General features: G+C 44.3%; 1 protein-coding gene and 1 long non-coding RNA gene across 2 annotated transcripts; both read right to left on the bottom strand.

Moving 5' to 3' along the window:
• Positions 1–3,747: 3,747 nt before the first annotated feature.
• LOC120643116 (loricrin-like) lies at positions 3,748–56,859 on the bottom strand. Its single transcript, XM_039919641.1, has 4 exons — positions 56,781–56,859; positions 5,018–5,309; positions 4,270–4,393; positions 3,748–3,771 (listed from the first exon to the last, which is right to left on the bottom strand). The coding sequence occupies exons 1-4, from the start codon at positions 56,857–56,859 to the stop codon at positions 3,748–3,750; spliced, it is 519 nt and encodes a 172-aa protein (XP_039775575.1).
• Positions 56,860–57,847: 988 nt separating this feature from the next.
• LOC120639588 lies at positions 57,848–58,649 on the bottom strand. The gene is made up of 3 exons (XR_005661503.1): positions 58,508–58,649; positions 58,189–58,420; positions 57,848–58,046 (listed from the first exon to the last, which is right to left on the bottom strand). It is a non-coding gene; the product is annotated as an uncharacterized LOC120639588 (long non-coding RNA).
• Between the last annotated feature and the right edge of the window lie 5,833 nt (positions 58,650–64,482).

Here is a 64,482-nt window from a genome sequence, read left to right as displayed (position 1 = left end):
ACCTATGGAGAGGCTTAGGTACCGGTTGATAATACCAACCGATGCCTAAGGCCCATTCAAAGATTCCATCCTACCATAGGTACCGGTTCATCTCTATACTGGTACTTTTAGGATGAACCTAATGCTTGTTTCTAGTAGTGAATGGAACTTGCTATATGACACAACCAAAGTGCAAGTGTGTATGTATGTACTCATTTAATTAAGGAAGCAGAAAAATGAAAAGGTTACATTACAAGAGTGTTGGCACTTACATATTCATGAAACTAGGCAACGTAGGAGCGAGATCCTATTGCTTGAGGCCACATGACTACTACGATTTGCATGTTCTGGTAAGGGACTCCCTGCATGAGATGTATGCGTTAGCTAGTCTCCATCATAAGTACATATTTCAAAGAACAGCAAGAGAAATTACCCTATTGTGTGGATTTGACCACTTCTCAACAAGTCAAGACCACTTTGCATTAGTCATGGAGGGGACTGGAGAGGTTGTAGGGTTAATTCCATCCTCTAAATATGGTCGTAGGCATGGAGGTCATGTCTTCATCAGTGAGGGACTGCTAAGCATCACGGCTGCCCGCGCGGACGCTTGGTGGAGGACGCAGGTGTGGCGGTTGGCCGGGCACTAGTGCAAAGCGGGTGCGCACGAGCCAAGTGGGACTGACCTCGCGGGGACATGGGGCGCGGCTGGGCCGGTGCTTGGCATGGTGCACGGGGCTGAACTCCACCTGCCAGGTGGGCTCCAAGAGCATCGTGGCCGCGTAGGAAGGATAGTGTGGCCTACCGCCCTAATGGAGCACACAATAGGGAGTTTGAACTTCTCAGGGCCAAAGAAGGGACTGCCATATCTTTTAGGTCCATACAAGAAATTTACCCTAGTGATCCAATACATGCTAACCAAGCATCTTGCATAAGCTTTTGTTTTACTAGTAGAGATGTACATGCCATATGCACGTATTTATTTATTTTCCATCCATCAAGCAATGATGTCATTTAGTTTTCCTTCTAAAAGTAATATACATCTTTCTCTTTTCCTTCCGTAAAATAATGATATCAATTATTATCCTTCTTAATCCATCGAATGCACCGACAGCACCAGCGGTCGAGTTGGAGGGCCGTCGGTGCCCGCAGGCGCAACGACATTGACAAGATGGCCATGAGAACCATCACAACAGCTGCATGGAACAGCCGGCCGAGCAGCTCCTGGCAATAGCTGCCACCCGCCACCGCAGCTCCGCCCTCGTCTTCCTCATCGCTATCGGATTGGCCCAAGTTGTAGTTGTTGTCTCCATTCTCGGCCTCCCCATTTGTGCTCGTCATCGCCGGTGCCGACACCAGCCCTTTCTTGGTCCTTGTTCTGGTGCTCCTTGGCTGTCACGACTCAAGACCGTACTCGCCTCGCCATTGGCCGCCGCCTACGGTTTGTTCTGCTTCTTGTCCTAGATGATCGTGCCTTTCAGCATCGCCACCAACCCCGATGCGCTCCGGCTCGCTGCTGGCCATAGCCTGCCGCTTATTCCGGCAGCAGGTCCCTTGTCTTTGGGCATCCCGTGGTCAAGCCTCTTCTTGACCGCTGCCACCTCGCTGTGTTAGGGATTGGAGAGGAGATTCCACATGTTGGCACTTGCCTTGATGCCGCTGCCTCTTGCCATCTCGCTGCTAGCTGTCGATCCATGCATCACGAGGTCGTGGAAGAAGTGATGCTTACAACGTCGAGTGTATCTTGCATGATTGCAGCCTGATCGAGCCTGATTTGGTTTACATACATAAGGCACATATTTAGTTTTGCTTGCATCAAGCAACGCTGTCATTTATTTTTGTTCCAGAAGTAATACACGTCTTTTCGTATCATAAAACAATGTGTCAATTATTATCCTTCGAAAATAAGTAATGATGTGAATTATGGATGAATGCATGTGCAAAGAAAAGTAAAGTGTGTACCAAAGGAGTGTAATAGATGGGTACAAGAGGTAGGTATATGAAGTTTCTGATGTAAAAAGTATTAGCAGTGTGTTCCCCTTTTCGTCAACCTTTTGGCCTGAAAAGTGAGATCTCTGTGAGAGGTACGATGGGCCTAATCTTGGTAAAAAAGAGTTTCAATTATTTCAACTCTTATAGTATAGATTAAATTTACACGCCGGTAACAGGAAGCGGTGATATCACTTGGGCAACTTATTTCCACTTGTAACAGTGGTCATCTCCCGTGGAAAATAACAATTGTGCTTTCCCGACCTCCATGTGCGATTTTTCCAGGGCTTGGACACATGGAAACTTTGTATCAAATCTCCTCTCTCGCCTGCCCTCTTTGAGCGGTCTAGGATGCATGAAAGCTACAAAGCTTGCCAATAGTGCAAATGTGAAACAACACGATATCGTTGGCGTACTGCTCTGCCATCCACCAAATTATTAATGGCACTACTACAGCCACCCCTATCACCGCCGGTTCTAAAAGTGCATCACCAACAGTTTTGGGTACCGTTGGATTTAAGTCGATGGTGATAGCGGGGCCATCACCGCCGTGATGGAGGGGTTCATCACCGCCGATTCATAAACCGGCGGTGATGCATGCGCCAACCGTTGGTGATGTGCACCCATCACCGCCGGTTTGTGTTTGGAACCGGCGGTGAAGACCTTTTTCCTATCAAAAAAAATATTTTCATATAATAATATTGCATCATTTGTACAACATATATAATATATAATTACAGTAGCAGAATTCAACTATATCAGATCATACATCGAGATTAAATGAAAGAGTCCATACATCAAGATTAAAACAAAGAGTTCATATACATCGAAATTAAAACAAAGAGTCCATGCACTAAAATATATTACAATGTTTGATAAGAACTGATATGATCTATGCATTACAAATATGATGTACTCAACATTACCAGGGGTCCCTCTATCATTCCCCGCATTGTTCTCAGCTTGTTTCCCACGACAAGACTTGAATCGTGAAAATCACTCAATTATTCCTGCATCTAAGTAAAGAAGCTTGGTTTTCTCAAAAGGATAAGTAAAAATAATTTTCAGGTATCTAGTTGCTGGCATAATAACATAAAAAGGAACAGCTTATGGCCTATGGCTGCCATGGCACATAATGCTTTGATGTGTGCAATAGTGCAGACATGTAATTAGTCATGAAAATTAGTCATTTGGGTATCTATTTCAGATGACATCATAGATGACACAAAGGTAGCATTTCGTAGATATAATTTGAACACTATACTTGTGAATTCATAACCTTAAATCAGCAAAGAGAAATGACATGAACTACTAAAATAAAGTTTAACAAAAAGCTTCCTCTTTGAAAATTTTATCTTTCAACAGTTGAGCAATTACAAAGCAAAATTGCAAGAGAGCAGCAGCAACAGCTAAATCCATTTTATTCACTACTTCGATATGGTTTATCACTGTGAAGGTCTGAAACCACTACAACTGTATTTATCCTTGTTCATTATTAAGTGATTTGCAAGTAGCATCCTTGGTAGGCTTACAACTATCCTATTGGTGATGTCAGTACCTATATGAATATGCAAGAAAGAAGGATGGTTTAAGTAGGACTGCCAAGCTCACCATGCAACCAGATTTATCTTTATCCCATTTACCTATAGAAAGAATGAAATATTCGATCTTCCGGACTGCCAAGCTCACCATGCATTAATAATGATCCTAAGCGTTATGCTCTCTACCTGCAGCTTTGAAAGCTTGAGCTAGGCAAAAAGGGAAAATTGAATATAAGTTCAGTTACCTTGGTATTTCAAGAATTAACTGAAGTCATAGAACCAAAGAAGTTAGGTAACCAACCATTCCTGAAATATATTCAGGAAACAATATGAGCCACTTAAAGTTCAGACTATCAGTAAAATGGTATTATATTGCTATGATAACTCATGCCCTATAATGGTGAGGAATACTAATGTGATAAATTAGATTTTGTAGCTAGAAGAATATGACTAAGAGAAGTGTTTTCATGTACTATAAGATATTATACATTGACATTTCAAGGTCACATTTTATTTAGCTTATTAAGAGCCAGTGACCTGGTCACCTGGCAATAACTCTAAATCAGGATTGGGTCTACTACATATGTACAAAGTGGACGTCAACTGATTGAATGAATTATGCAACACTAGCCATGACTGTGAAACAATGATGCTTAGCTACCAAAATTACATATTTCCATAATCTGAATCTATACGGCATGCTTTACTATAATGTATATACTGACTTAGTAAGCAACAGTCCTAATTATCAGTTACCACTTACTTTGGCTGTTAGGTTTGTCACCGCTAATTGGAACTTCTCTCTGGTTCTTGAGCCAGCAATATGACCAGCCTTGGCGACCTTGCTAAAAGCACCATTCAGCCAGCTTGTTCCAGCAGACACATACCTGCAAGTTGGACGGAAATACAGAACAATAGAAGGAATCAGCAATGAAAAACTTGATAGGCTCAGGTGATCTGCTAGCGCTTGATGATTTCTGCATGCAGATTTCTGCTAGCACAATGTGATGGCATTTCACGTGTATGCACTCGCAAAGCTCAAATTTCTGCTAGCACAATGTTCCAATGGAGATTAACCGGCTAAGATGCAGAGTCAACTACCATCCTCGCAGGGGCGGCGCCGGGACTGGGGACGGCGCCGGGGCTCACAGATGGCGGCTCCACTCGGGGACGGCGGCGCCGGGGCTCGGGGGAGGCGGCGCCGGCGCTCGGGGACGGCGGCGCCGGGGCTCCACTGCTCTCAGCGCAAATGCAATGCTGACCTATAACTCAAGTATGGGTGGGCAGATTACCCGAAACCCAAAGTCCGAACCAGAAAAACTTGAACCCGTACCCAAAAAACCCGAACTCGAATAACCCGAACCGTAATTCGGGTTCCAACCCCCGGTACCCGAAATTATTATGGGTAATTCGGGTTTCAAACCACCAAACAACCTTATCTTCCCATCCTACTAACCCTAGCACCCACGCAGGTTGCTGGCCGCCGCCTCCTCGCGAGTTCGCGACCTCACCCACCAGCGCCCGAGTCCCGACGCGCCTGCCTCCTTGCGACCTGGTCCCCCGGCACCCGAGTCCTGACTCCTCCGCCACCGCGGGTGCAGCCTGTGCCGCTGCCCCCGCCATCGCCAGTCTCTGCGTCCCCAACCCCGACGGCCGAACGCCCCCCGCCCCTGCCGGTCTCCGAGCCTCCAACACCCTCGCCGGTCTCTGCGCCGCCAACGCCCCCGTCCCTGCCGGTCACCGCGTCGCTGGCCGAGCTGCCGCCGCGGGGCGCCCTGGCAGAGCCGCCACTGATCTCATGTCCTGGTGGATCAGTTCATTGAAATCAGGGTAGTTCGGGGTTACCCGAACCCGAACCCAAATTTTTGGGTACCCGAAATGTCGTGTTTTCATTTTTTCGGACAAATTTCGGGTAATAATTTTCAAAATCTGAAAAACCCGACCCGAAATTTTTGGGTTACCCGAATGCCCACCCATAAACTCAAGACTGCTGGATTTTGATGTTGGATGATTTATATGCACCAACCATCACCAAAAATTACACGTGCATTGATACCTTTTGCACCAACCTCAACATATGTGAAAGGTCAAGATGTCTGAATCAGACGAAAGACAGAATGTTTAAATTGAATAAGAAACAGATTAAATCACTGACACCCCCAAATGCTTTGCTAGGTTTATGTGTGTCATACTCTGAAATTGTTGGATTCCAGGATCTGACTAAAACTAAAACTAAAAAAACAATGATTTTATATTAATTTTAAAAAAGTTCCAACATTTGTTTTCTTCACGGGGAATTTAGTATAAAAAATAATTTGTTGTCTTCTAAATTTAAAAAATCTTTCTATTTGTCTTGTGTCATGGTGCATTGCATTGTTTATTTGTTTGAGTTGCAATTTGAATTTGAATTTCTTGAATTTAAATTTGAATTGAATTTACTTGATCTTTATTTCAAAACCTAATTCCTTTTTCCACTCTCCCCTTTCTCTCTTTTTATCCCGGCCCAAATTTCCCTCTCCCTTTCCTTTTTCTTCCCTGCCATACTAGACCTTCTGGCCCACTTCTCCCGGCCCAGACTGACGCCTCACTCCTCTCCCTCTATGCCATGCGGGCCCCACCGGTTGGGCCCTTCTCCCTCCATGTGTTTGGCTCAGACTCGAACCAGAGTCCGGCCGTGCCCCGTCGCCCCACGCCTTCACCCGCACGGCGATGCCGGCCCCTCTCCCCTATATATATAATGCGTCGTCCTATTCCCAAACCCTGCCGAAACTGCGGCCGCCGCCCCCACAAACCCTAGCGGGCTGCCATTGGAGCTCTACTTGAGCTAGGGCTGTCGTTGACCCGCTCCTTCGCCGCCTCCCCTCGACATCCGCCCGTCCCCAGTGATCTGCCGCGGGGTGAGAAACGCTGCTCCACCTTCTTTTCCCTCTCTTTCACTCTCCCTTGTGCGGAAGTGCTCACTGTCGAAGCCCCCTGCTCGGCCTCTAGCTCACCTTCCGGATTCTGTAGATGCGTTCCCCATTGCGCCCTCTCTCTTCCAGGCCAACCCGCACCCAAAACCGTGGCCGAGATCGTGTTTATGCGATTCTCCGGCGAGCCGCCGTGTGCCGCCGCCGGTCGCACACAACGCCGCCTCCCAAACCCCCGATCCGCTCTGAGCCGTCCGATCGTTTTCTAAGGGCCAACATCCAATCTAACCTTAGTCAGCAGCCCTATAACGGTCAACCCTACTATGTTTTGCAATGTAGCCCCCAGTTTCCTGGAAATCAACCTACAGTCCATGCTAGTTCGAAAGTAATTACAGAAAAGTCATTTTTCTTTTGTTTCAGTCCCTATTATTTTGTAAAATAGAACCCGCCATCCCTAGCCCTGGTCTTTTTTAGATCTAGGAAAATCTGAACTCAATCAGGGGCAGCATACATGGAGTTCCACATACGAATATCTTACAGTTGAAATTACAGTAAGTAAAAGAATCAATTCTACTTTATGTTATCCATTCTCCATTATGCACTTCAACAATCCGGTTGGAAATACGAAATAGAGCATCAAGAACAGTAGATCAAAATAAACTAGCATTTAAGAAACTGGTGGTGAGACGATATAATCATGGAAAATTATTCTTGCAAAAATCCAAGAAGGTCCAAATGCATCCTTTAGGAGTAGTAACCTCTGATTCCAATGGCCAAACTTGTCGAGGTCCACGAGCAATTGGATAGAGGAGATGCCACAAAAGATCATGGGGCGCACCTCCCCAGCCCCCAGCTGATGAACATCAATGACTCGACCATGGCTCAAACAATGGTCTCCATGATCTTCACGGAGACACCATTATTGGAGCTCAAGGTGTAAGCTGTTACAAACCAGCTTGCCCATCAGCTCCTTGTGTCCTCACACTGCACACAAGTGAGACGTAAACTGAGAGCAGAGAAATTAAATCATCCTAAATCATGTATTAAATTCAGACAACAAAGCAGGAGAAAGTACTAATTAGTGAAGCCACTGCAAGTAATCAGAACAAACCCATGCTTGCTTATCTAGTATATGAATAGTTATTTAGTAACTACACTGATCATTGTACACCTTTCTACATTCCACATACATATTTTCCATCACGTAAGGCAGTCAAACACAAGGGGGAAAATGCAAATGCAAAAAAGAAAAGGTATTCTAAACTATGAGGGTTGAACAAGGTAGAAATCTGAATTCAAGTTACAAATTTTTTTCGTAGTTAAGACTTTGAGTAACACTACAATTTTAGCTCAATCAGCCTGCCCTTATTCAGTTTCTTTTGCTGTCTTCAACTCTTAGCATTTTTAGATCTATTTTTACAAATCTTAAACAAGTAATTTCCATCAATCCGAGAACAAGAAAATATTTGAACTCAGAACCACTGTAAGTACTCACAACCCCTAGAAGTAATTTTCATTTTATTGTTAAGTACTAGAGATTTTTTTGTGTGGGTAAGTGCTGGAATTATTCTGAAAGCATACTTTGAAATTTAATGAAGTAAGTGAAATTTAGTGCATTTATCTTTATCATGGTTTGGCATTATCATTGTTCAAAGATGCAATTTTCCAACAGAAAATGTAATATCCACAATGTCAGCAAGGAAGTAATTTTAAATTTTTACAGTATTATTTGTATAATGACTTGACAGTCTTCACATAGGATGAATATCCACACACTGATTTCATTGGTGAACGGTGAATGCCCCTGGAAAATACCTGCTGCTTCTTTTTTTTCCCTTTTCTGCAAGCACAATCAGAGAGATTTAGCAGCACATTCACAAGAACCAATAAATATGATCATTATACTCCACAGCTCTATGCCTAATTTGGTTAGCCAATTAGTAACACACCTATGTAAAAGAGCGTACTGCATATGATAGGCATATGTGTATTTAAATAATAAACACCTATTCCACTTCTCATATATTTCTCCAATAAATAACTACTATATTGAGCAAAAATAATCAACACTGTCAGCATGTGGTGATGGAACAGACCCAATTGGAATGAAAATTACTTCTCTAATTTTTTGACCGACACATAGGTGCTCCTGTTGCGGTTCAAGATATGTCCACAACATGCACCGAGTCTGATTGGTTTATCAATAACGGCACTGGCCGGGCTGAAGAGGTGAAACAGCCAGACGCATCCTGCAGCGCTGCAGCCGACGCATCAATGGGCTTCACGAATCACGACTTCACTTGTACTCCCCGGAAATGGTTCCTATGCTGAGGAAGGTAAGGTGTCATCCACAGGGACGATAGGTACATATGTTGGAATGGGCAGTGAATGATACATAATTTCGGTGAAATACAAGATAAAATTTTGTTCGCTACTAGTATATTTTTTTTCACTAGGCAAGGCCACAAAGGGGCCAGCCGGTGCCACCAGAGGCGGCCTGGGAACACGCCACAGAGGGGCCGCGCCCCAGCGTGCAGGCGCCCAGGCTCGAACCCGGGCGGGTGCGCTCCCCAGCTGGGAGTCGCACCAACCGAGCTACGCTCGGTCTGCTGTTGGCTACTAGTATATGACTGAATCCAATCAGGATAGCACGTTTGAGCTCTCCTCTTAATCTGTCATGTAAAAAGCTTAGAAAAAAATTAAATCAACACAGTAAAATGTAGGATTGATTTTACTATAATCCTCTTGAAACTGATTGGGAATTGGTATCAATTTCGATGTTCATCTATTAGCACTTGAGTGGTCACTGGATGAGAGTTTGGGCCCAGGTTCTGAGTAGAACTAGCAGGTTATCAGTGGATGGAATAGAATTCAGTACAATGTCACCTTCAGTAATCTGAACATAACTGAGGTGGTCCCATATTTCATGAAATCAACAGCTCGAATAAGAATTGCAAACCCAAAAATGAAAATCACGAACCTCCCAATCCACAACGTGAACACTGAAAACTGAATAGATGCTTACGTGTGAAATAAAAGAAGCAAACAAATTTGATTCACGTTCTCCTGTGCATTATGCTTCTTGATCTGTGGACGGGGTGCAGTGATTGCGGCGGAATGGATCTAGGCCGTGGGGATTCGATGACAGAGAGCAAAATCGGAGGAACTTAGCAATTTCAAGCACGGGGTCTTCGATTTGCACGGGATGCGGGCAGCTAGTTGGAGAATCATTGTCAACCATCGACCGGCAGTCCAGCTAGCTCGCACTTGATTCGTCTATAGATTTAAGAAATAGAAACAAACTGTTGACAATCAAAATTAGCAGTAGACTAGACTAACCGGTATGACCAAGCGGTCTGATCGGTCTGGGCGTTGTTGCTGCTATGGCACGACCGACCGGTCTGACCAGTCCAAACAGAGTCCGAGTACAACTAGAGATTTTTATAGATTTAGATCTGTAAACAAGATTTTTTGCGGGATAAGTCCACTCCACCCTATAAATATAAAGGGTCACGGCCGATTGACGCATCCAATCGATCAAAAACACATCAATACATTATTTTTCTTTATGTTTATTGCCTTTACTTTTATCTCCAAATCCTAGCTCCTTCCAACCCTTTTCTGATGTTCTTCTTTCATCTCCGCGACGTTTGAAGGCGTTCTAGGTGGCCTGCCGATCCTAGAACAACCCTGCGTGCGCCTGCCCTGATGGGGTCTCTCCCGGGCGAGCGTTCGTCGGACTTCGCCGTTCTACACTAGTGAACCGGTTTGATCGGTCACCCTGACCGGTCTGACCACTCTGAGCATCGGCGCTGATTTGTGCCATCGCTCACTGCGTGATATAGCGCGTTCGTGTGTTGGCCCTAAATTTGCGCCAACACATTTTGGCGACTCCGCTGGGGAAGAAAGATCTTGGTTATTTAAACCGATCTAGTCTACTCCATCTACTACCATGGTGAAGCTGTCGAATCCTAGTGAGATCGATCCCGATAACATCAGCAGACCATCTGTTGATGAGTTGCCACCCGAAGATCGTCAAGCTTATGAAGTTTTATAAAGGAGTGTGAAGAAGAGAACAAACGGCGCAAGGAAAAAGAAATTGAAGAAAAGCGTCGATGGTTCTTATCTCACTTTTCTAAGAATTGGAAGGGTGATGTCTTAAAGGACAAGGAGGTGGTCATCTTTTCAGATGAAGAGGAGCAAGCCAAATGAAGTGCTAGTGTAAGTGCTGCAATATATCCTATTACTTTGGAGCAAAATTCTCCATTGGTGGTTAGTGGTCAAGAATAAAATACTTGCTACTGTTAAAGGCATGATTGATAAATCATTAGGAAAACAACCTTTGACTGATGATGGTAGTGCTCCTGGTTTTAATGTTGATAATACTTTTCAGTATAATACCATGCCTCCTGAATCATCGGCAGCATATGTGCATTATTATGGCATGCCGATGAATTTTTATAATGGTCAGAAAGGCCCATAATACTACCGAGTGCATGGAGTCGGACCGGTCACGCCGACTGGTCAGACCGGTCATGAAGGACCGGTTCTAGGGCTTTAGTTGCATATCCATCTTCTCCTGAACCAATTACTAGTGTACCTCCTGTTTCAGCTGATTTTAGCAGAATGAATAATTCATACAGTGTAGTTCCAAATAATGGTCATATGCACCGAATACCATATACACATCCGAACCATGCACCGCATATGCCGAATAATTCTAGTGTTAATATGCAAAAGTCAAATGACTCTTATTTTAATCAAATACTTGAGAAGCATAAGAAAGATTTGGCTATTATGTTTAAAAAAAATTTCGGCATAAGGACAAAACTCTTGTTTGTCAAAAGCCTTATCCTGAGAGTTTTGATTCTATTCCTTATCCTCAGAATTTTAGGGTGCCAGAATTTATTAAATTTACTGGGGAGGATAGTAGAACTACATGGGAGCATATTAGTCAGTTTAATGCACAGATGCGAATCTATGGTAGTCTTGATCATTTAAAAATTAGATTGTTCCCTTTGTCATTATCTGGTACTGCTCTTTCATGGTTTTCGGTATTAGCTCCTAATTCTGTGCAAACATGATCTCAATTAGAGCGTAAATTTCATGATCATTTTTATAATGGTGAAAATGAGTTGAGGCTATATCATTTAACATCGATTAAGCAAAAGCATGATGAGTCTGTTGCTGAATATATTAGAAGATTTAGAGATATAAAAAATCGATGTTATAGCTTGGTTATTTCTGAAAAGGATCTTGCCGAATTAGCTCTTAATGGTTTGAAGTCTCATATTAAAGAAAAATTAGAAGGATATGAGTTCTTAACCATTAATCAAGTTTTGCAAAAAGCTTTGGCTCAAGAAAACTGAAGCAAAGAGTCCAAATTTAAATCTGATCGTCTTGGTATGCATATGTTACATGGTGATTCTTCATACGATGAGAATAGTGAGGTTTATGCTACTGAATTTGTATGGTCATTTAGCGATAAACCTAGAACTTGTGCTTCTTTAAAGCCGACTCCCAAAAATCGGCATGATGAAATTAAATACACTTTTAATGTGTCTAAGTGTGATAGAATCTCTGATGAATTAACGATGCTTGGAAAGATTAAGTTCTCTCACACTATTCCATCGGTAGATGAGTTGAAGCGGCGTGCTTATTGTAAGTTGCATAATACCTTTTCTCATGCTACCAATGATTGCAATATTCTTCGTAGACAAATCCAATCAGCCATAAATGAAGGACGGTTGGTTATTTCTGGAATGCAAATTGATCAAAATCCTTTTCCAATGCCTACGCATGTGCTTGAGTTGAAAAATCCCAAAGTTTTAATTCGGCTGAATCAAGCCGAATCAACAAAAGGAAAACATGTGATCATTGGAGAAGAGAGACCTGAGAAGAAGATGATGCAGAACAAAACTTTACGAGCTACTTCCAACGCTCGGGGGGTAAAACAAGAAGAAGGCCGACAGTGAGTCGACCGGTCTGACCGGATCCAACAGTGGTCTGACCAGTTTGACCGGTACCAAGGCCGGTCGGACCGGTGCATCCAGTGAGTTTGGGGGTTCCTCCAAAAGCAAGACAAGGCCGAGTTTTAAAGAACTCTTGGCCAAACATTAGAAGCAAGGAACTACTCAGAAGAAGGAGAAGCAATCAAGTGAAGCCAAGGATGTGAGTTCATCATCAAAACTTCAAGAGCAATCGGTTTGTTGTTCACATCAAAGTAATTATTATGGGCCGTTTATTCCCTGGTTTCACACTTATTTTTATATGCCTATGGACTATAGTAGGATGCATATGCAATCATATTACATTCAATATTCTCCTATGTATCCGAATCATGCTTCACCACAAAGACCGATTGTTGCTAGCACCGATCTGGCCAAAAAGGATTTTGATTGTAGCAAGGAGGGTAGAAAGGATACAAAGCAAGATTCAAAGTACTTAAGGCTGAGGTGGTGTCCCTCAGGCATGTCTCATACCCAAAAATGAAGACTGCAATGTTTGCGCAAGCAAGAGTCGATGGAACAACAAGTGGAGGTCGAGCCAATAAAACCAGTAGCCATGAAGAAAATTTGGAGACCGAAGCAAGTTGTTTCGTTATCAACTTGAAGAAAAGCAAGTTATGGCCGATAATATGTTATCGCCCTTAGCACAAAAAATGGCCGATGTATTAATAATTATCGCCCTTAGACAATTTTGGTTCAAAAGAGTGTTCTTTGGCACGCAAGCTTTACCAAAGAATAGGGGGGCATATGTTGACAACCAAAATAGGCAGCAGACTAGACCAACAGGTCTGACCAAGCGGTCTGACCGGTTTGGGCGTAGCTGGTATGGCATGACCGACTGCACGGTCAATACATTACTTTTCTTTATATTTATTGCCTTTACTTTTATCTCCAAACTCTAGTTCCTTCCAACCCTTTTCTGATGTTCTTCCTTCATCTCCGTGACATTTGAAGGCATTCAAGGTGGCCTGCCGATCCTAGAATAACCCTACGTGCGCCTACCCTAGCTGGGTCCCTTCCGGGCGAGCATTTGTCGGACTTCGCCATTCTACACCGGCGAACCGGTCTGACCGCTCTGAGCATCAGCGCCGATTTGTGCTGTCGGTCGCTGCGTGATCTAGCACGTTTGTGTGTTGGCCCTAAATTTGTGCCAACACAAACAAATCATGTGTGATAATATAGGGATACGGGCGTCTTGGTCGACGGCGGCGTCAGGTCGCAGAACTAGTAGGAGATTGCAATGGCAGCGGCAGGTGTGTTGCCATCTTGGTCCATGGTGACCGGAGGGGAGGATCAACGCATCGGGTCGCAGGACTCCGGCCGACGGTCGAAGGCTAGTAGGAAATGATTGTGGGCGATGACAACAGGAGCAGAGTGTGATCTTGCGAAGCTCGAAATGGACGACAGCGCGATGGCCGGAATGAATTGATATAATCTTTTTTTTGGGGGAGGGGGTTTGGGGATTATCGGGGAAATGGGGTCATGACTCAAAAACAAAAACCGCCGGCGCAGGGCAAAAGAAACGGAGCAGGGGAGCGGGTTGATTGGATGCTAGTTACCAAAAGCGAACGAAACCAGCAGGCGCGCGGGGTAGGGCCGTGGAGTGTCCGGGTGGGGGGTGATCGGAGGCTGGTTGGATGGCTCGGTATGGAATGCTTGTTCCATAACCAGGGTACTCAATTGACCTACTATAAATATATTTGTGGAGTTCATAGTCCGCTTGAATTCCAATAGGAAAGTGAAATTGAAATGAAAAAGAAATAAATCAAAAGAAAAATAGGAAAAGAAGAAAAAGGAGCTTTTGGTAGGTTGCTTGCCCCGCCGGGCTTGGCAGCCCCTTTGGTCCTGATTGGTGTTACCAATGGGACCAAAGGTGGTCAGTGGTCCTGATTCCCAAACCTGGGATCAAAAGACCCCAGGCGGTTCTAGTTGGGAAACTGGGACTATTCCAGGTTCCCAACCGGGACAAATCGACTGTAGCAGCAGATAGAGAGAAACAAGAAGTAGTTGCTCACCAGATTGGGGTCCTATGGCTTAGTCGAGGCTGAGGCCACGACATCCAACATGGTCAGGATGTTGAATTCGAGATGTGGGGCTCAAATCTCTTCTTGCTTGAACCGCAGTTGTCCCGAGCTCCGTCGTTCCGAGGAAGCAGCTCAGCCACTAGCTCACCAAGCCTGGAGAAGCTCTGCAGATCCTAGCCGACGAGGATCCTTGCGCAACTACGATCCTAGGCGCCATCAATCATGAGGGAGGGCATGTGGAGGAAGCTGCGACGACGCTACCAGCTCACCTAGCCTGGAGAATCTCCGCAGCGCCGCAATCTACATGCAGATCCGGAACAAAGATGTCTCGGTTGGAAGCAACCACTAGATTGAGAGATGAGTGCTCGTGAAGACTAACCGATGGAATGGATCGTCGGATCCACCCGCTGGCGGGGTCACCATGGTGTGGGATCTCCCACTGAATTTGATGTCGGGATCACCATGGCCAGCAATGCCACGCTGGCGGACTAGGTGGTTGGCTTGTTGTGGTGCGAGAGAGGATAAGCCGGCCTCCAGAAGCAGCAGTCGTGGTGGGGGATTGAGGAGAATCGTGCTGCATGTGAGAACTTGGCGAGCAGTTCCCAAACATGTTTTTTGTTGAAAATCATCTAACGTGTTTGGCCGGTGTTAAACACTATCAATTACGCACCGTAACACGGCCCGCCTTTTATTCTCGTTGGTCACGTGTTTTCTTATCCCGTCTCAAATTAAGGTGTCTTCTTTTTTAGTTTTTGACATAGTGGTGGTTACCATCTTGATCTCCTATCACTGCTCTAGCACCCCATCACCACCAGTTCAAAATAGCCATCACCGCCACTTTTGGGGACGCTGAATTTAACTTAACGGTGATGAATGAGGCCATACAGACCATCACCACCGGTTTCACAACCGGCAGTGTTACCCCCATCGCATTCCAAAAAAATTATAAAAAATATGAGCGCTATACGTCTGCTCCGGCCTGCCACACGCGCCGTCCAACCATCGCACGCAGCACGCCGCACCCCGCCGTGCTGCAGGTCGCCATGGCACGCTGCAGGCTGCACCCACCACAATGTTCGATGCAGGCTGCAGGCCGCTGCGCAGGCTGGTGCACCCCGCTGTGCTGCAGGCCGCTGCACCCCGTGCTGTCAACTCTCCTAGCCACCACTCGCGCTGCTGTGGAGGAGGAGGGGTGAGGGGCGGCGGGGAGGAAAGGGGCACTAGGTAGGCAAGGGGGTCTCGGGGTGAGGAGCCCCATGGGAGGGGCGATGGGAGCAGAGCACCAGAGCAAAGGGATTGAGAGATAATAGGATAAGTGACCGATGGTGGGAGAGAAAAGAGAGGTTTGGGAGGAGGGATGGTTAGATAGGGAATGAAAATATAAGGGTGCCCTTATCAACGCGAGTTCAAAAGGTAACCAGTGGTGATGTACTATCACTGCTGGTTGGTTTGAAACCGGCGGTGATGGGCGTTTGTGATGATGAATTCTATAAAGTAGTGTATGTTGCCTCGTCATCCACCATTGGGCGGGCTTCCCATTGCATCAAGATGGTTGTTACTTTACTTATTAGTTACTATGAGGCAAGATAGATTTTCCCTTTGATATAAGTACCTGACAGATTTTGCAAACTTAGACCAAGACATATAGCTATTATGTAAAACGAAATAGCTAGTGAAAAAGTGATGAAATCCAACAGTTTCTCCAAAATCTGAAAAGATATGGCTAGCGCTCAGCGCTAGGCAAAGATGCCTAGCGTCACCCCCTGGATAGAAAACGAGGATAGAAGATGAGGTAGATAGAGTTTCTGTTGGATGAGAATTTTTTGTCTTCCTTTTCTTTTTTTAGAAAACTCACCAAAGATATAAGAGCTCTTGGAAATGCTCTGAGGCTCAATTGTCTCCAACCTTAGGGTGCCATTTTTATCTTTAGCAAATATATAGAAATGTGGCTATAGTAGTTAGTAATGACTAGTGCTCGTGGCTGCTTTTTCCTTTTGGTGTAGGAGCTGCCCCCTGTGACGGTATCACAAAGGATCCAACATTCAAAAGGTACTGTTCAGTTTGCAACGTGCACTTTGTTCAAATTTCAGCCCCTCCACTGTTGAACAATTTGTAGCAGGTCGTGTCAAGGTTTCACGTTGTAGCACCACGCTTGGAGGAGACCAATAATCCTGGTTGAAAATAGGCTTTCGTCCATCCGGTATTACGAAGTGAGACTTTCGGTCTTCATCAACGGGTAATTTACACCATACCAAAGGAAGCATTAGTACCGGGTGGTGTTTCCACCCGCCACCAAGTACCAAAGCGTATGAGTCCAAAAAATTATTTCCAACCCGGCAAAAGGCCCGCACACATGTGAAATACGCACCTATGCGGCAGCCGAGATTTGAATTTGGGACCTCATGCCTCTCACCTACACAACACTTGTGATGGGTAGGGAGATACTTTCCTCTAAGGAAAGTAATTAATCCGTGAAGGACTCTTTAGTACTGGATAGTAACACCACTTGGTACGAAAAGCTAGACATTGATACCAGATTGTGTTACCATCTAGTACTAATATGGGTGGAACCTTTAGTACCGGGTAGTGTTACCACCATGTACTAAAGGTCCATTGACCTTTTCAACCACCTCAAGAGTACCGATACACCTATCGGTACTCTAGAGGTGGACCGATAGCATGTTCTCTAGTAATGACACTCTTCCATCAAACATAGAAATAGAAGAATTTTAGAATTATATCAGCGCTATTTTCCTCATGTGAACCCTGTCCGTGTACTCAAAATATGTCAAAATGCTATTCCACACCTCGAGGCATAAAATTATTTTTTGGTTAAAAGTTTCTTTGGATACTCTCTGGGCTCTATTTATCAGAAGTTCATTCTCTCTGAACTTTCGCAACCATTTTATTTCCTGCACTTTTGGAAATTTTTATGCTTGTGCTTCTAATCCCTTTGTGACTTTGTCTTAAATATATAATGCATGGACTAAATTTTTACACAGACAAGGACACTTAACTACATGGTGCCTCCTAATCCCTTTGTGACCTTGTCTTAAATATACCATTCTCTTGTAAACTCCATATGATGATTCATAATATGATATATTTATATGGATGCACATCACATAATAGAGTCGACTTAAGCAAAGGCTAGTTTTCATTGCATTGACCACAGATTTCATTGACAACAGCTTTATTTAGTTTCTAACTTTTACTCACTATTTTTTAGCCTTTGTGAGGAAATAGTAATCCCAGATAAGTTATAGGTAACATGAACTTTTACATATAAAATTTTTTATACATCTTCTTGATAGTATGTTGTCATAGAGCTATTTATGATAGTGAATTACAAGCCAAGATATTTATTCAAATAAGCATTAACTTTCATATTCCTTGCATAAATTATTTTGCATCAAATAGACTGCAGTTTCATTTGTGTACTGCGCTGTAGAGACACTCCTCCATCAACATAGAAAAAAAGAATTCTAGAATTGTATCAGCTTTATTTTCCTCATGTGAACCCTGTCCATGTACTCAAAATATGTCAAAATGCAGTTCCACACCTCAGGGCATAAATAAAAGATTTGGTTAAAAGTTTCTTTGGATACTCTCTGGGCTCCACTACTGGAAAACAGGCTATGGGAACCGGTTGGAAAAGGCCTTAGGCACCGGTTTTCCAACCGGTTCCCGCAAATCGAGACCAATGGCCTCGCCTTAAGACACTGGGTTTTCAACCGGTGCCTTAGGCTTCCATTGGTACCGGTTGGAAAGACCAACCGGTACCAAAGGGGCTGCCACACTAACGCAAGGTGGCAGCCCCTTTGGTACCGGTTGGTATTTCCAACCGGTATCAATGACCTTTTTCCTTTTTTCCAAATCCAGTTTTGTTTGTTATATTTATTACTGTTTATTCTTTTATAATTGCTAAACGCACTCAAGTTCTACAGTACTATACGTTCATTGGTCGTTCGTGTTCGTTTTCAGAGAATATTTGAAACTAACTAAAAGTGAAATGCAAGCATATAATTAAGCTAATTAGATGAACTAATATATTTACAAATTTACAAACATGAAGGCATAACATTTAAAAATATTTACAAATGTACAAGTCATGTTTGCAGTCCAACTATTGGTCCCCTCAGGAGGTCGATGGAAGTCCTCTATGGATGTGACCGTCGTGGTAGAACTCGCCTCTAGGATCCAAGATCTCGTTCAAAATGAATCCGGCGAGCTACTCGCACACGGCGTTGATCCGATCAGTAGAGTAACATTCATCCCCCATTTGAGACATCTATCATTTAGGAAAAAAGGATTAACATCATGTGCAGTTAGTACAATTATGAAAATGTACTAGTGAACGGTTTGGACGTACTCTCATGTCTTCATCAGTAGCCTTCCCGCATGGAGTCATGATGTGCAAGTAGTCGCATACGTAGTACCCGCACCAATCAGTTCCTTGTTGTTGTCTCGCACACTTAAGGAGAAACAAATAAATTACTCAATTTACAACAATTTGGGATTATATACTTAACTAGACAAATCTTTATGAATCAACATACCAGATAATCCATGTTAATGTTCAGTTCGGACCTCCATTGACCACGTCCTTTGCTATTTTTCACAAATTTTTTCCAAACCCTACGCTCAAAGTTAAGTTTGATATTCAGGAATTGTTATTAACAGAAAAAAGATTTGATTGTGCAAACTGAACTTACCTGTTCAAGGGGTCTAGGATATGTTGGATTGCGGACTTTGGATTTCTCATTGAGTCAAAGACTATAAGATTGCCGGTCTCTACGGAAAGTTTGAATAAAATCCAATGATAACTGCAGATATAGATAGGATATATACATACATGCATTAGATGACTTAGTATTTATTTAGTAATATAACTAAGGATTGAGTCAACCAAGGCTTACCCAAAGTTGTACGGTATGAATATATAGGATTTGTAATTTTGCCTAGTCAACGAATAGTACATGTTTTGGCACGTTTCCTTGTAATTTTCATTGAGCACTTTCTGGTTGACTAGCAAAGGAAACATGAAGCCGATCTGATGGTGCCATCCATGTTTTCGGCTTCTTTGGGTCTCCTGTCTAAACGATACAATAGAAATTTTATAATGCACACATATAATTATGTTCTTGTTAACAAAAAGTATTAATGTAGAGGTAAGTGATACTTACAAAACCCAAATGGTGATAATAGAGGCATCGAGGGCTTGTCGATGGTAAATGTGATATAAATTTTCGAAGTACACCCAGAAGTCGTCCTCCCTGCGGAAGAAATCATGGTCACGATACTTGACTCCAAACATTTTCCCTTCGTCATTCGACATTCGCAGGTACCATCTATGCAAATTGAACATCTGCGTGCCTAGACTTTTCTCCTTTTCCTTAGTGACAAAAGGTTTTCCATGCTAGAATGGAGTAAGAACGGGAGCGACAGGGATTTCCGCCTCCACTTGCCCTGTTGCCTCCTCTAGCATTAATCCAGTTTCAGAAAGAAATATTGTGGCCTGTAGGTCCGCCTGGAGTTGTACGTCCGTCGGGTGTAGGAGTCCTTTTTGTTGTGTGCCAAGCTAAGGAATGGTCTTGCCACATTTTTTCTTCAGATTTCTCACCTTGTGTGTTTTTGTCAGAGTACGATCATAGTCCGAGGGTAAGCTTTTCGGTTTTGGTGGGTTGTCTAGGTTTGTGAGAAGCTTTTTCCCTAGTTCTAGAGGTACCTTTTCCCTTGGCGGGAGAACTTTAGGCTTCAATTATTCTTTTATATATCGAGCAGTCTCCTCTTCCAACTCCTCAGCGGTTTTCTTGTAGGTTAATTTTCTTTCGACCGTTTTCTGCTTCTTCTTTGAGGGTCCAACCGCTGGGAGGGATGCTATCTTTTTCTTTCCTTTTTCTGGGTCAGGAGGAGTTGGAGTACTCGTGGCCTTTTGTGCCGGCAGAGACGGTGGTGAAGGAGGTGGTTGTGGGGACGGCGGTGAGGGAGACCGCGGAGACGGGCGATCGGTCTGCACGGGAGCCGTTGTGCTTGAGTAAGTTTGATGTCGGCCTTGCGCCATAGAACAACCCCGTGCAGTGCGTCTCCCAATGTCTTCTCTCCATCCCCTCCAATGAAGTCGAGCTCAAGATCCTCATTGTTTCCAAGTATCTGCTCGACTGTGACGGAAGTGTAGCCAGGGGGTATCGGCCTTCCATGAATTGTAGTAGAAGGATTCAGGGGCAGGGCTGACCCGTATGCAACATGAATGGATATATTTCTTGCTTGCACATGAAGCATGCATGGTGTCGGCATGGTGACATCGTCCACTGGATACCTCTGGTCATCTACCGCCGTTGGCTCAATCTGGGGTTGCTGTTCCGCTTGTACGTCGGGCGCCGCTATGGATGCACAGCTACTGCATCACTGAGAGATCGGGCTTATCACAACATCCAGGTGCGACCCAGCAGTGCCTCTTTAGCTCAGAGCTAGCTGCACTGCCTTATTGACCCTGGTGTCCATCTGAGATTCCAAGGATGCAACCTTCCTGGTCATCTCTTCTTGCATGGCACGAAGTTTCTCTTCATGTTCGGCTTTGCTCTTTCGGTGAGTCTTGTAAGAGGAATCTCAGGCCCAAGCAACTTTCTATGGGACCACGCCGATGCCTCGGGCTCGTCTAGGGTGTTCCGGATTCTTTAATGCCCTTGTCAGCTCATCATTCTCCCTTTGAGGCTGGAATGTTCCTTGTTGGGTCTCATCTATTGCAGCGACTAGATCGTGGGACACTTCTTGCATATGCTCGGGCACGACCAAACTTCCATCCAACTAGTTTAGTGTCACACCATTAGCAAATAACCACCACTTGGATCTATCCGGCTAATCCCAAGTTGTCAGCCTGATGCCTCTATCCATAAGGTCCTGCTCCATCTTCTGCCATTTTTTTACTGACTTCTTGTACCCGACAGCCCCAAGGTGGTGGCTGTACTTCTTATTTGCTGCATTCACCTTGGCCTGTTCGGATTTTTCTTGGGCTTCCTCTAATAGTTTGTATTGTTTGAACTCCTCCCAGTATGGTTTAACCTGAGGAAGATCAGTCCCAGTTTGGCTCCTTATCCTTCTTGATGTAATTGATGTACAACTTCTTCTTGAAAGTTGCAAAGGCAAGGGCCATCTTTTTCAAGGCACATTTCTCCACAAGTTCTTGGTCAACTTCTTCAGGAAGAGTGAACATATCCTTGAGTTCTGCCCATAGCATTTCCTTCTGATGTGCAGGCACGGCGTGTTGCTGTTCTTCGGGTTTGCTAGTTTTCCATAGTCTTGTGGTGATTGGAATTCTTGCCCGAACAATAACCCCATATTGGTTGACAAATTTTGTGCTAGCAGCCTCTGGAGCACTTGGACAGCCCTCTGCGTCCACTTCTGTGACTGACCTGTCTTCCCTCCATTTTCTTGGTTGGCCGGCGTCTCCCTTTTGACTGGCTCAACGAAGTCGATGCGGAGGTCGACTAAATTACAGAAAAGATATGTTATCGCAAAACTAATCTACTGAAGTCACCATGCATATAGTTTTAAGATTTGTACTGGAACATGCTGTTGTTGATTGGGCAGTGGCTTAAAGTCATCATCTTCTTCATCGACATCTCCAGACATATTCAGGAACGAATCAGCTGTCCGAGCATCTTCTTCAGCGATTGGCTGGGTGGTGTTGGCCCTCATATCTTCGTTTATTGAGTCCAACATGTATTGCTTGGCGACCTCGTCATCACCGAAGGGGTCCATCCTTAACTGAAACCGTAAAAATGTGTTAGAGTATGTGTCAATCCTTAAATGAAGCAGGAGAATTCAATTCTTTGAACGAATATGCGTGTTTGAAAGAGAGAGAGAGTGTGTGTGTGTGAGAGAGTGTATGTATATTAGAGGGAGAGAGAGAGTGTGTGTGTGTTTGTGTGTTAGTGGGACAGAGAAAGAGAGAGATAGTTAGTGAGTGTGTGTGTGAGTCAGTGTGTGTGTGTGTGTGTGTGTTTGTGTGTTAGTGGGACAGAGAAAGAGAGAGAGAGTTAGTGTGTGTGTGTGTGTGCGTGTGAGTGTGTGAGTGAGTGTGTGTGTGTGTGTGTGTGTGTGAGTGTGTGTGTGTGTGTGTGTGCGCATGTGTGTGTGCGTGTGTGTGAGCGAGAGACCGAGCATTGGTGAGGAGACAGCGAGAGCGTCGGTGGGGAGACAGCGAGAGACCGAGCATTGGTGAGGAGACAGCGAGAGCGTCGGTGGGGAGACAGCGAGAGAGCGTCGGGGACAAGGAGACAACGAGAGTTAGTGACAGACCAATCGCCGTTAAGAAGGAGACAGCGTCGTGTTTGATTTCATAATTAAGAATGAAGAATTCATAATACATAAATACATGCATGAGTTACAGAAATACACGAGTTACATGACAAATACATGACTTACATGATAAATACATGAGTTACAGAAATACATGATAAATACATAAATACAAGCATTATTCACTCTCTATTTAAATACATGATTAAATAAAATCTCTATAATAACTAAATTTTATAACTAAATTATACACTATATATAAAGAAAACATTGTACACTATACATAAGACTAATAATAGAAAGTCCATTAATGGGTTTAGAAAAAAATTATCTCACCTCGAAAGATCACACTCGAACGGCACATCGTCTACACGATCACACAAGAGGAAAAAAATACAAATAAGAAACAGTACAAAAACAGTAAAAACAGTACTGGAAAAGTTGAAAAAAGATGTAGAGCACGATGCAAGGATCGATTGAGCGCAAGAATCGCTAAAATCGGAGTCAAAATGTGAAAGATATGGCTAAAACAAGATTCTAGGGGCTTATTTGCAAGAAAAATCTAGAAAGGGCCTCTCTGGAATTTCTTTTGAACTAGGAAGGACTGCAGGTTAATTTTGAAGAAACTCAGGGTCTCTCTAGCAAAAGCGCCGAGGCGGCTTTGGTTCAGCTCGGATCTAACAGATCCGATCCGTTGGATCTCGATCTAATGGCTGAAAAAGGGTGGGGGCGGCTTGAGATGCGGCTGCTGGCTCAGCTGTGGCTCGACTCTACTCGGGCGATGGCTCAGGCGGACGGCGGCTTGGCTAGCGGTTCTAGCGACGGTGCGGCTTGGCACTAGGTGGAGCCGGCGGCTCGGGCGGACGGCGCTTTGGGTGGACCGCCGGAGTACACCGGAAACGGTGCTTCGGGTCTCGGTTCGTGGCGGGGTTAGGCCGGGTAGGGAGAGGGGGCGACGGGGAACACGGCTAGGGGGTCCAGGAGGTGCGGCGGTGGCCGGAGGTGGCCGCTCGGCGGTGAGGGAGCGGAGCCACGGCTTCGGCTTGGAATCGCTGGCGAGATAGAGCGACAGAGAGAGGGGAAAGGGGGTATGGGGCTTCCTAACCACCTCACCTAGCTCCGGTGACGAACGGGCGGCGAAGAGGCACGGCGGGGCGGCGGATCGATCGCGGCGGCGCACGGGAGCGGTGCTCGGTGGCGGCAGCGCAGAGCTGCGGAGCGAGGATTGTCGACGTGGGGCGGCGGCGCGGCGGCGGCGGAGGTCGGGGCGGCGGAGGGCGGCAGCGAGTGGAGGAAGATGGAGAGGGCCGGTGCTTATATGATGGAAGCCTTTGGCACCGGGTGATAAAGTCACCCGGTACCTAAGGCAGCCTTAGGTCCCGGTTGGGTATCCAACCGGTGCCTAAGGAATGCCTTAGGTATCGGGTGACCTCCCACCTAGTGCCTTAGGTGCCCAACGGGCGGGAACTGAAATTCCCCTTTGGCACCGGGTGGGGAACGAAAACTGGTGCCTAAGGCTTCCACGACATTTGCTTTTCCCGCTTGTTGGCGACGATCTAACTAAAATTACTCGATAGCGCAATGGTAACTCTAGGAATTTTGTTCGCCGCGGCCACGGTTCGAACCTTCTCAACCCCCTTTTTCGGGACTAGGCAGCCTTAGGTACTGGTTCATATTTCGAACCGGTACCTAAGGCTTTTCTATTTCTTTTCTTTTCCCTTTTCTGTTTCTCTAATAAATCTGTTAGTTACCTAATAAATCTGTTAATTGCCCAATAAATCAAATATTGCTTCATGATATTCGAAAAAATTATTGTACCTAATAAATCATATAATACCTAGTAAATAAGTTAATTGCCTAATAATTACATTAATAGCCTAATAAATCATTTAATCGTCTAATAAATTAGTTAATTAAATAATAAATCTGATAAATACCTAGTAAATCAGTTAATTGCCCAATAAATATGATAATGTTCAAAGCAAATAATTACATTAATAGCCTAATAAATCATTTAATAGCCTAATAAATCATTTAATCGTCTAATAAATTAGTTAATTCAATAATAAATCTTTTTAATGCACAATAATTTTAATTACTACATAATAAATCATTTAGGTGCATAACTAATTATTATAATTGCATAATAAATCATTTATATGCACAATAATTCTAATTGCTTCATGATAAATCATTTAGGTGCATAACTAAGCATTTTAATTGCATAATAAATCATAATAAATCAAATAATTGCATAATAAATTATTTAATTGCCCAATAAATCAATTCATTGCATAAGAAATGTGATAATGTTCACAGAAAATATTACAAGACATAAACATTCAACTAAGGGAGTATTAACGATGGTTCGCTTTACAATCGTCCCTTCATTCTGATCATGATGTGCGTACAGAGCCTCCTCTTCGGCTAAAAGAATCCTTGTGTCAACCTCCAATGCGAACGGAGTCATATCTTCAACCTTATTGTATTCTTCTTCATCTGTGACATCGTCGACTCCCATAATTTTTCTTTTTCCTGCTAGAACAATATGGCGCTTTGGCTCATCTCCGGCACCTACAAAACTTGATTTATTCCTGGCTTTGTCCTTTCTCGGTTTGCTAGACATGTCCTGCACACAGAAAACTTGAGTGACATCTTTAGCTAGGACGAATGGTTCGTCTCGATAGCCAAGCTCTTTGAGGTCTACTGTTGTCATTCCGTACTCGTCGATATCGACACCTTTTCCTATGAGTTTAAACCATTGACAACGAAATAGAGGTATCTTCAACGGCCCATAGTCGAGTTCCCAGATCTCTTCAATGTAACCAAAATATGAGTTCGTTTGGCCACTAGAGTCGGTGGCATCTATACGAACACCAATATTTTGATTGGTGCTCTTATTATCTTGGGCTCTTGTATAAAATGTGTAACCATTAATTTCATATCCTTGGTACATCAGGATTGAATTTGCCGGACCCCTGGCCAGCCAAGCTAGCTGCTCATGAATTTGATCGTTGGCCATGACTTCCTTCTGCAACCAGGTGGCGAATGTATCGTTATGATGTTTTGTAATCCATGTCTCAGACTTCAAAGAGTATATGCTTCACACAATTTGCATATGCTCCTCCATGTATGGAGCCACCAAGACTGATTGTTGCAGAACTGTGAGATGTGCTTTGCTCAACATGGCATGATCTGTGGCATTTACTGATTTTCTTCTAAGTGTGCCCTTTCCAACCAGCCGCCCCTCACGACGTGATACTGGAATCCCAATTGGGCAGAGTTCTTCCACATAGTCAACACAAAACTCAATGACCTCCTCTGTGACGTAACCCTTCGCAATGCTTCCTTCTGGATGAGCCCGATTACGAACGTATTTCTTTAGGACTGCAAAGTATCGTTCAAAAGGGAACATATTATGAAGGAAAACAGGACCGAGAATACCAATCTTTTTGACCAGGTGAACTAGAAGATGCATCATAATATTGATGAATGATGGAGGAAATATTATTTCAAGACTGACTAAACTTTGGACAACATCCTCTCGTAGCCTGCTTAAACTCGATGGATCGATTGCCTTCTGAGAAATTGTGTTGAGAAAGGCGCATAGCTTTATAACTGTTGCTCGAACATTAGCTGGTAGAATACCTCTAAGTGCAACTGGAATCAATTGCGTCATCACCACGTGATAGTCATGGGACTTTACATGTGTGAATTTCTTCTCTTTCAAGTTCAGTATCCTCTTTATATTCGAAGAGTAGCCTGATGGGACCTTGATACTGTTCAAACAGTCGAACATACTTTGCTTCTCTTCCTTACTAAGAGTGTAGCACGCAGGACCTTGATAATGACGTCCTTTATCCCTTTTTTCTAGATGTAGGGCGGCCCATTGTTTCATACGTTGAAGATCTTGCCGCGCTTCCAATGTATCCTTTGGCTTACCGTAGACACTAAGGAAGCCTTGAAGGTTCACACAAAGATTTTTTGTTAGGTGCATCACATCAATTGCGTGGCGGACGTCTAAGACTTCCCAATAAGGTAATTCCCAAAAAATACTCTTCTTCTTCCACATAGGTGCATGTGCATCATCACTCTGCACTGATCTGCTGCCGGGTCCTTTTCCGAATACTACTTTTATATCTTTGACCATTTCAAACACTATTTTCCCACAACGATGTCTAGGCTTGGTACGATGATCTGCCTTTCCATCGTAGTGAGCATGCCTCCTCCTTAATGGGTGCTTGATCGGAAGAAATCAACGATGACCCATATATATGATCTTCCTACAGTGCTTGAGGTACGTGCTGTCGGTTTCTTCTAAACAATGGGTGCATGCCCTATAACCCTTATTGGATTGTCCGGAGAGGTTACTTAGTGCTGGCCAATCGTTGGTGGTTACAAAAAGTAATGCACGAAGGTTAAAATGATCCTCTGCGTGCGCATTCCATATACGAACACCCTCCTCTTTCCACAACATTAGAAGATCCTCAATCAGTGGTTTCAGATACACATCTATATCGTTACTGGGTTGCTTCGGGCCGGGGATAAGCACCGGCATCATAATGAATTTCCACTTCATACACAACCAGGGAGGAAGGTTGTATATACAGAGTGTCACAGGCCAGGTACTATGGCCACTGCTCTGCTCACCGAAAGGATTCATGCCATCCGTACTTAAGTCGAACCTTATATTCCTCGCATCATTTCCAAATGTTGGGAATGTTCTGTCCACTTTTCTCCATTGCGACCCATCAGCGGGGTGTCTCAACATATTGTCTTGCTTACGTTCTTCTTTGTGCCATCGCATCAATTTAGCATTCATTTTGTTCATGAACAAACATTTCAGACGCGATATTAGAGGGAAATACCACATCACCTTGGCAGGCACCCTCTTCTTGACACGCATCCCCTCAACGTCGCCTGGATCATCTCGAGGGATCTTATGCCGGCATGCGTTGCGTACAGGGCATGAATCCAAATTTTCATACTCATCTTGATATAGGATGCAGTCATTAGGACAAGCATGTATCTTCTGTGCCTCTAATCCTAAAGGACAAACAACTTTTTTTGCCTCATATATTGTCGCCGGCAAGGTGTTACCCTCAGGGAGTAAGTTTTTTATAAGTTTCAGCAACTCCTCGAATTCCTTGTCAGACAAACCATTTGATGCCTTCCATTGCAACAATTCCAATGTCGTACCCAACTTCTTTTGGTCTTATTTGTATTCAGGGTACAACAATGTTATGTAGTCCTCCAACATACGCTTCAGATCTCTCGATTCCTTTTCTGTTTCGCAACCTTCCTCAGCTTCGCGCAACATCTGACCAAGATCATCTTCTACAACGTATCCTTCAGTATCTTCTTCAGGCTCACCCGTTGCAAGTGTCATTGAAAAAGGCATTATAATTGGCTGCAAAGTCAGGAATCCTATCCTTTTCTTCTACATTATTATCCAGCATAATTCCTCTTTCGCCATGCTTGGTCCAAATATAGTAGTTCGGCATGAAACCACTATTGAACAAGTGACTGTGGATGGTTCTTGATGATGAGTAATCCTTCTCATTCTTACAGAATTTGCAAGGACAACGAACAAAACCGCCATACTTGTGTTTCTCGGCCGCTTCTATGAATTCATGCATGCCATCAATGAACTCCTTTGAACGCCGGTCGGCCATGTACATCAATTGCTGACTCATCTGGCTCCACAATACATTTATATACATCATTGTAGTGTACAAATAGTTCATTCATACTACTAATTTATAACTAATATTGAATACGCTATTAATAAAACTGAACTACAAAATTATAACGATGCATATGGCCTTCTGACTGCATGACTGTGTAAAAACTTTGTTTCTCTATATGGAACTTTATATTTTTGTACAAGAAATGACTCATGTGGCCTTCTGGCCTAGCTGAGCTGCGGGTCTCGAATTGGCGCAGCATGCATCTCGAATGTGGAATCTTGTAAAGTTTTGGAATTTTGAAGGGAACTAAATAAAGCACCCTTGCATATGTAATTGATAATATTTCCATACAAAATTTGAATTCAAATATATAATTGATAATGCATCTAACTATAATAAATAGATACTATTCACTTATCAAATAAATTGATAAAACATATAAATACAATAATTTGATAGTATTCACATATCAAATAAATGGATAACGCATATAACTACAATAAAATGCTACAACTAAAAATAATTATCACATATATAAACTAAATTAAATGATAACTGCTTCTAAAAACCAATTGCTAAGTTATGGAGAAAAATAACTAACCTTTTTTTTTAAAAAAACAAAAATTCGCCACCCCTCCCCTCACTCAGCTGCCATGAATAGTGAGTTCACGACAGCTTGGAGGGGAGAGAGGTTGGGGTATTTATAGGCATGGCTCAAAGGCACCGGTTGGTGCTCAACAACCGGTGCCAAACAATAGGCATAGGCATCGGTTGATGTTACCAACCGGTGCCTTTGTTGTGGGCACGTGGCGGCACCGGGTCATGGCAAAACCCGGTGCCATTGTCCGCCCTTTAGGCACCGGTTGGTTCCCGGTACCTATTCCTCCTTGTTCTTTTGGTACCGGTTGGTGGCACTAATCGGTGCCTATACTGGAGTTTTGGTACCAGGTAATGCTTTAACCCGGTACCAAATCCCTTAACTTTGATCGCCGCTGGCCAAAGGTACCAGCGCTTTTGCAACTGGTACTGATGCGTGGCATCAGTACCGGTTACAAAAGCAGCTGGTACCTTTGGTCAGGACCTTTGACCCGTTTTCTAGTAGTGTGAAAGTGATCGGGTGCTCTAGCCTAAGAGGGGGAGGGGGTGAATTAGACACTAATAAAAACTTAGACCTATGGCTCCAACTAGTTTGCACAAAGCTTAAACTAAAACAAGCTATCTAGATGTGCAACTAGGTTGTTCTAGTGTAAAACCCCTATCCCAAAAGAGTTTAGCAACCTATAGCATTTCCTATCAAAAAACTATTCTATGAAAGTAAAGGCATACAAATTACTAGAATGAAATGCGGAAGCTTAAAGAGCGGGATAGGAGATAGCAAACTCTTGACGCGGGTGTTTATCCCGTGGTTCGGTTAGCCACAAAGGCACACCTACATCCACGTTGTTGTAGCACTCACTAAGAGTATTGCTACTCGGCCACCAAGTCTCTTCCGTGAACACAATCACGGTCACCTTGGCCCCGGGTTCCACTAAGGAGCTTCTCCACAAAGGATGGGGGTCTCCACGTCCCCCGCACAAAGGTGTCGTCGCCGCTCCACACCAAGTCGGAGGGTCGATGACGTTGCCGGCGAGCTTCACGCTCCAAGGTGCCGGCGCACCAAGCTCTTGTTTTGGTTCGCTAAAGAACCACAGCACAAAGGCTTAAGGCCTTGCAATCTCACTCACTAAGAGCTAATCCTTTACACAACACTCTCAAAGTGTGCTAAGGGCTAAGGATATGATCTTGATGCTTTTGTATGGCTTGGAGATGTTCTTGGGTGTGTGTGGGATGTCCAGCAACTCCAGCAATCTTCAAATGGCCGGGGTGAGGCGTATATATAGGCCACCAAGTCTTGTAGCCGTTGCTCCAACGGTTAGCTGAAAATCTGCGTACCACCGGAAGAACCGATGCCTCTTGGTGGGGTAGCGTCGGTTCATCCGGTCACTCATAACACGAAGTAGCCGTTGGACTCCTGACGGCTGACGCAGAGACCACCGGTTGAACCGATGCTTTGCACCGATGCCTCACAGGTTCAACCGGTGCTGAAGGAATCTTCTCCTGGACGCTGACGTCATTACACCGGTGGTATGCACCGATGCCCCATCGGTTGAACCGGTGCTGAAGACACTTCTCCTGGGCACTGACATCGCCTCTGGTACAAAGGACGGCCAATGCACCGATGCCCCATTTTGACCCGTCGGTTCAACCGGTGCCTATAGGCTGACTTGGCTTCGACTCCCTTCTGCACCAAAGGACGCCTATTTTCTCTTTCTCTTTGTCATCACTTGAACCTAAAAGCCTGAGAATGATCATCTTAACAATCATATTAGTCCAAGTGTTGTGTTGTCATTCGATCACCAAAATCACTCGAAATGGCATAAATGGTGCCATGTTCGTTACAATCTCCCCCTTTTTGGTGATTGATGACAACACAATCAAAGCAAGCATAGATTTGCAAAAATTGACAAATTTAACCACTAGATATCAATTGAAATCAATTGAGAACCGCTTACGCTTGCTTGGATGTTTACCATCATCCAATAATGACTTGGCCTCCCCCTAAAACCATGATTCCCCCTTTGAACCTCCCCTTATGTTGCTACTTCTCCCTAATGACTTGATTCACTTAGATATTTCTCCCCCTTTGGGATATGCTTCTCCTCCTTGAGAAAATACCTTGCTTTGATCCACATTTCTCCCCCTTTGGAATCAAATCACCTAAAAGGTCTTGTTCCTAAAAACAAGGTCTTGCAAAACAATATAGCTCAAGAGAAGATTAGTAGCCTAGGGAGTTAGTTCCATGATTCATGATCCAATTGTATGATATCAATGAAGATATCAATTGAAAGCTTCACTATGGTGGATCACAAAATCACGAAACTAGCATGACATGAGCTAAGCTTTCCATAAGTGTGTGCACAAAATGATAATGTGAAAATCAAGTGCACAACTAGAAGTAATAATTAGAAAGCTTAGATTATATCATGCACGGAGGTAGCTCTAAAGTAAATAGGATATGACAAAGATACCAATTTAATTAGTTTAGAACCTTACATACCTCCGGGGGTAACTTTGTTTACCTTGTATGTACTAAAAGAAAGTGACTTGCAACCAATTGAAAGTCTTTAAACAAGAAGCACTTGGTACACCAAGGTTAAGCAAATGTATGAGTACATAGCCTATGAACTTAGATATGAGCATTTAAGTTCAATAGATCATGACTCAATATGCATGAAGCACAAATTATCTAATCACTCTTGTAGAGTTGTTTATTCACATTGATCGTGAGAAACATTCTCTTAGAGTGTTAACTCCACGTGAGACTACAAAAGATAAGCTAGAAAACATGTTAGTCTCAAAAATCACAACCTATAGGATGAACTCCCCCTAAAAGTGTGCATTTAGTGTTTGAATCACCAAGCAAATGTATGCACATTAATTTTGACACAATTAGGAAGTTTACCCTATAGCTTGTGTTCATGGTACACATATGAAATACATACCTTATGAGATGCATGTACCATGAAGGGTAACCTTGTGTAGCTTTCTACACACTTATCAAACCATGTAGGTTGCTCATGGGTTAGAGTCATGACACAAGCAACCTACCATATATAACACTAGGTGATGCAATGCAAACAACCTAGCAAGAGCAATGGAGCTACATGATGCTTGAATTGAAACTTTTAGCTACCATTACCTTATGGGGGACTTGGGCAATCAAATGTCCAAGTTGTGATCTTAGCTTCTTTGGTTTGAACCTTCACTTCAACTTGTGAGCTAAGCCTCCAAATCCCCCGAAGCTATTCCATGGGCTTCAAATCTCCTTTGGAACCCACACCATTTGAGGCCCCTTCATATTGATGATGACATCCTTGGGCACCCAAATGGGGCGGTTCCAACTCCTTTCTTGCTTCCCAATCTTGTGGGCAACCACCTTGCCATTTGTTTTCTTCTTGATCACATAGGAGGTGCTATTGCTTTTGTTCCTCCGGTTGGGCTTGGTGTAGATGAGAGAACTCTTGATTGTTAGCTTCTTCTTGTTCTTCTCATCCGAAAGCTTCTTTCTTGGTTGAGAACACTTGTTGGACTTGTGGCCTTCTTTGTGGCACTTAGAGCAAGTCACGGTGGACCCCTTCTCAAGCTTCTTCACCATGTTCTCACGGTTATCTTGAGAAGGTTGGACATTGCTCTTCATGCTTTTGCCCTTCAATCTATACAAGTCCTTCATGAGCCTTTCCACTTCTTGCTTGAGCTCATCATTCTCCTTGGCAATGAGATCATCACATGATTCTACAACAACATTCTCATTGCATTTCTCATTGCAAGGGTTAGAGCAAGAATTATCAATTAAATCAATGCAAGAAGTTGAAGCATCTACCCTAGAGATAGGAATTGCACAAGGGATAGTTTGCTTCATTTCCAAAGAGTCATTAGTATCATTAATGCTCTCAAATTTTAGTTTGAGCTCTTCATGCTCCTTGCTAAGCAAATTGAATTTGCACCTCAAATTTTCAAAGTTTGTAGCAAGAGAAGCATTTAGATCTTTGAGAGCACTAAGGTTTTTAATTTCTTTTGATTGTTTTTTAATGACTTTTTGATGCTCATGAACAAGGTCAAGAAGTTCATCAATTGAAGGAGAATCGGAGTCATCATCACTTACATCGCTATCCATACCTTTGGCCATAAGGCAAGTGTTTGATGATGATCCGAAGTTGGTGCGGGTGGTGAATCTCTTGCTTGATTCATCGCTTGAGCTAGCACTTGATTCTTCACCACCACTAACCCATTCACCAAATATGGCAAATGATTCATGCTTGAGCTTCTTCTCCTTCATTTGCTTGTTCTTCTTGAACTTCTTCTCAACCTTCATAAGTTGATGGTGAGGCCCATCTTTGAGGAAGACCAAATACCCCATTGAGTTGATTTCCTTTAAGCATTTGTTCATCTTCTTTACATGCTCGTAGAGGTTAGGGTGCATTGGCTCTTGATCATCACTTGAGGAGCTTTTTGCTTCCTCTTCTTCCTCATCACTTGAGCTATCTTTGATGGCCATCTTCTTCAACTTTTGGACTTGCTTGCATGCAAGTGCATTTTGTGTTGGTGAAGAAGGTGGCGCTCTTGGCTTGATATCATGACGTAGCTCATGGGCTATCACCTTGTTTAGGACTTTATTTGGTGTCATTGTGGTGAGATCTTTCTCATAAAGAATTGTTGTCACCAAATCATAGTCCGGCCTTCTAAGTGAGTGAAGGATCTTGCGAATGAGTTCCAAATCTTCAATTTTCTTCACATCTAAAGAATTAATCTCATTCACAAGAATATTCAACCGTGAGTACATAGTTTCGGCATTTTCATGATCAAGTTGCTTGAAACTATTAAGTTTATCAATGAGAACATGATATTTTTCATTTGCAACATCTTTTGTGCCTTCATGGTTCTCACTAATAGTTTTCCATAAATCATTTGCATTTTCACAAGCAAATACACGATTGAACACATTTTCACCAAGAGAGGTTAAAATAGCACACTTGGCTATAGCATCGTATTGCCTCTCTTGTTGATTAGTGCTTTTAGTTCCTTCACTCGTAACTCTCCAAACATTTAGGCCCTTTGCTTGGAGGTGTGATTGCATTAGAATCTTCCATCGTTGGAAGCCCGTGCCATCGAAACGTGGAGGAGGTCCTAGAGAATCCATCCCTTCCCTTAAAAGAGCTAACTCACTAGGCGGTGAAGCCTACCGATCTAATGAGCCGGTAAACACAAATTTGCCAATAGAATTGGCTTTGTTTGTGAGACAAGTGAGTCCCGGCTCTGATACCAATTGAAAGTGATCGGGTGCTCTAGCCTAAGAGGGGGAGGGGGTGAATTAGACACTAATAAAAACTTAGACCTATGGCTCCAACTAGTTTGCACAAAGCTTAAACTAAAACAAGCTATCTAGATGTGCAACTAGGTTGTTCTAGTGTAAAACCCCTATCCCAAAAGAGTTTAGCAACCTATAGCCTTTCCTATCAAAAAACTATTCTATGAAAGTAAAGGCATACAAATTACTAGAATGAAATGCGGAAGCTTAAAGAGCGGGATAGGAGATAGCAAACTCTTGACGCGGGTGTTTATCCCGTGGTTCGGTTAGCCACAAAGGCACACCTACATCCACGTTGTTGTAGCACTTACTAAGAGTATTGCTACTCGGCCACCAAGTCTCTTCCGTGAACACAATCACGGTCACCTTGGCCCCGGGTTCCACTAAGGAGCTTCTCCACAAAGGATGGGGGTCTCCACGTCCCCCGCACAAAGGTGTCGTCGCCGCTCCACACCAAGTCGGAGGGTCGATGACGTTGCCGGCGAGCTTCACGCTCCAAGGTGCCGGCGCACCAAGCTCTTGTTTTGGTTCGCTAAAGAACCACAGCACAAAGGCTTAAGGCCTTGCAATCTCACTCACTAAGAGCTAATCCTTTACACAACACTCTCAAAGTGTGCTAAGGGCTAAGGATATGATCTTGATGCTTTTGTATGGCTTGGAGATGTTCTTGGGTGTGTGTGGGATGTCCAGCAACTCCAGCAATCTTCAAATGGCCGGGGTGAGGCGTATATATAGGCCACCAAGTCTTGTAGCCGTTGCTCCAACGGTTAGCTGAAAATCTGCGTACCACCGGAAGAACCGATGCCTCTTGGTGGGGTAGCGTCGGTTCATCCGGTCACTCATAACACGAAGTAGCCGTTGGACTCCTGACGGCTGACGCAGAGACCACCGGTTGAACCGATGCTTTGCACCGATGCCTCACAGGTTCAACCGGTGCTGAAGGAATCTTCTCCTGGACGCTGACGTCATTACACCGGTGGTATGCACCGATGCCCCATCGGTTGAACCGGTGCTGAAGACACTTCTCCTGGGCACTGACATCGCCTCTGGTACAAAGGACGGCCAATGCACCGATGCCCCATTTTGACCCGTCGGTTCAACCGGTGCCTATAGGCTGACTTGGCTTCGACTCCCTTCTGCACCAAAGGACGCCTATTTTCTCTTTCTCTTTGTCATCACTTGAACCTAAAAGCCTGAGAATGATCATCTTAACAATCATATTAGTCCAAGTGTTGTGTTGTCATTCGATCACCAAAATCACTCGAAATGGCATAAATGGTGCCATGTTCGTTACATAGTGCTCTACTTATCAGAACTTCATTCTCTAGGAACTTTAGCAACCATTTTGTTTCCTCCACTTTTATAAACTTTTATGCTTGTGCTTCTGAATCAAGTTAGTTACCTCTATAAGTGCTCTACTTAAGCCAGCACTTTGCAATTTATTATATCATCCATTCATTTTTAAAAAGTAATTGTTTTTTATTTTTTATAACCACCTATGATCACCATTAATTTTCCACACACACAGTGTCAAATATGCATTTCTGTACTTGCTTCAGTATTGTTATACACCATCTGTGTTTTGCATGCAATGTCTTAAGATCTGTATTTGGAAGCTACCTATGTTAAAATGTAAAAGGTTTAAGACTTTGTAATACATTAGAAGTGATCGGTTAGGTGCTGGTCTACTGGTTCAAAAATCCTACCAGTGGGTCAACTGATTCGATAACAATCATATTACTAATTCATTTGTGAAAAGTCAATTAGATGGTCAGCACAAGTGCGACTGAGTGCATAGAGCACGGTTCGAACCCTGCCGCCCTCCTTAGCTTTTGGTGTATTTTGGAGCTATGGACCTCCAACTATGCTATATTGGGCTGGTTGTGGCCCAAATACCAGCAAAATCTGCCCTTTGATCTAGTTTTTTTCTGCAATAGCCGATCTTTAGGTCGAACGGAACTAGCTCGACCATCGGTTCTTAGTTTTTCCGGACCAACTAGTGGTTCCATCCGGTTGTAGCCCAAATACTAATGCAATATGCCACTCTATCCGAAGTCTAAGCTAGGATCAAATGCTACTCTAAGCATATACTCAATTCAATAAAAGGTAGAAAAAATAACTTGCAACTAAACTCTAATTATAAATAAGAAAATCTCGAACACTTACAACCAAATAAGCATCTGTCGAAGTACAAGCGGAGAAGAGTGCCAACAAACCCGTCACTTCCCCCAACTCCTTCTCACTCTCTTGTAGAGGTACAAATTGGAGAAGAGCGCCGACAACCAGCGCCCCTCCTTAGTACCTCTACCCTCTCTTCCACACTAAACACAAGCTAAGAGGCTCTTCACTTGGTGGTGAGTCATGTGTGGTGTGTTCTAATTCTCACCCCCTCCCCTACTATTTATAGGAGGGAGCCAAGGGTGTCTACGCCGCGAGTTCAGCCTGGGGCCTCCTGGAAGTGACCTCTAGAACCAATAAGAAAACACTACGTGGCAGCCGAGAGTGAGGGGGCACACTGGCAGGTCGGTCGACTAGGGGGGGTCAGCCGACCGCCACATGGTGCGAACCGCCTCTAATCTTCTCCAAGTCACTGGATTGTGGGTCCTTAAGTCGGTTATGGCTGGCTCGGCCTGTCTTAAGGCGATTTAACCCCTCTGGTGGGCCCATGGATCTTTTTGCTTGCGTCTGATTGGTCGAGAGGAGATCACCTCGGATCGCTGACGTGTTATTGCTCATGGGCTGTGTCTCCTTCTCATGTGCTACTGCCAAGTGGGCCCCTCTTGGCTGTTGGACTCGCTTGTGATTGGTCGTGCGTTTATGCCTTGGGTAATTCTTGCTAGTTTCTGGCATTTTTGGCTCAAAATCACCTACACACATTTTCAGACCAGCATCTGTGGAATTCGTTAATAATTCATCCTATGCTAGCATTTATTCCTTTCAATGCTCAACTTTTGCACGATAGTTGACGCTTGAAATGGGTCCTTAGCAAGTGTTAGCAAGATCCCCCACACTTAGTTCTTTGCTCGTCCTTGAGTAAAGGCTAGAACTAAGGTGGACCTGACTTCACATGATATAATACCTGCATACAGATTAGTCTAAGCTTCACCCTTACCTATGAATTTTGCTGTGTCTACCATGAATTGTTTGGGATGTTGAAGAGTGGAACGGTGCTAACTTCAGTTTCCTCCATTTTTCTGCCATATGACTGGGGTTTTGAAAATATTTTTGCAAAGACCAACTATAGCTTTACTTCACCATAGGATCTCTCATGTCGCTTATTGTGTATACATATCCTCACCAAGGCATTGTCTCTTTTCATCCTACTTCAAGAGATAGCTTATGTGGAGCTCATGGTAGGAGAAATGGAAGCATGCATTTGTGTCAAATATATTGCAAAATCAAACAAAAGATCCATGGAGATGACAAATCCAACAAGCTGATCAAGATTGTGCACATGTGTTTAAGGTGGATGGTTGAAATGGAATACTCCTATGGATCTCTCTCCCATTTATTTGGATAACATCAGGTCATGGCTATATATTTTTTTCTTGGACCTTCATGTGTCCAATTTTTTTTTCAACACTAGGACCTTCATATGTCCCTATTTTTTTGGGTCATGCTTCTTAGGCATGCCATCTTTTTTTTAGATAGCCCATGCCTCATTTGAGAGATACTAGATAGAGACCATTAAACATGGAGTTTTATTTTGTGGATGGGTGGAATGGAATAGCTAACTTCCCGTGTAGTAGTTTAGCTGGAGGCCTGCACATGATCTTGATCAAGTAAGTATGAAAGACATCTCGCTAGGGTCACAAAGTTTGATGAAGCTCAAAGCGACAACAAGGCACATATATGTAAAGATTTGTATCATGAAGGTCGACCTATGGCTTTGGTAGGACAAACATGTGGAGTTGTAAAGCTATGGAGGTTTTCTTTTTAATGAAAATTTCCCAGACACATAAGCCGATAAAACAAGGATTCTTCTATCACAACATATCTCACCGGTCAACAACTTAATAATTATGGGTTCCCTAAGATATGATTCACAAGCTCAGGCTTAGCAAAGAATAAAAAGTATGCAAGCCAATCATAGAGAAACACACGACCAGCGGACACCCCTTGAGTTTAGCTTTAATGATTAATCAAAAATTACATTTAAACTCATAGGTTGGGGAGCGTGAGAGGTAAAGTGCACAAACCGTCCCGATGTAGAACGAATGGGAATAGTGCTAGTCAACCAAACCTGGGTTTCTGCCGACCAACACTAGCACCAGTTTGTCTTGGCCTTTGGCATTCTGGTTAGCTCGGTGTTGTGCATGTGTTGTGGGAGATCTCGAGTGTATATGCTTGAAGGCTCCGAGATATCTCCCCCACACTTGTTCTTGTACCTGCTGCTTATTCAGAAAACAAATATGGAAACAAACTAATGGCTCTACAGGTTTTAAGAACCATTGAAACTAAAATTTATTCTCATCAGAATTCTTACCCAAGCAAGGCTAAATGTAGACTAGCTGCATCAACATGAGTATGTTGTGCAACATTAATCCAAAACCTTGACTTACCTTTCCATTTGACTTCAGTTCAATGACTCACCCAATTAGATTTGAAAATTTCCGCAAGGGTTAGTCCACATATGCAATTAATATCCATAAAAGTAGGTTAGTGATAAAGATGAGTAAGGTGTGTAGTTTTCTTTTATTATTAAGTCTGGTTGACGATTATATTTTGCACTTAAGGAACATCAACATGGTTCAGTCCAAAATTTTCTTCAGTGCTATAGTCATAATTGTTATCTAATAAGAAGTGTTGTTTTTATTACCAAGATCCTTCGTACCTCTAGTACTCCAAAGAAATCGTTTATAAGCAATTTACGGCATCCCACAATAAAATGATTTAGGAGTTTGCCTAGCTATCGTAAGTTTATGGAGAGCATTACCGTCGGCCACATCATAGAGTAAAGTATGAAAATATATTTCATCTAATTATGCTTAGTTAATATTTTAAATATTATTAAATCTTGTTATTATTTCTATAAACTTGGTTAAATTTTGACTTGACACAAACTCAAAAATCCTTATAGTATATTTTGGGATGGAGTGGGTATTTTTTCTTTTTACTTTTTGCAACTATAGGTTTCCCACTGAAATCGTGCATTCAGGTGGTCTGGTCTGAGGGAATTCTTGAGCCTGCACCGACAACCAATGCATTTATGTGACTCCGCCATATACTAATCGAAAGCAATTGAGGCCTATGTTAGGTCAGATAAGAACTTTGAGTTCTACTGGATTCTTGAAGATGTGCACAATGTAAGTGCAGATATGTACATGTAAAAGAAGACAATATATATGATGTACACACGATTTGATGCCAAACTGAAGCATTTTTCCTATGTCATTGAGTTTTATCTGCAAGTGCTAGTCGACCAACCATATGTTGCATTCAGAATGATCGATAGCATCTCGCTGTATCCAGACATCTAGATCAATCTTCTACATAACATGGAAGATGATTAGAGAATAAACTCACTGTTGGCATAACATATTAGAATGTGATAGCTACTATGTCATGCATCGACCTTAACAGTAATTTAAATCAGTCATGTATTTGATGATAACGTGCATGTATTGGCAGGCAAGTGCATGCAGAACCCAAGTACGGTCTTATTCTATTTTCAAATTAAACAAGCTAGTTTGGGATCATGCCAAATGCACTACAACAAAATCAGATGGTAACTACGCTTGCATTGTTATGCTATTAAAAGTGTGTCTACATTTTGTGTGGTTCCCCTATTAGATATGGTTGTTGATACGCTTCAGTAAGCGTTTCAAAACTTACAACTTAGATATGTTTTTAAACCGGTATTGACACGTTTTATAAAGAACTTGTAAAGTTAGTAACTAGATACGCTATTAGACGTGTCAAAAAATCGATATGCTATTAGATAGTGTTGACATGTCTTTAGAAAGCGTATCAAAAACTTGCTGCTGATGCACATATCGTCTTACAGGTAGTGTTGACATGTCTTTAAAAAGTGTATCAAAAACTTGTAAACTTGCTGTCTTCCTTTATATATTTTATAAATATATGGTCTATCAAAGTAACCAAAAAATCTATGCATCAAGTCTTCCTCCTCTGTCGGATCTATTTCGTGAATCTGACTAGGAGTTTGGAGGTGTTAAAATCAAGTCCCGGCACTTCAGTCAAGAAGTACATGATAAAACAATTAACAGTGATACTAATACCAATAAATTGCTGGGGACGCACTAGTTTGCTGGCTTTGACTTTAATGCTGGTTGGGAGACCCTGGTTCGAATCCTCATTCTCCCTTTTTTTTACAATTATTGTGAAGCGGAAGACCCTGCATGCGTCTCTACAAAGCGTCTCATATTTTCTATTGATACATTTAAAAAATCATCTCTACAAATCTTGGCACGGTCCATGCGGAGACGCTCCAGATACGTTTTGCTGAAACGTATCTACACTCCACTAGGGATGAAATAAAGCGTAGCTATTCCAAAATTAAAGCGTATCCACATGGGTTTTTTCTAGTAATGATGGTGGCTCCAGCCGATACTAAACTGCTCCACCGACACCGCGCGCAACGGCTAAGTGGCCATTTAGCACCGGCTTAGCCACCAGCCGGTCCTAAATGGCCCCAAGGACATTTGGTATCGGCTGGTGGCTCCACCCAGTACTAGAAGTGAAGCTTTAGTACCGGCTGGTGTCTCCAGCCGGTACTAATTCGCTTCTATATATTCTGGTCCCTTCTTCCTCCCCGATCCTGAGCCAGCATTTGACCGAGAGCTCGGGTTCTTCTTCTCCTTGGCGACCTAGAGTGGAGGTGCTGCCCCATTTTCTCAAGTTTTGTGGAGATTTCACTCATCCAAGTGCGCTAAAAGTTTGCAACTTTTTTCTCTCTTGTTTGATGGTATTTATTATTTGTTTCATACTCTGTAGTTTGAGATATTTGTGATTTTTAGAAATATATAGAATGAGCACATTTCCTATGATTTATGGATGGATTTGAGATGTATAGAACCCATTACTTGAATTTGGAGAAGGTGTATTGGATAGTTTCAATGTGGATATTTTATAGAGATTTTTTTCAATTTTTTTCAAGTGCCATGGTTAATTAGTTTGGTATTTGTTATGCATTTAGTTGTATTATTTTAGCTCTCTAATTATGTATTTATTCGGGCTCCTATGGAAACCATCGAGAAGTTTAAAAAGTGTATGTTTCGGATCATGAATATGTCATTAATCTTGATCCTTTAGTGAAAACACTGCTATTCGAGGCTAGCATCGATATCCACGATGTGGTGCGGTATTTTCTCGATGGTGAAGGATGTCCATGTGTTTGGAAAGGGCCGTGGAAGCCAACAAGTTCCGAATGATGAAAACAGCCATGCCCCAATGTGGAAGAAGAAGTCCATACTATGGGAGCTCCCATATTGGGAAGTCCTGGAGGTCCGCAACGCAATCGATGTGATGCACTTGATGAAGAATCTTTGCGTGAACCTGCTAGGATTCCTCGGTACGTATGGGTAGTCAAAAGATACACTGGAAGCAAGACGTAATTTGAAAGAAACAAAACAATGAGAAGACCTACGTCCTGAGAAGAGAGAAAATGGACAGCACTACTTACGTCCTGCTAGCTACACTCTCAGCAAAGAGGAGAAGGAAAGCATGTTTGATTGCTTGAACAGTATGAAGGTACTGTCCGGTTACTCCTCGAATATGCAGGGAAGAATTAATATGAAAGAGAAAAAGTTCACAAACTTAAAATCCCATGATTGCCACGTTCTGATGACCCAATTGCTTTTAGTCACGCTGAGGGGTATTCTACCAAAAAATATAAGATTGGCAGTTGTGAAGCTATGTGTCTTTCTTAATGAAATTTCACAGAAGGCAATCGATCCAAATAAGCTCACAAGGCTACAGAATGATGTGGTCCAATGTCTTGTTAGTTTTGAGATGGTCTTTCCACCTTCGTTCTTTAATATTATGACCCATCTCCTGGTTCATATTGTGAAAGAGATAAACATTTTAGGCCCTGTATTCCTACACAATATGTTCCCTTTCAAGAGATACATGGCAGTCTTAAAGATGTACGTTCGGAACCGTTCTCGGCCAGAAGGATGTATCGCCAAGGGCTACGGAACAGAGGAGGTCATTGAGTTTTGTGTTGATTTCATTGACGAACTTAGTCTGATTAGGGTCCCCATGTCACGCTATGATGGGCGACTGAAAGAAAAGGGCACACTAGGTAAGAAATCTAATATGCACATCTCTGAAAGTGAAATCCGCAAAGCAAATTTCACCGTTCTACAGAATTCATCCCTCGTGGCCCCATATATGGATGAGCACATGAATATTGTCCGTCCTGAAAACATAGGGAAGTCTGAGGCCTGGATTATACGTCATCACATAAATAGCTTTGCGGTTTGGCTGAGAACGAAACTCATGGGTGACAGCACTATTGATGTACAACTGCAATGGCTTGCTAGGAGACCATCGGCCACAATCATCCAATACCAAGGGTATGAGATCAATGGATATATATTTTACAAAAGAGCCCAAGATGAAAAGAGCACGAACCAAAATAGTCGTGTACGTATTGATGCAATAGGCCATGATGGAAATAAGGGCAGCTACTTTGGTGTCATAGAGGAAATATGGGAGCTAGACTATGGGCCTTTGAAGATTCCTTTGTTTCGATGCCAATGGATGAATCGAGTTGGAGGCGGCATAACGACAGACCGATATGGGATGACATTAGTGGACTTCAAAAAAATTGGATATAAAGACGAACCATTCGTCATCGCCAAGGATGTGACGCAGGTGTTCTATGTGAAGGACAAGGCAAGCAAATCTAAGAAAAATCAAGGCAAGTCCGACGACGAGCCAAAACGCCACATAGTTCTTTCAAGAAAAAGAAAAATTATTGGAGTTGAAGACATTTCGGACAAGTTAGAAGACTTTGATCAGTTTGATGACCATCCTCCATTCTCGGTCGATGTTGACCCCAGCATCCTGTTATCCAAAGAGGACGCTCCTTCCTTGCGCCGTGATCATGATCAAGGGACATTCATAAAAAGAAAAGTTATCAACATTCCATTAAATAACGATGTGTAATTAATGTGTTGTACTTCAATTTTTATGTGACCATGTGATTGATGTAATATATTTGAAACTTATTTTGAACTCAATATGATGAGTCCAGAGCGTAAACCTACAATAATCGATTTGAATCTGTGATGTAAAGTATAAAACTATTAATTTTTAATAGTTACAATAGCATTTTTTCGCATTTGTTTGCATTTCTATAATACTTTAGACACTAAAACACATTTCACACACTAATTTAACAAATTTTGAACTCAATATGATAAATTTAGTGCTTAAATAGTAAGTTTATCTAATTTCTAGCTTGTTATTGAATTTATTGCACTTAAACATATTTAAACGAACTGAAATTTAAAATTTACTATCAATACTTTGAATTTAGTGCAAAGACTAATACTTTTTTTTTTGAGAATCAAGTGCAAGACTAGTACTTATTAAGATTTTGGAACGCTAATAAAACAAATTTTGGACTCAATATAATGAGTTAAGTACATAAATATTCAAATTAACGAAGTGATATAAACTAAAAAATATAATTTTGCATGGTCAAAACGCATATGTTTCTATTTTTAATTAATTTATTACACATAAACAGCAGCTAAAATAACTTGTAAAGAAAATATATGTGGCTCTTTAGTACCGGGCCATGTCAACGCCCGGTACTGAAGGGCCACAATGAAAATTTCCCGCCAGATGGGCTTCTTTAGTACCAGGCCTTCCCACTGCCCGGTACTAAATTGCCAGTTTAGTACCGGTCCGTGTTTGCGGCCGGTACTAAATTGCCCCGGTGCCAGTTTAGTACCGGGCATAGATACGGACCGGTACCAAACTGGCAATCCTATATATATACCAACACTTGGATTTCAATCTCCAGTTTGTCATTCTCGTCGCCGTCGTCCCGGCCCGCTGCGCCGCCGCTCCTCCGCGCCGTCAACGTCGCTCCGCCTCTGCGCTGCTCCTCCACGGTGCCGTGGGTCCGCCTCCGCGGAGGACGCCACTCCTCCCCTGTGTGGCGCGCATTCCTCCCTGCGCGCAGCTCCGACCCGCCGGCGCCGCCGCCCCCCGGCCTCGCGACGCCCGCACCCCAGAATTATTGAAGAATTTGTCGGAAAAAACTTATTTGAATTCATACTTGTAAATATTAATGTCTTTTATCCATGTATGTATGTAATTTCTAATATTTTGTAACGAACATGTCACCTTTTATGACATTTCGAGTGATTTTGGTGATCGTATGACAACACAATCAATGGTACTAATGGTTTTGTTAAGTGAACATTTCTAGATCCTAGTGATGAAGTAAAAATGCCATACAAAGCAAAACACGAAGAAAGAACTCAAAGAAACGCTGAATTGGATGAGTTCTACTGAAATCAGTAGCACCGGAAGAACCGATGCCCATAGCATCGGTGCATCCGATGGTTGTCGGAAGATCCGACGGCCCTGCTTTGGTACAAGGCTGAGCGCCTCTGGAGATCAAGTGAAGAAAGAAGTGAACCACCGGTTGAACCGACGGTGTCAAATAAAGCATCGGTGCAATCAACGTACTATGTTCTAGAGACGTTGTCAAGCGTGCAGCAGTCAAGCCTTCAGCACCGGAAGATCCGACGGCTACCGGAGTAATGCGTCGGTGCAATGACGTCAGCAAGGTGTAACGGCTATGTGAAGGACAAGTGTCACCGGAAGTTCTGACGCCCTAGCATCGGTTCATCCGATGGTCCCTGAAGTTGCTGCAGCGTGTCAGAGAGGCCAACAGTTACTTCAGAGCGCAGAGTGACCGGAAGAACCGATGCTCTATGCACCGGAAGTTCCGATGCCTACGCAGAAAACTGGCCAACGGCTAGTAACGGCTCTCTTGACATGGTGGCCTATATATGTATTCCCCTAGCCATTTGAAGCTTGCTGGAGTCCCAAGACATCTCATACACACCCAAGAACACCTCCAAGCCATACAAGAGCTCATTGATCATATCCGTGTTGACACAGAATTGCGCCAAACACACCTGAATGCGCTAGAACGCGCGACGATCATCAAAACGATCAACACAGCGAAAACCTGAAGGCTAGGGTTTGAGAGATAAAAGTAATGCGATTTTTGTATTGATTCGATTGGGAATAACCTCAATCAGCCTTAGCCTTTATATTTATAGGCCGGGGAAGACGTACCCCTTCACGAGTAGGATTACAGGAGGACTCTTTGCAAAAACCCTAATTCTACTCGGACTGTACAGACCAGACCGGTCGGCCCAACCGGTCAGACCGGTCGACCTCAGCAGGTGCCAAATTTGGTTGTCAACATATGCCCCCTGCTTTTTGGTGAGTTTCACAAGCCAAAAAGCAAGAACTATCTTGATGCACATGTTTTACACAGAGCATACAAGTCTAAAAATAAAACTAAGGGCGATATCCAATACCGGCCGTCTTCGTCTTCACGCACTTTGCCATATGCTAGTATAGAATTTCGTCAAGTATCTCCCATTGATAGCCCTGGGTAGACGTTCACCTTGCACCGTCTCCACCATATACGAATTTCCGGAGATAACTTTGATAATCTTGTATGGACCCTCCCAACTTGGCGACCATTTGCCAAACTTGTTGCTTTTCATCCCAAGAGGCAAAATTGTCTTCCAAACCAGATCCCCAACCTGAAAAGATTTAAGTTTTACCTTTTTGTTGTAAGCTCTGGCCACCCGAAGCTTGTCTTTCTCAATCTCCTTCAAAGCCTTCAAACGCTTGTCGGTCACCTCATCAATATTATCCATCATCAAATCGTGGTAATCAACAGCGGATAGATCATTTTGCTTTGCCAATATATATGCATCCAGATTTACCTCAACGGGTAAAATGGCCTCTTGACCATACACAAGCTCAAAAGGAGTAACCTTAGTAGCACCATGTCTAGATATACGATGAGCCCACAATGCTTCGGATAACACTTCATGCCACCTTTTAGGATTTTCTTCTATCTTCTTCTTGACAATTTTGATCAAAATCTTATTACTAGACTCTGCCCGCCCATTGGCCTGAGCATAGTATGGAGATGAATTGAGCAACTTAATCTTATGAGATTCGGCAAAGGCACGCACCTCTTTTGATATAAATGAAGAACCTTGATCTGTTGTCAAAGTTTGTGGAATGCCGAATCTATGAATAATATGCTGAGTAATAAACTCAATTACCTCCCTATGTGTCATATTCTTAAAAGGAACCGCTTCGGTCCACTTAGTAAAATAATCTGTAGCAACTAACACGAAGAGATGCCCCTTTGAAGAAAGAGGATTAATTTATCCAATAAAATCCAACCCCCAACCTCGGAACGGCCATGGTTTAATAATAGGATGCATCAACTCAGCTGACACCAATTGCAAATCACCAAATCGCTGACATTCTTCACACCCTTTAAACTATCTAAAACAATCGGATAGCATGGTGGGCCAATAGAAACTGGCTCTTCTGAGTAACCACTTCATCTTGGGAGCCGATTGATGAGTACCACAAATACCTTCATGAACCTCACCCATAGCAACCCGAGCCTGATCCGAGTCTAAAAATTTGAGAAGCAAATCTTCGGCAATTCTACGATAAAGCTCATCGTCAATTAAAACATACTTGAAAGCCAAACACCGAATATTTCTCTCTGCACCACGGCCAAGATCTTTCAAATATGACATAAGAGGGACCCTCCAATCCTGGGCTTCGGCCGAGATAACTAAATCATCTTTTTTGGCCGCACCAAAACCATCAACAGCATCACCGGTCAGACTGGTGTCTGGACCGGTCAGACCAGTCTAGGCGGTCAGACTGGTCTCTGGACCGGTCAGACCAGTCTAGGCGGTCAGACCGGTCTCGCTGACCGGTCGGACCGGTGCGTCCAGAACAAGAAACTCGGCTTTCGTTTGCATCGGCTTGCGAATGTTGAAATATTTTTTTGTAACATTATAGCCAGATGCTTGCTGAGCCAGAATATATGCCTTTCCATTCTCTTCCCTCGGTATATGTTTAATAATAAATTCATCGAAGGAGGAAATAATGTCGAGGCATTTATCAAGATATGCATTTAGAGAACCATTATAGCATTGGCATACCTTGGATACTTGTTGCACCACTAGAAGAGAATCTCCAAAGGCTTCAACATGTTTCACACCCATGAATTGCAAGAATTCCAAGACAAATAGAAGCGCTTCATACTCAACTTGGTTATTTGTGCATTCTTCTTCCAATCGGTTTGAAAACACAAAAACGGCACCATTCGGAGAAATAAGAACAGCACCAATCCCTTGACCATCATCACAAACCGATCCATCAAAGTACAACTTCCATGGTGTGCAAGTAATATAGCCGACTTCTAAATCATGCTTGTCATTAATCCGATGCTCAACAATAAAATCAGCTACAATTTGGCCTCTCATAGATTTTAAAGGTTCACAAGCCAAATCATATTCAACCAAAACATAAGCCCACTTGCCGATTCTACCACTCAAAATCGGTTTTTGTAACATATGTTTGATCACATCAGTTTGACACACTACTATGCAAGTACTAGATAGTAGATAATACCTTAATTTGGTACAAGCATAATAAAGAGACAAACACAACTTCTCAATAATTGTATACCTCGTCTCCGCATCAATAAGTCATCGGCTTAGATATGTAATGATATACTCCTTCCCTTCGGTTTCTTGAGTCAAAACAGCCCCAATAACCTTGTCTTCCGCAGCCACATAAAGTCTAAAAGGTACTCCTCTCCTAGGTGCTTTGAGTACGGGTGGCGAAGATAAATAAATCTTGATATTCTTAAACGCTTCTTGCTGTTTTGCCCCCCAAGTAAATTCAGTTTCATCTTTTAACCGAAGAATAGGAGTAAAAGCATCAATCTTCTCGGACAAGTTAGATATAAACCTTCTCAAGAAATTTACCTTGCCCAAGAACTTCTGTAAATCCTTCTTGTATGTAGGGGCTTCAACCTTCCTCATGGCTTCAATTCTTTTAGGATCAACCTCTATTCCCTTCTCATGAATAATGAAGCCAAGAAACTTTCCAGCCGATACACCAAAAGCACATTTGAGTGGATTCATTTTCAAACCATACCGGCGCATCCTCTCAAGAGCAAGTCTCAAATTGGCTAAATGATGATCCAAACCGGCCGATTTAATGATAATATCATCAATGTACACCTCCAAAATGACACCAAGCAAATCATGGAAGATTAAATTCATAGCTCTTTGATAAGTAGCACCCGCATTTTTCAAACCAAAAGTCATAACAACCCACTCAAACAACCCGACAAATCCTAGACATCTAAAGGCCGTTTTAGATATATCTTCTTCGGCCATAAATATTTGATTGTAACCGGCATTACCATCAAGAAAACTAATGACACGATGTCCGAAAGCCTCATTGATCAACATATCAGCCATAGGCATAGGATATTCATCCTTGGGAGTAGCTTTATTAAGATCTCTAAAATCAATGCACACTCTAATTTTCCCTGAATCCTTTTTCTCGACGGGCACAATATTAGAGATCCAATCAGCATAACGACAAGACCGAATAAATCCAGCATCAAGTAAACGATTAATTTCAGTTTTTACTCGGTCATAAATAATAGGATTGAAACGCCTAACCGGTTGTTTATAAGGTCTAAAACCGGCTTTAATCGGTAAACGATGCTCAACAAGATCACGACTTAAACCGGGCATTTCACGATACTCACAAGCAAAGAAATCAATGTATTCCTTCAATAAATTAACCAAATCGGCTTTATATTCAGCCGATAAATTTTTGTTTACAAAGGTCGGCCTAGGAATAGTTCCATCACCAATGTCTACCTTTTCTAAAGGATCGGCCGATGTAAACCCTTGACCCAGCTTGTCTAGATCACCAGAATCTTCAATGGATTCACACATATCGTTCATACGCGCCTGATATTGATCTAGCCTCTGCTGCAGCCACTCTACGTTAGACCGGTCTAACCGGTCGGGGTATCCGGTCTGACCGGTCGGCCCTGGGCGCCGAACGGGATAGGACCGGTCTGATCGGTCGGCACGGGTGGTCTGACCGGTCTCTTCTAGAGCCTCTGTTGTACTCATCTGATTTACATTAAATGATTCAGCCAATTATTCATCGGCTTTAGTACAGCAGAAACAAAACCATCCTTAGTGCAACTGATCAAATCATAATCGGACAGATCCACGCCCGATAAACACTTGACATTATCGTGCGCACTAATAAAATCCGAATCGGCCAAAGCAACAAACGATGAAGTGTCCCCATGGACAATCTCGACCTCATCGCCGATCCACTGAACAAGAAACTGATGCAAGGTAGAAGGAACACACTGATTTGCATGAATCCAATCCCTCCCAAGAATCAAATTGTAGTTACCTTGCACCTCCGAGACGAAGAAAGCCGTAGCAACCGTCTTGCTTACAATGGTGAGCTCCATGGAAGCAACTCCCTTGGCGCTAAGGGGCTCACTCCCTCCAACACCACTGACCGTCATGTTTGTCTTGATCAAGTCCTCGTCTTGGCCACCGAGCTTCTTGTACAGCGAGTAGGGCATAAGATTTACAATAGCCCCACCATCCACTAGTATGCGAGTCACTGGCTTCCCGTTGATGCGTCCCCTCATGTAAAGAGCCTTGAGGTGGTTGTCCTTCTCGCTTGGCTTCTGGAACACAGCTTCACGGGGCCCAAACTGAAGATGAGCCAAATCTTCCTCCGGGACCACGAAGTAATCTGAAGATAAGTGCACCACATTGATCTCAAAGTTGGTATGCTCCGGAGATGATTCATAATCTACCAATTCCTCATCTTCTGAGGTTGGAGGAACTGCTGGGGCTTCATCTACAGAAGAAACCGAAACGGGCGGTGCCGATTCGGCTGCCGGTTCTGCAGTAAGCTCAACCGGTCTGACCGGTTGGTCAGAGCAGTCTGACCGGTCTATCTGACTGGTCTGACCGGTCGGCTGCAGCGGTCCGACCGGTCTGGCTGGCTGATCAGCTGTCTTGACCTTCCAAACCTTGCTCTGAGGGAACATGGGCCTGTATCTGTTGAAGTTCTCATCCCTCATCTTCTCTTTCTCCTGCTCCTTCTTTTCCTTGTTACGAAGGCGCTGCAACTTCCTCTTCTGTGTATGAGTTAAACCCGAAGGGCACCACCTAGGCTGATGGTACATATCTTCTGCACTCTTGCTGCCACCGGCCTCATGATCATTGTCCATGACCGGCTTTTGTGAAGGAACCTCAACCGATTTCTCTATGTCTATCGGCTTTTTGCCCGTATCCTTTATGGGCACCTTGATTTCACCGATTTGAACAACATCGGTTTTAAGCTTCTCTGCATCAGCAATAGGCTTCTGCTCCTCTTTCTTTTCCTTGACGTGATACTCGAATCTTGGAGCAGGAACCTGGCCCGGCCTCTGGTGAGACCGGTCTGACCGGTCAGAGGTGACCGGTCTGACCGGTGCAGCATGCTGCACTGGACCAGATTGGCGTGGTCCCAATCGGTCACGCACAGACACCCTGGAGCTTTCCCCTTGATAATGTGGAGGATAAGGCATCGGAAAACACCGCATCCATATCCCTTCATGCTCCCATGCCGGATTTGTTGCACTTGACGCCGGTGGCACCCATGGCATGGTAGTACACATCTGGGGAGGATACAATGTGACAACATCACCCCTGCGCTTGCTGGATTCCCTCCTTGGGGACACTGGACGGTCTTGACGCGGTGGTGATCGTGGTCTCTTTTTTAGTGGCTGATTGTTTCGAACAGCCTTTGTGTACTTGTTCAACAACTGGTTGAAGGTGGGCTTCTGATTAGCAGTTTGTCCCTGCACTTCACCTCGTTGATCTTCCATGTACCCACTTCTGAACGCTTTGGCTTGAAAGTCCGGGGACGGTCACCAGAGCGGTCTGACCGGCAGGAGAGACCGGTCGGACCGGTCTGACCGGTCGTGCCTGATCAGCAGACCGATTTTCTGGTGGAGAGCTTCCTTACCCCCCGAGTCTGGGATTTCTGACAATGATCTTCAGAGTATCCTTTCCATCATCAGTCTTCTCTTTGATAACTTCCCGAGCAAGCATCCCCTTAGCTCCTTCGGCTTGTTTCGACCGAATGAGCACCTTTGGATTGTTCAATTCCAGTGTATGAACAGGATAAGGAGCCTTGTCAATTTGCATCTCAGAAAGTACCGATCGTTCTTCATTAATGGCCGATTGTACCTGTCGACGAAAAACATTACAATCATTAGTAGCATGAGATGTAGAGTTATGCCACTTACAATATGCATGTCTTTTAAGTTCGTCGGGAGATGGAATAGCATGTGACAATCGGATGTTACCATTCTTAAGCAATTCATCAAAAATTCGATCACATTTAGAAACATCAAAAGTAAATTTCAGCTCCTCTTGTCGATTCTTTTGAATCGGCTTGAGAGACGAAACTGAACCGGGTTTGGCCTTTGATGGCCAAACAAACTCAGCAGCATATACTTCCTTGCTATCATCGTCAGAACTATCCGAATCATGATCAAGAATATGTGTGTTGGACCGATGAGGCTTGAAAGTATCTTTGGCATTTTTAAGTTTAAACTCTAAACCCATGACTTTGACTTGCAAGAAATTCACAGTATGATATTCAAAGCCCTCGAGTTTCTCTTTCAAATAAGAAGGTAAACCATTAAATGCCAAATCCGCCAAATCTTTTTCAGAAATCGTCAAACTAAAACACCGATTTTTAATTTCTTTAAATCTTTTGAAATAATCTGAAGAAGATTCATCACGTCCTTGCTTCATCGATGTTAAGTCCAACAATTTTGCTTCGGTTTCCCCACTAAAGAAGTGATCATGAAACTTATGTTCCAACTGAGCCGAATTGCGAATAGAATTAGGAGCAAGCAAAGAAAACCAAGAGAAAGCCGTTCCAGTCAAAGATAAAGAAAATAAACGCACGTGCAAAGCATCATTGAAACCGGCCTCTCCTAATTGCAAGACATATTGACTAACATGTTCCCAAGTTGTACGTGAATCATCACCATTAAATTTAGTAAACTCAGGAATACGCCAACCAGTAGGAAAAGGAGTAAAATCAAACTCAGCGGGATAAGGTTTTTGATATAAACGTGTAGTACCCATATCCACCCCAAGCTTACTTTTAATCGCATTTGCCAGCTCTGCTTTGAACTTAAGGAGATCGGCTTGATAGTGCTGGCTGGTATAAAACTCAGAAAAACGATGTGCATTAGAATTTCCATGCGCCATCGTCTGTGAAGAAGTCGGGATCGGTCCTTGATTAGGTCCAGATCCTCGTGACCCTCCCGCTACAGTAGTAGTGCGAGGTAGTGTATACAGTGACAATTCATTAGTTCGGCTAGGGGCAACCGAACCTGGAATTGTCTCGAGAGGCGTCGGCGACGGTACCGAGTAACCGGTCTGACCGTTTTGATAACCGGTCTGACCGGTCTATGGGACCGGTTCGGCTGGTGCTGTGTGCACGGCTGACAGTGGCGGGGTTTGCCCTGGGAATGAGTTCGGCAGCATACCATAAAGTGGTTCAGGTGTGAACTCAGGGGTAGCCGAACTCGGATCTGATGAGTTAGGATCTGACATGGGTTGTTTACCTTTAAGAGCATCAACATCACTACTCAATTTAATCAAAATATCACCCGCAGCAGCTTGTGCAGCAACAATCTTTTGATCAATTAAGGATGACATTCTATCAAACATATCAGAGGGAGAGAGGCTTACATTGGGGATCTCTTCAACCTTATCTTTGTTAAGCTTGAGAGACGGCAGCACGAACTCCTCCACCATCTTGACGAGGCCACCACGATCCTTCTTGAAGCCCTTCAAGAATTGTGCCTTGACATGCTCCTCCACAAGAAGGTAGGCCTTGCGCTCCTCTTCGGTAAGCTCCTCTATTGTAGCCGTGATGATGTTTTCCTTGTCGATCTCTGAAGAGCCCATCTTCTTCAAGGAGTAGATTAGATCGGTTTTAAAAAACTAGATTAATCTGTCCCCAGCGGAGTCGCCAAAAAAGTGTGTTGACACAGAATTGCGCCAAACACACCTGAATGCGCTAGAACGCGCGACGATCGTCAAAACGATCAACACAACGAAAACCCTGGGCGGACCGGTCTAACCGGTTTCGCCGACCGGTCTGACCGGTTCAGGCAGGGAACCCGCGAAGACCTAAAACAGCGAGCTCGGGAGGGACCCCGTCGGAGCTCATGATCGTAGGGTTGCTCTGAGGTCGGCAAGCCACTCAGAACGTCTTCAAACACTGTCAAGATGAAGGAAGAAAGCAATCTAGGATTGGAAAAAGGCTAGGGTTTGAGAGATAAAAGTAATGCGATTTTTGTATTGATTCGATTGGGAATAACCTCAATCAGCCTTAGCCTTTATATTTATAGGCCGGGGAAGACATACCCCTTCACGAGTAGGATTACATGAGGACTCTTTACAAAAACCTTAATTCTACTCTGACTGTACAGACCAGACCAATCTGACCGATCGGCCCAACCGGTCAGACCGGTCGACCTCAGCAGGTGCCAAATTTAGCTGTCAACAATCCTTAGGTTTTAGCACTAGCTTTGTAAAGTATGAGTGCTAGATTAGCTCTTGAGTGAGTGAACAAGCAACATAGAGATCCTTGTGTCTGGTTCTAGAGTGAACCACACTTGTATTACGGTGCGCCGGCCCCTTGGAGCAATTTGTGGCTCGCCGGCAAGCCAACGACCCTCCGGCTTGGTGTGGAGTGGCGTCGATGATATTGTGCGGGGGACAGAGACCCCTCCTTCGTGGGCAATCTCCCTTAGTGAAGATCGAGATCAAGGTGACTGTGATTGTATTCACAGAAGAGACTTGATTGCCGGGAAGCGAAACTCTTAGTGAGTGCTTCCACAACGTGGACGTAGGGGCTCCTTTGTGGCAAACCGAACCACGGGATAAATCCTCGTGTCGAGAGTTCGCTTCCTCTCATCCCTCCCTTTAAGCTTCCGCATTTCATATTGCAACTTGTATGCCTTTACTTTCTTAGTGTAGTATCTTACTAGGATTGGCTATAGGGTGCAAAACTCTTTTGGGATGAGGGTGTCACAATAAGGTGAACCATAGTTGCACATCTAAGATAGCTTGTTTTAGTTTAAGTTTTGTGCAAACTAGTTGGAGCCATAGGTTAAGGTTTTAATTGTGCCTAATTCACTCCCTCCCCCTCTTAGGCTAGAGCACCCGATCACTTTCACATTTCTTTTATCCATGTATGTATATAATTTCTTTTATTTGCTTTGCCCCATATACAAATACGAATTCTAGATATGAGTACGAGTACGAATACACAAACTGCTGCAAGTACGACTACTAATACTAATTAATTGAAATTGAAAGGAAAAGAGAACAAATATAAAGGAACAAAAAGAAAAAAAAACTTCTTTTAGTACCGGTTGTTACTGCTCGGCCTAGCTGCTGGCATGGCCAGCAGTTTAGTACCGGGCGGTCCGACCGGTACTAAGTGCACGCGCACTTAGTACCGAAGGAGCGGTACCGGGCGGAAAACCGGTACTAACCGGGGGTTCCCGCCCGGTACGTATGTGCATTTTTCTAGCAGTGTTTAGTCCAGCTCCGAGCTGGACAACCAAGAAAACATTGTCACGGATTGATTCAAATGTCAGTAACTCTTACCCTCTGGCTGGTGGTGATGAAAATTAACGAAATGCTTTCAAGATGAATGGCATTGAAAAAATGGTTAAAACACTAGCTTTTTGTAATATTGCTGGTTTGGTGTCCTCGATTCTTTAGTTTGGTTTTTAACAAGCATGTCAGTGCTGTAAGTCATGAACGAGGGCTCGAACATTGATAGATTTAGAATAGCTTTGTGGAATCGACGCATATTATTCATGAGTAGGACCGGATAAAAAGCTCATGGCTTGTTAGCTCGCTCCACTCACAGCTGTCTCAGGTTCGACTTTGCTCAGCTTGCTGTAAATTCTGAACGAATTGAGCATATTTTTTCTCGTAGTTCACTACTACATAATGACCTATTCCCAATGCCTCATCACCGCCGGTTCGAGTCCAATAGGCAGTGATTGTATATCACAGCAGTTCCATCCGGCGGTAATAGTAGGTATCACTACCGGGTCATATGACGAACTAGCAATAATAGGTTCAACAGTTATTACGAACCGGTAGTGATGTCAATACATATCATCTTTTTTTTCCTTCATTTGTCTCTTATCCTTCTTGCTCTCATTTCTGTCCTTATCTCTTTTTCTACAGCCAATCTCATCCCTGCTGCCCCAGTCCCTTCCTTCTTCCCCCTCCCTTCCCATCATCCCCTGCTGGACCCTCCCCTCCTTTCTTTTGCCGCTGCATATCCCCTCCCATCTTCCCCCACCGTATGTCCCCTCCCCACCCTTATTCTCTGTTCTGTAGTGCCTTTCCTGCAGCTCCTCCCACCTCCCCCCCTCCATCACCCCCCCCACCTGCCGCCACCTCCGCCACTCTCCCTCCCTTTCTTTGCAACGTGGGGCTAGCGGCGCGTCTAGCCGCAGTGGCCTCGTGGAGGGCGGGAGCAGCGCTAGATGCCCAGGAAGTCGGCTCGCGCTGCCACGCCGACGTGCAGGCAGACAGCACAGGGTAGGCGCGGTTGCAGCGGCCGTCGGGCTGTGCAGGGGTGCGGGCAGCCAGCACGGTCACGGTGGCAGGCAGGACCAGCGGCGAACGTGCAGGATTTTTCTTTCCTTTTGTTTTTTAATCGATTGTACCACCAGTTGTGCACCTGATTGCGATGGGCTACCTTATCACCATCAACTCTAATTCAACAGGTGGTCAAACCGGCAGTGATGCCAATTTTGATGAGCAGGCGGTGATAGGATCTGCTAGAGTAGTGGTTATAACGAGCTAGCTCCAGGTGCTCGCGAACAGCTAAGCAGGACAGCAGCCCAATATAGCTAAGCCCAGTTTTCAACTACCCAACAAGTCCAATACTATCCCCAACCTTAGGCGCGTTCTGCGATTCCGCCGCTGCCACAATTGTCCCTAGTAGTGGAAGGCAGAGGCGAGGAGCTGACTCGGCAGTGAGAAGATCTGATGAGTGATGAGGCCCTGGCCCTGATGGCTCATGGGCAGAGGCGAGGAGCTCACTCGGAGGTGAGGAGATCCGAGACCCTGGTGGCACATGAACATGAGTTGCTTCGGTGATGGCAGACAAAAGCAAGGAGGCAAGGAGCCGCCATGGTGTCGGCACGCAAAGGTATAAGACGATGAGCGGACAAGGCCATGGAGGGGAGCTTCTCACTTTTACGCGGCTGACCATCGCGGTAAGCAATAAGCATGACGTGCACCTGAGCACCATTGACATCATCCTCATTCCTCCGATTTCCTCTCTCCATGTGGGCATGTAGCCACAGTCAAGGTTTTTTTTGTTGTTGCAACTTGTGAGGTTTGGACGTTGCGGTCAGTGATTTCTAGTGTTGCAGAATATGTGTTTGAATGTTACAGTAACAAGAGTTTCTGTTGGGAGTTATCTTTTCCTCGATGTTGCAACGGTTGTTCTCGAATATCCGACAGTTGATCTGCGATCTTGTAATAATTTTGGTGATGCTGTAGTGGATCATTGTTAGGATTAGCTTTATTTTCATCAGTGTTGTGGTACATTTATTCGGAAGTTTCAACTAGTGATATTCAATGTTGCAGGGAACAGATAAGTTGTCATAGTGGAAATTTTAACTAGATTGTTGCATGAAATATTTACCCATGTTGCAGCGGGGCTTTTCCATATGTTCGAAACTCGCACCAGATGACCAGAGCATTTATTTCTTGTATGTTACATGCAACACCAAATATATATTGCGGCGGGAATTTCTGTTGTCTGGGCTTCCGTTTCCGTTGTCTGGGCGTCCGATGCTAGCACCCGGATCGGATGTCCACTCACTAGCAGCTCCGTTTGCTATTCGCGTCCTTGTGTATAATCTATATAGTAGTACTACTATTCTTGAAAAAGTTCTAATTCCATAAAAATGACGTTTTAGTTTTTGTTTTGCTTCTTTTGCTGACTCGGCCTGGATCTTTTGTGTGATAACACATTTTAGTGCAGCTCACGAGCTAAACAAGCTGGCTCTAGCAAACCAGCCGAGCCAAGCCGGCTTTTGTGCTCGCTTAGATAATGAGCCGAGCTAGCTTGTTATACAAACTCAACCGAGCTGAGCTGGCTTGTTATCCTGCCCTATTCATGAGCTCTTTTACGAGGTAATTTTAGCACATGAGCCCAGTATGTTGAAATTGACTACCAATGGAAAAATTCTGGTTCACTCTTTCTATCTAGCTCTAAAAATGCCATGCAAGTTAAGGCACTTACCTGAGGGGATGTGAATGCTTAGTGTAAGATTGTTTCTTGACAAAATATATGTTTCTGAAAATAAACTTAAGGCTAAACACTTTTAATAGTCTAGCTAAATTAAATGGACACTCTTATCATAAAAGAAGCCATGCAAGAGCTACCGAGAATGGGAAGATTGTAGCCTTACTTCAGTTTGCTCACCCATGCTTCTGCACCAAATGTCGAGCATATCACATCCAGCTGACAAGAATGAAACATTTGGTTCAGTACTAAGAAACTACAGCATTCAGATAAATATGGCTGCACAGGGGATACAAGCTCTAATATTCTTGCTGAAATAAATCACTGAGACACATTGTCACAAGTAGTACTTGCTACTCACCTGGCCTTGGTACACACTGTCACGTTCACACCGCGCGAGAGCAGCTCATCAACCTACATCATATTTGGATGTATCAAACAGACAAACACTACTATCCTTCATCACATTCAACAATAAATTGGACATTCATCCCATGGGTAGATCCATTTGTGGGCTTGCCTCGTCGATTGCTGGCTTCATAAGGTCGTTAACCAGCCCATTATTGTATACTTCAATGGACGCCTCTTGCCAACTGCAGTTTAATTTCAATTGGAGCACCTCCGGAAGGATTAGTTAGAGAGCAAAGAAATATATCGAGATACATATACTGAGACATTACCACGAGACCCTTGGGGACCATCTTGACCTTATGATTAAGAGCCAGTCCAGGCTCCTGGTTTCTTCTTGGTGATGTTGAGTATGCGTAAAAGTTGCCGATTGTCAACACTGGGTTCATGCCAGTGTCAAGCAAGAAGTTGTCTATACTCTGCATAAAAATAGAACAGCAGAAAAACTCTAGCCTGATCAAGCAGGTTCATTTATCAGGGTAAGTTGACACACCTACTGTTATCGGCATAAATTAACAGGCTTAATTTATGGACCGAAAGCAAGTTGGGCTTAAAGCAGAAGATTAAGAAGGCTTGTAAATCGGCTCCTGCGTGAGCATTTGGGCTACATGGGCCATGTATCTTTAGATTTAGTTCAAGATTAGAGATAGAGTCCGATCGGGACAAGATTAGTTTAGATTGTTTCCCAAGTCTCCGGACTATAAATATGTACCTTATGTTATTCATGAAGAAGAACGTTATCACGTCTCACAAACAACTCTCGGCGCATCGCCACCCCTAATCTTAGGGTTTCATCCAAGTAAGCGTCATGCTGCCCTGATCGCGTCTTGCGATCAGGACAGCATTGTTCTTGCTTTTACCTCGGTATTACTCGTACTGAAGCATTTTTTATGGCAAATAATGCTAGTTATCTTGATGTTCGTAGTATGGGTTTTAGTAGAATTCATCATGCTTTCATTGCCTACCATCTACGAATATCATGTTGTCTTTGTGCAGTCACGTTTCAATCTTATGCTAGTTCCTGTCGCAGAGAATTAGTTGCACGGAGACAACACCCTGCTTCTTTTATATCTAATAGATCCAATCTGTTACGGTTTGCTCTTGTACATAAGAGTTGGTGCAATATCTGCTAGGTTAGGTCTTGCAAACAGGTTGGACGATCCGGTGATGTAGTAGATGCTTTATCTTAGCCTTGATAGGGATTGTTCCGGGAATCGGCTCTTGCTAGTTCTTAGGCCTCTGTTTTGGTTATGGTTTAGTTATCTGTTATGTTCATTAGGCCCAGTCACGTGTAGGATGTTCCGATCTAACAGTGAAGCTTTTACCGTCGTGGATTAGATTAGTTAGATTTAATTGAAGCAGCTTTACAGTTATTTGCTTTATTTATCAATATCCAGATACGAACAGATCCAATCTGACACCGGGACTCGATCGGCTCTTTAAAGCCGATGCAAGAGTCGTCCCGGGGAGCCGACCACGGCTCGGACTTATGTTTCCACGTGTTTGTGTATGCAGGCAGATCGTTGCAAGCACGTTCGCAACCTTCTGATCGGGTATAGGTCAGGTGGCACGCCCTGCGTCTCAAGAAGCCACGGCATGTGCTAGGATTGCGGGCCGTTGACGAGGGAGCAGTGCCTGCCAGCGCCCCAGCGACCTCCCGGCTCTTCGTGTTGCCTGTCGCTACTCGCCGGTGGGTTTTGACTGACAACAGGAGGCAACAGGGCAAGTGGAGGCAGAAATCCCTGTCGCTCCCGTTCCTACTCCATTCCAGCATGGAAAACCTTTTGTCACTAAGGAAGAGGAGAAAAGTCTAGGCACGCAGATGTTCAATTTGCATAATTAGTACCTGCGAATGTCGAATGACGAAAAGAAAATGTTTGGAGTCAAGTATCGGGACCATGATTTTTTCCGCGGAGAGTACGACTTCTGGGTGTACTTCGAAAATTTATATCACATTTACCATCGACCAGCCCTCGACGCCTCTATCATCACTATTTGGGTTTTGTAAGTATCACTTACCTCTACATTAATACTTTTTGTTAACAAGAACATAATTATATATGTGCATTATAAAATTTCTATTGTATCGTTTAGACATGAGACCCAAAGAAGTCGAAAACATGGATGGCACCATCAGATCGGCTTCATTTCTCCTTTGCTAGTCAACCAGAAAGTGTTCAACGAAAATTACAAGGAAACGTGCCAAAACATGTACGATTCGTTGACTAGGCAAAGTTACAAATCCTATATATTCATATCATACAACTTTGGATAAGCCTTGGTCGACTCAATCCTCTGTTATATTACTAAATAAATACTAAGTCATCTAATGCAGAATAAATACTAAGTCATCTAATGCATGTATGTATATATCCTATCTATATCTGCAGTTATCATTGGATTTTACTCATACTTTCCGTAGAGACTGGCAATCTTATAGTCTTTGACTCAATGAGAAATCCAAAGTCCGCAATCCAACATATCATAGACCCATTGAACAAGTAAGTTCAGTTTGCATAATCATATTCTTTTTTTGTTAATAACAATTCCTGAATATCAAACTTAACTTTGAGCACAGGGTTTGGAAAAAATTTGTGAAAAATAACAAAGGACGTGGTCAATGGAGGCCCGAACTGAACGTTAACATGGATTATCCGGTATGTTGATTCATAAAGATTTGTCTAGTTAAGTATATAATCCCAAATTGTTCTAAATTGAGTAATTTATTTGTTTCTCCTTAAGTGTGCGTGACAACAACAAGAAACTGATTGGTGCGGTTACTACGTATGCGACTACTTACACATCATGACTTCATGTGGGAAGACTACTGATGAGGACATGAGAGTACGTCCAAACCGTTCACTAGTACATTTTCATAATTGTACTAACGTACATGATGTTAATATTTTTTTCCTAAATGATAGATGTCTCAAATGGGGGATGAATGTTACTCTACTGATCGGATCAACGTCGTGTGCGAGCAGCTCGCCGGATTCATTTTGAACGAGATCTTGGATCCTAGAGGCGAGTTCTATCACGACAGTCACATCCATAGAGGACTTCCATCGAGCTCCTGAGGGAACCAGTAGTTGGACTACAAACATGACTTGTACATTTGTAAATATTTATAAACGTAATGCCTTGATGTTTGTATATTTGTAAATATATGAGTTCATCTAATTAGTTTAATTATATGCTCGCATTTCACTTTTAGTTAGTTTCAAATATTATCTGAAAACGAACACGAAGGACCAATGAACGTATAGTACTGTTGAGCTCGAGTGCGTTTAGCAATTATAAAAGAATAAACAGAAATAAATATAACAAACAAAACTGGATTTGGAAAAAAAGGAAAAAAGTCATTGGTACCGGTTGGAAAGACCAACCGGTACCAAAGAGCATGCCACGCTGGTGGTGGCAGGCTCTTTGGTACCGGTTAGTTTTTTTAACCGGTACCAATAGAAGCCTAAGGCACCGGTTGAAAACCCGGTGTCTTAAGACTAGGCTATTGGTCTTGGTTTGCGGGAACCAGTTGGAAAACCGGTGCCTAAGGCCTTTTCCAACCGCTTTCCATAACCTGTTTTCCAGTAGTGCGACCTGTCCCTCGCCGGGTTCGCCAACCGGACCAGCCACTGGCATGCCTTTCCTGGCTACGAGCATGTGATCCCCAACGCCACGCTCCTCCCGTTCGGCAACAGCTACCGCGACCTCATCGGCGGCCTGGCGAACCTGCCGAGCCTGCCCCTGGGCCGGGACCCCACGCAGCGCGCCGTCCACGCGCTCTCCGGCCACGACCCGGCCGCCGCTGGCAGCGACGACGTCGAGGCGCTGAAGCGGGGGCTGGAGACGCTGACGTTGACCCAGTGCGAGGCCCTTGTTAGCTGAATAATCCCATTGTGCCGTTAGTTAGCTAAGTTAGTTAGTTTGTTACATGCATTGGTAGTTAGCCAAGCCAGAGGCGTGCTCAGTCCACGCCGTGGCGCACCCGCCGTGTGCGGCATGATCGGGTGTGTGGGATGGCACACACCGCGCGTTTAGCAAATCGTGGCGCGCGCGTCGCCCGGTGACTTCCGTGGTCACCGGCATGATCTTGTTTCATTCCAATAAAAGGAAGAGAGAAAAACCGAAAAGCTGCGGCAGTTGAGCAGTGCAAACCTTGCGTCCACTTGTGTTCGCGTGTGTTCTTCGTGTTAGTGTGCGTTCCCATCTTGCTCATCCCCTCCGGCGATCCTCGCCGCGTTCGTCGCACTTGGTGCACTCCTCCAGCAGCTCCTGCTCGCCAACAATTGGCATCAGAGCCGAGGTTCAACGTCATGGCCTCGAGGACACCCGGCGGCACTCCGATCGGCCGCAACACGCCGCACCCGTCGCGCTCACCGCCACGCCGCTCACCGTCACGGCACTCGCGGGATCGGCGATCGCGGGAAAGGCGCCGCCCCTCACCATCGCCTGCGCCAAGGCGTCCACGGTACCGCGAGGGGGAGCGCGTCATCGAGCGCACGGAGCGGATCGTCCGCGAGGTCGGAGGGTCGTGGCCCGTGCTGACCAAGACGAACTACGCCGACTGGTCCCAGCTGATGAAGATCAAGATGAAGGCGCGCCGCCTCTGGACCGCCATCGAACCGGGCGGGGTCGATCCCCACGAAGACATGATGGCAATGGACGCACTCACCAGTGCAGTCCCGCCGGAGATGGTCTCCGCGCTCCTGGGCAAGGAGACCGCCCGGGACGCGTGGGAAGGCATCAGGACGGCGCGCATCGGCGATGAACGTGTTCGCAAGTCCACGGCACAGACCGTGCGGCGCGAGTACGAGAAGTTTGACTTCCGTGACGGGGAGTCGGTGGAGGACTTCGCTCTGCGTCTCACCGCGATCGTCAGCCGCCTGGAGATCCTCGGCGACTCGGAGCCTCCGCACAAAGTCATCGAGAAGTACCTTCGCTGCGCCAAGCCCAGGTTCAAACAGCTCGTGCTTGCTATTGAAACCTTGCTCGACATCTCCATGATGTCCGTGGAGGAGATCACTGGCAGGCTGGCCGCAGCGGAGGATGATTAGCCACCTCAAGCCCCGTCGGCAACCAACAGCGGGAAACTCCTCCTCACTGAGGAGGAATGGCTCGCCCGGATGCAGTCGCACCTCCATATCGGCAGTGGCAGCTCCGGGGAGAAGAAGGCCTCGAACCTGCGTCCACGACGCCCGCGCGGACAAGATCGAGGCAAAGGTGCCAAGGGCGCCAAGGAAGCCGGCAACGATCAAGCCGAGAAGAAGGGCAGGTGCCACCACTGTGGCAACAAGGGGCACTGGGAGCATGAGTGCCGGAAGAAGAAGAGGGAGCAGGCTCATCTCGCGGAGGCCGAGGTGGAGGATCCGTCGCTGTTCATGGCCATCGCCGGGACGGTGACCGAAACTGTCCACGGCGGGCACCAAGTCTTCCTCAACGAAGAGAAGGTGCAGCCAGCGCTCGACACCAACATGGCGCGCGTCGACACCACCTGGTACCTCGACACGGGCGCATCCAATCACATGACGGGTGACGCCTCCGTCTTCGCCGAGCTCGACACCGGCATCGTTGGCACTGTCCGTTTCGGCGACGGTTCGGTGGTCGAGATCGCCGGGCGCGGCACCATCCTGTTCGAGGCCAAGAAGGGCGGTCACCACGCCATGGTGGACGTCTACCACATTCCACGCCTCCGCAGCAACATCCTGAGCATTGGCCAGCTCGAGGAGTCCGGGTGCAAGATCCTGATCAAGGACGGCTTCTGTCGCGTCTGGGATCGACAACGTGTTCTCCTCGCCAAGGTACCACGCACCCAGAACAAACTCTATATACTCCCTCTGACCCCGGCCAAGCCATTCTGCATGGCCATGAGCTACGAGGATGGCGCATGGCGTTGGCATGCCCGTTACGGGCACATCAGCTTCCAGGCTCTGCACCGTCTGTCCTCCGGCGAGATGGTGCACGGCCTACCTCCCATCAAGCACCAGGAACACCTCTGCGACGCCTGCCTCGTCGCCAAGCAGCGGCGTGCCCCGTTCCCGCACGCCACGGAGTACCGCACCACGGAGCCGCTCGAGCTCCTGCACGGAGATCTGTGCGGCCCGGTCTCTCCACCAACACCCGGCGGAAAGGGGTACATCCTGCTGATCGTCGACGACATGTCGAGGTACATGTGGGCGGCCTTGCTGCAGAACAAGTCTGACGCCGAGGCAGCGTTCAAGCGCCTGCGAGCTGGAGTCGAGAAGGAGTC

Source organism: Panicum virgatum, chromosome 7K (genome assembly GCF_016808335.1).
Source record: "Panicum virgatum strain AP13 chromosome 7K, P.virgatum_v5, whole genome shotgun sequence".
Lineage (NCBI taxonomy): Eukaryota > Viridiplantae > Streptophyta > Magnoliopsida > Poales > Poaceae > Panicum > Panicum virgatum.
Note: the sequence above shows the minus strand (reverse complement) of the source record. Positions and strands in the feature narration are given on the sequence as shown.

What these genes read in the sequence shown, in the direction of transcription:
- LOC120643116 (XM_039919641.1), bottom strand. Translation starts at nt 56,859, where the DNA reads ATGGAGAGAGGAAATCGGAGGAATGAGGATGATGTCAATGGTGCTCAG. An exon ending in CGGGACTCGGGCGCTGGTGG is followed by an intron (nt 4,394 to 5,017) that starts GTGAGGTCGCGA and finishes TCCAACTTGCAG; the next exon opens with GTATGTGTCTGCTGGAACAA. An exon ending in TGACAAACCTAACAGCCAAA is followed by an intron (nt 3,772 to 4,269) that starts GTAAGTGGTAAC and finishes CTATGACTTCAG; the next exon opens with TTAATTCTTGAAATACCAAG.